Source organism: Lynx rufus, unplaced genomic scaffold, assembly GCF_022079265.1.
Source record: "Lynx rufus isolate CCGP_SWC_20201006 ecotype Redwood Valley unplaced genomic scaffold, mLynRuf1.p SCAF_3, whole genome shotgun sequence".
NCBI lineage: Eukaryota > Metazoa > Chordata > Mammalia > Carnivora > Felidae > Lynx > Lynx rufus.
Genome location: NW_025814845.1, coordinates 18,005,359 through 18,077,447, shown reverse-complemented (window position 1 = coordinate 18,077,447; position 72,089 = coordinate 18,005,359). Strand labels below are relative to the sequence as shown.

Genomic DNA, 72,089 nt, shown 5'->3' with positions numbered 1-72,089 from the left:
ACATGTAGGAATTGAAAAAAAGATCTTGTGAAATTACTGTAGGAAAAAGGGTATCTAAGGTCATTTCTAATTAGGCTATTAAAAATATCGAGTATGGACTTAGTTTTATGTAATAGGTATGTCTGAAAAGTTTCATCTCAATCTCATAATGATTTATTTCATTTCTAAAAGGCTTTAGAGAACCTCTCCATTTAAAGATATCTTTAAAAACCATGTCAGGGACACCTGACTGGCTCAGTCAGTAGAGCATGAGACCCTTAACCTCAGGGTTGTGAGTTCAAGTCCCACGTTGGGCATAGAGTTTACTTAAAAAAGTAAGTAAATAAAAGTCCATATGTGTTTTTAAAAAACTAAATAAAATCAAATTTTAAAAATAATTACTCCGTGTTAGATATTATAATTGGTATTATTGTATGTGTAGTTTTTGCTACTTAAATAATTATTTAACTAAATTTGATCATAATTAGAATCCTAGGGAAGGTAAAATAATATATAGTAAGGTGTTATGAATAGCCCACTAGTGGAAAAAACATTTCTCAAGATCTTAACTACAAATCTCCTCCCATCTAAGTACTTTGGAAAGATTTGGAAATTTATGCATGCTTCTTTTTTTTTTTTCTCCCAGCTTTCCAAACACTTGGCTTAAATCCTACCCTCAGAATTACTCTTGACTTCAGTGAGAGTTATAAACTATCGTCTGAGAGAAGCATTTGGCTCCTACTTTTCAAGTCTAAGGTTCTCCAGAAATGTTCTTATGAAATGCGAATCTGATTTTCATCACACAGTTTTACCTACATAGCATCATATTTTCCTTCACCAGCAAACACTAAGTATTTTATTTTTAACTTAGCAAAGCTATATCTGTATTTGCATGGTACTTTCCAAGTTTCCGAAATAGGCAACAAATCAAAGAATCTAGGCAAAAAAAGGACTTAAGAACTGAAAGATAACTTCTGAAAAACAGATTACATACAGAAGTATTTAGTTTTATGCAATAGAGGGTTTTTGAAAATTTTTATGCCAATCTAACACACAAGCAAGCAGCTTGCTATTTAAAGGGATACTGTGATATGCAATCTGTGAATCAATAGTAAATATAATTGAGTCTACCTTGTCCCAAGCCTTTTTTCACAAATATCATCTCCCTCAGTCCTCAGAACAAGGGGGCAGGTAGGGGCTTTTATTCTTGTTTCTACAGATGCGGCTCAGAAAGCATGACTTATCCAAGTTATACCTCTAGAAGTGGAGTTTCTGATTGTCAGTGAGTTTTGGTCTTTTACTATAGAAATTCCAATGATTTTATTATTACAATCTGATAGAGAATAACTTCTGTCAAGTACTCAGAGTAACTGATTATAATTTTAATAACTTATTTACAAAAATATAAATGGTAAGGAATCTAAAAAAGATTTATTTTTAAATAGCTGTTTATATGAACTAGTAACAGTGAGTGGCTAAGGGTGGGTAGCCAAGGCAGGGAGAAGATCTAATACCCTTGTAGATTTTTGGGGGGTATGTTTATTATTTTAAAAAACAATTCACCAAAGACACCACAAGAGAAGAATACTGAAGACTAATAAATACAGGCACAAAATCCTCAACAAAATACAGATGGCCCTTAACTTACAATGGTTTGACTTACAATTTATTGACTGTACGATGGTGTGAAAGTGATATGCGTCCAGTAGAAGCCATACTTCAAATTTTGAATTTCGATCTTTTCCCAGGCTGGTGATTTGTGGTACGATCCTCTCTCATGGTGCTGGGCAGTGTAAGCAAGATGCAGCTTCCAATTAACCATGCCATCATGAGGGCAAACAACCGATAGGCTTACAACCATTCTATGCCCATACAATCGTTATGTTTTTCGCTTTTAGTATTGTATTCAATAAATTACATGAGGGACTCAATACTTTATTATAGAGTAGGCTTTGTGTTAGATGATTTTGTCCAGCTGTAGGCTAGTGCAAATGTTCTGAGCATGTGTAAAGTAGGCTAGGCTAAGCTGTAATGTTTGGAGAGTTAGGTGTAGTAAGTACATTTTTGACTTATGATATTTTCAATTTATGTTGGATCTATCTGGACATGACCCCATCATAAGTCAGGTAAGATCTGTACTAGAGAATACCAAACAAACTAGGAATAGAAGGAAACTTCTTCAACCTGATAAAGAGCATCTATGAAAACTCCAGAACCAATATCATATTTAAAGGTAAAAGACTGATGTTTTCCCACTGACATCAGGAAGAAGGCAAAGATTTTCATTCTCACCAATTGTATTCAACATTGTACTGGAGGTTCTAATCAGACAATTTGGCAAGAAAATTAAATAAAAGGCATCTAGAGTACAAAGAGGAAAACTATCTCTATTTGCACATAACATGATCTTGTAGAAAATTCTAAGCACTACACTAAAAAAGTATTATAACTAATATACAAGTTTAGCAAGGTTGTAGGATACAAGGCCAAAATACAAAACGCCTTTATATCACCAAATATTTGCAATCGATGAACCAAAAGTAAAATCAGGAAAACAATTCCATTTATAACAGCATAAAAAGAATTAAATACTTAGAAATAAATTTAATAAAAAAGTTTAGTTTTTATATTCTGAAAAATACAAAACATTGTTGAAAGAATTTAAAAAGATCTAAGTAAATGGAAAGACATCCCATGTTCGTGGATTGAAAGATATGATTTTTTTTTAATTTTTTTTCAACGTTTTTTATTTATTTTTGGGACAGAGAGAGACAGAGCATGGACGGGGGAGGGGCAGAGAGAGAGGGAGACACAGAATCGGAAACAGGCTCCAGGCTCTGAGCCATCAGCCCAGAGCCCGACGCGGGGCTCGAACCCACGGACCGCGAGATCGTGACCTGGCTGAAGTCGGACGCTTCACCGACTGCGCCACCCAGGCGCCCCGAAAGATATGATTTTTAAGACGGCAAACTCCCAGATTGATCTGTAGAGTCAACATAATAACTATCAAAGCCCCAACTGTCTACTTTGCAGAAATTGACAAGCTGTTCCTAAAGTTCATATGGAAATTCAAGGAAACCAGAATAGCCAAAATGATCTTGAAAAAGGACAAAGTTGGAAGATCTATACTTCTGCTTTTTAAAACTTACTACAAAGCTATAGTAATCAAGACTATATGGTCCTGGAATAAGGTAAACATACAAATCGGTAGAACAGAATGAGAGTCTAGAGGGAGGCCTGGGTGGTTCTGTCAGTTAAGCAACTGACTCTTGATTTCAGTTCAGGTAATGATCTCATGGTTCAAGGGATCGAGCTCTACATCAGGCTCTGTGCTGACAGTGCAGAACCTGCTTGGGATTCTCTCTCCCAATCTCTCTACCCTGCCCCTGCTGGTGCTGTCTCTCTCTCAAAATAAATAAGTAAACTTTAAAAAAAAAAAAGAAAAAAGAATGAGACCCAGATATGAACCCTCACATTTGTGATCAATTAATTTTCCAACAAGAGTGTCAAAACAATTTAATGGGGGACAAAATAGTCTTCAACAAATGGTGCTGGAACAACTAGACATTCGCATGTAAAAGAATGAACTTGGGCCTGAACTTCATAACATATATAAAAATGACCTTAAAATGGGCCAAAGTCCTAAATGTAATAACTAAAACTGTAAAACCCTTAGAAGAAAGCATTGAAGTAAGTATTCATGATCTTGTACTAACAATGGTTTCTTAGACATGACAACAAAGTACAAGCAACAAAAGGAAAAAAATGGGTAAATTGGATTTCATCAAAACTAAGCTTTTATGCTCAAGAAAGTGAAAAAGGCCCCCCACAGAGTGGAAGAAAATATTTGCAAGTCATATATCTGGCAAGGATCTAGTATCCAGAATATGTAAACACCAATATATAAACAATTCTGAAAACTTGAGTAATAAAAACTACAACCTAATTGAAAAATAGGCAAATGATCTAAATAGACATTTCTTCAGAGAAGATATGTAAATGGTCAATAAGCTCACGGGAAAATAGTCAACGTCATTCACCATCCAGGAAATGCACATCAAAACCACAGTGTGATATCATTTCACACCCACTAGGATGGCAGTAACCAAAAAGACAGATAATGACAAATGTTGGCAAGGATGTAGAAAATCAGAACGCTCACACATTAATGTGATGGAAATAAAAAAATGATGAAGTCACTTTGAAAAGCTGTCTGACAGTTCCTTGAATGGCTAAAGGTAGACCCAGCAACCTCACTCCCGAGTAGATACCCAAGAGAACTGAGAACCTGTGTCCACACAAAAGCATGTACATGAATACGCATGGCGGCATTATTCATAGTAGCCCAAAAGTGGAAACAACCCAAATGTCCATCGACTGATGAACGGGTAAATACAATGTGGCATATCTATAAAATAGAATGTTAGGTCGCAAAAAGAAATGAGGTACAGATATATGCTACAACATGGATAAATCTTGAAAACGCACTATATGAAAAGAAGTGAGTCACGAACAGTCCCATATTGTACGATTCTGCTAATACGAAGTGTCCAGAATAAGTAAACCTATACAGATAGAAATCGGTTAACAGTTGCCCAGGGCTAGAAAGAACGGGAGTGGGGGATGGGAGTGACTGCTAAAGTGTGAAGGACTCTTTCTGGAGTGATGAAATGTTCTAAAATTGTGGTGACGAGGGGCACCTGGGTGGCTCAGTCAGTTAAGGGTATGGCTCTTGATTTTGGCTCAGGTCATGATCTCATGGTTTGTGGGATCGAGTCCTGCTATGGGCTCCACACTGAGGGCATGCAGCCTGCTTGAGATTCTCTCTCTCCCTCTCTCTCTGCCTCTCCCCTGCTCGTGCTCTTTCTCTCAAACAAAAAAAAAAATAAGTAAACATTAAAAAAAATTTTATGATTGCACAGCTCTGAATACACTAAAAACCATTGAATGTGCTCCTGAAAGGGGTGAATTATATGGTATGTGAAGTATGTCCTGATAAAGCTGTTAACAACAACAAAAAAAGGTAGAAAAAAATTAAACTGTAACTGTATTCAATTACGTGATATGTTTTGTCTTAGTCGTTTGCTGAGATAAATATGTGAGTGTAGGCAAATAAACAATAAACTCCATAGAAAATTAAATAATCATCACTATGTCAGTTGATTTATCCTCTAGCTAGATCTATAGTAAGTTTGAGATTATATTTCTCGCAAGGATAAGATGTCTTTACATTTGAGAAGTGGACTGATCTTATTTTAAGATAAAAGTCATAGTTGAAATGACTGAGTACTGACTTAATCCAAGTAGTTCATGTACGTGATCCCATTTGATCCTCCCATGCCCCTAAATAAGGCTCCTACTCCCGCTTTTATTTTTATTTTTTAATTTTTTAAGTTTTGTTTATTTAAGTAATCTCTACAACATGGGGCTTGAGCCCATGATCCCCGAGATCACGAGTCACATGCTCTCCTGACTGAGCCAGCCAGGAAACTCTACTCCCCACTTTTAATAACTAAGGAAGCTGTGGCCCAGAGCAGTTAAGTAACCTTCCTCAGTGCACGCTTGGTTACAGACACAGCTAGAATGGGAATACTGCGGGCTCTTCTGACCTTTCCTATAACGCGTCCTCTGCTAGGCCTGCTGGGTCACTTTCTCTTTCATTACCATTGGTAAATTAAGATCCCAAGGCTGGGATCTTAGGGTAGGGTTATTACATAATGGGTATGTTAATGTTACCTTGAGAACCTCAAAAACTGGGACACCATCCCTAGGCCCCTGGTGGGAGCTGGTGATGGGGGTGGAGAGGTGTGGGGGAAGGAACTGGAAATAGAATTTCCTAATTTCCAAATGTGCTGGAAAAGATGAAGTAATTGAAAGGAAAATTCCAAAGTTCCTTCCAGCTCTAAAGTTCAGTCAGTTTAAGGCTCCACCTTAATAGAGCTGAAGGTACCTGGAATTCAGATAACAATTTCTTTCCTCTCCTGACTTAGTCTTGTTCAAGATCTGCGGACTGGCGTGTCTCCCTCAGGGTTCCAATGACTACAGATTCACCAGGAAGTGTGTTTTCAGACTTTTTCCCTTTGGCTGTACCCTGTTGGCAAAATCCATGCCAGAATTCTCTTTGCAAATTTCGCTCTTTTATACTTATTTAGAGAAACTATCCTTAGGCCACATATTTAACTGCAGTCTATCCTGTGTCTACTTCTTGTCCTTTGCTAAAATTGCCTTTCAATATGTGACAAACTGCAAAAACCACTTTTTAAAAAAATTTAATTATTTTTAGAATGGGGAATATGTACCCATGGAACAAAATTTAAAACGTACAGAAGTGAATGCACATCGAGTTGAGTTGCCAGATCTGGCAAGCAAAAATACAGGACACCAGTTAAAATACAGTTCAATTTCAGATAAACAACAACTACGTTTTTAGTATAAATTTGTCCCATCCAGTATTGGGGACATATTTGTACTAAAAATGAATTTGTTGTTTACCTGAAATTCAAATTTAAGCGGGTATCCTGCATTTTAGCTGTTAACACTAAATGGCACAGAAGAGTAAAAATCCCTCTGGCTGCTGTCTCCCAGGGAACCAGTCAGTTACCCTTTCAAAAGAAAATCCTGTAACCAATTTCTTGAGTATCCTTCCAGGGATATTCTATAATTAACTTTCTTTTTGCAGCAAAGTTTTCAAGGCTCAATACAAAATAGATTTTGGAGAAGAAAAAAAAAAAAGAAGGATCTAAACCAAATATAACAGTGTCAATGTTTTTAATTTGGACTCCTGACAGTTTACTAAAGGAAGTTAATGGAGGCCATGGGATGATACCTCGGGGAGGGATATTAGTTCATACCAACTGGGTAACCTTGAATGTGTTCCTTAACTTCTGAGATCCTCTACAAAAGGAGGTTAATATGAATACTCACCTCATGCATTTACAGTGAATAATAACACATGTAATATACATGCAAAATGCCTGGCACAAGGTAGGCGTAGGATCAGCAGAGGACTCTCTTCCTGGATATTTTAGGGTACTCATTCATCTGTAACTTTCTTAAGAAGTTCATCATAAAGGCCTCTGTCTAGAGGAAACAAAGGCCAGATGAACTAAGACTGTCTCACTATAACCTTCTAAGTTTGCCGCTGGGTAACTCATTAACTCAGTTTTCTCCTTACAGCCTCTACTCCACCACAGACGTCATTCAGGGCCCTAATGCCTCAATTTATCCTTTCCTACTTTCACTTATTGAATCTATTCCCCTGTCAACCATGGATTCGAAAAAGTATTTACCGAACACCCACTCTGAGCAAGGCATCAATCTAAGTACTGGGGAGACAGGTTTGAGCAGGTAAGACAAGATCATTGCCCTGGTGTTCGGGGATGGAGACGGAGATAATAAAAGGGTAAACAAATAAGTCAGACTATTTTGAATAATGATAGAAATTGTGCAAAAAATTAAACAGGAGTGGAAAACAGTAGGGGGAGAGGGAAGCTGACTTTATTCAGATCAACTGCCCTATTAATAGTAAATTCCTTCCATTGTACTTAAGCTGCTGGAAGTACTTTAATTGTGTCATTCCTTTAGAAAAGTTTTTGAACAATGCAAGTAGAGAGCAACAACCTTTACAATTTTAAGTTCTTTAGACTCAGCGGTATGTAGCTACCAAGATCTTTCAAAGGTGTGGACTTGGATATTTCTACCTTTCTTTGGTAATGTCTCCATGGGAAAACGAAAAGTGATAAGCATTCAAATTCTGAGTGCAGATAATTAATGAGCAAAACCTCAGACCCGTTATTCACATATATAATTCACCCCAGACACACACACATACACACGCACACACATCCCCAGTGCTGCAAGTTGGCTATTTTCACACCCAGATCAGAATAGGACAAACCAGATTTGAAGCCATCTTTCTGCCTTTTTATTTATGCCAGTTAACCCATGATTTCATGCCATTTCCACTTCTCCAAAACCCTCGCTTCTTCATTAAGAGGTTTTCATTAAAAAAAAAAAAAAAATCACTGTAAAGGAAGTTGGGATATGATGAAGAGGTTTGGCATTAAGTATTTCAACATCGTTAAAAGATCAAAATATAATAACTTCCCACTTCATTTTGCCTGTTAGGTCACATGTTATCAGAGCTCATATTCAGAGATAATTATCTATTGGTAATGGAGTGATCCCTAAATTATTTTTAAAGCAGTTTAACTATCTTTTCTGAGAAGCTCCTTGTTGTTTGCCAGGATAATGCAATTCCTGTTTGTGCATTATAACATTAATACAATTTATGTGAAGAAAATCTTCTTCCTTTGCTTCTCCCAGTGAAATGATGCATTTTCGTGATGATTGAAAGCAAAACAGCTGAAAATGCTATATTAGTTCACAAAAATTTCTCAGAATAGAGTATTAAAACTGAAACTGACACATTACGGAGGTGGTAAAATCTACTCACATTCAATTATTTATGGACAGAAAAAAAGATTAGATACCATCAGTGTTTGCAGATCTACGTGATGTGTTAACAATGATGTTGAACATAAGCATGAAATTTATCCTCTAAATAAGGATGTTCTTCTAAACAAGGTTTAGAAAACTTGATTAATTATTAGACTCATAAAATTAACTAAGGTATAAAATGAGAAATACTTAAGGTGTATTATTATATTGAAACTTAGCTAAGACGATAAGAATCATTTTGAAATGCGACTGCTTTCCAGCTTCTTAGTTGACTCACCCTCCCCTGCCCTGTCTCTTTTTTATCTTTTGAGGTATAATGTATATTTATTTCAGGGATGCCTGGGTGGTTTAGTCGGTTAAGCGGCCCCCGACTCTAGATTTTGGCCCAGGTCATGATTTCACAGTTCAGGGGATTGAGCCTTATGTCGGGCTCCGGGCTGACAGTACAGAGCCTGCTTGGGATTCTTTCTCTCTTTCTCTTTCTGCCCCACCCCCACAAGCACAGTTGCTCTCTCTCAAATTAAACATTTATAAATAAATAAATAAATAAATAAATAAATAAATAAATAAATAAATGTATATTTATTTCATTGCCTCATTGTTGTTTTAGTTTCTTTCTTTCTTTCTTTCTTTCTTTCTTCTTTCTGTCTTTCTTTCTTTCTTTCTTTTTTGGAGTGGGAGGGAAATGTGGTATTTCTTCAGGACAGGTTGCATATTTTGTGGCACCAATACAACTTTCTCTGTTCTACCTTTTTTCTTAGACGTCTAGATTTTCAATGCTTCTAAAATGGCTAGTCTTAATTCTACTTAAACTCTTTTTACAAATTTCTTTCTTTTTTTTTTTTTTTAGGGTTTTGTTTTTGTTTTTTAGGATGATGATGATGATGATGATGGTGATGATAGTAATCTTACACCCAACATGGGGCTTGAACTCACAACCCCGAGATCAAGAGTCACAGGCTCTTCCAACTGAGCCACCCGGGTACCCCCAGATTTACTTCTTTAAAGTGTTTTTTGAGAATATTACTTGGTGTGTCAATAACTCCACCTGTGTCTCTGCCTCTAAAATTCGGATTTTTTTTGACTTGGTGATGTCACTTTTGGTTTTGTCCCTTGTTGTTTTCTCTACCACCTGTTTTCATCCTGAGTCCGTCTCTACAGTTAATAATACCTTAACTAATGTGCTAAAAACAGGCTCATCAAGAATACTGCTTTGAACTTAAGTTTTATAGGAATTTATAAAACCAGAATGCTCCCTCAAATTATGATTATATTGAGCAAATATTAGTTATTAAGAAGATCCTTTAAAACCTCTTCTTCCTCTTCACTCACTGCAAAGGGTTTGGCTTCTTTTGGAGGCACACAGCTAGTATGGAACACAGCTTTGCCCATCTCGTGCACATCCCCTGTAGGGTTTGTAGAACTGCAGCCCATAATCCCCTCTTGAAAAAACACGCTGATTATTTGTGCTTATGTTGGTTCCAAATATTACAATAGTTTCTGGATTTTTGCCACATTCCTCTCTAGATGGTCATTTGGGAGACTTTGTTTATAATGCGTGTTTTGAATGAAATTTTAAAATTCCAAGACCACAGGATGTAAGACTGAATTGTGGCTTAAGCTTAATTTTGCATTTTTTCAAAGTGGCCCTCCTTCGATTACAACAATAGCAAACATTGAATAGAAAATCAGAGAGGGTATGTTTCTTCCAAGGATCAGTATATGAAAGAATATAAGAGAAGCATGCTGTTTCCAAGGATTAAGGAATGTTTTCAAAATGGCCTACAATGTTCCATTGGTGCTTTAGGTAAATTAAAACATTAAGCTGTTTTATGGATATCAGGAGAAACATTTTCTTTAGCAATTGTGCCAATTGTGACTTTAAAATCAGAAACAAAACCCTGAGTTTAAAATAGCATCCACCCCCAAAGAAATTAGTGATGTTCATAAGGATAAACAGCATAATAATATTTTTTTTTTAATTTAAGGCAATGTTAAAAATATAAAAGCTCCTTGGAGACTTTTTCCTTCTAATAAATTCTGGTTTTTTTTTTTTCCCTCTTATACTCTTTGTTTATTTTAGAAGTTGATGCTTGTGAAAGAACCCTCAGAGATTTTAGGACAAAATAAGTTGGCTTAAAAAAAAAAATGTGAATGGAGGCTTTTTGCATCTGATTACAACCTTCAGGAAGCTTTTTAACTTTACAAATGATAGATTTAATCAATTGGTATGTCTGACTTTAGTTGTTTGGTGCTCTGGCCCTCTGTTACCACTTGGATGTGTTCTTTACTGCTTTTACAAAACAGAAAACAGTGAACACAGCAGACAAGTACGGTAAGGCCAACATTCGCTATTGACGTTCTCAGTCACTGTCAACTGATGAATTTCTCCTCAAGATGTTTCAGTTTATATACTCTCTATAAATCTCTCTCTCTCTCTCTCTCTCTCTCACACACACACACACACACACACACACACTCCAGTGATTTCTATGACATAACCTTTCTGGAATTCTATAAACACAGGATATGCAACACGGGTTAACCACTTGTCTAGGAAAGAAAGTAAGCAGACAGTTGCCCACAGAACACATCTTACATTTGAGGTTCTATGTATGCCAAGAAAGTGATCCAAGAAAGTGATCACTTTGAGTCCCTGCCTGAGTAACAACAGGACCTTGAGAACACTATTGCTATTTTAAATGGATGTTGCTTGTTAACAGAATGCAGAGTGCAGAATGAATTATGGCCTCTGTGGTAAGCTCTTTCTTCTATTGTTGACCTTGATCTTCAGGGAGGATGTAGGAAGTAGCCAAGTATAAAGGTAAAGCTTATGTTAGGACTATAGAAAAATATTCTACTTAGAAAGAAAATAGAATATAAGCATTAACGCCACTGGTTAAAATAAAATCAATTTGTTACTCATCAATGTGAAGAATAAGATATTACTAGTTCATACATAGCAGCTTCCTTGAAACTTATGAAATGGAGTGGAGAATAAATGAAGGGTAAGTAAATGCCTTCTTTGTTAAGCCACCTGACTGACATTGGACCTGGTTAATATTGTCCTAACACAAGGACATCACCCACAACTTGATGCTTAGCAGCTACTTTCAACAATGGACTTTAGGTCCAAGAATATTCTCAGTGACCTAGGGCTGGGGTAGGGGGAAAGAGCACCGTTAGAGGTTGTATAGGGTGTGTGGGGTAAGTATGACCAACAAACAGCCTTGTGTTCTGTAATTACAGTGAGAGATCGCTGTGCAAAATATTAGTAACTTTTCTATTCTACAGAAACAATGACTTCAGGAAGCTACATTGCTGCTGCCAATGACATACACTGCCCATCAAGGAGTCAAATTAGCCCCCCCGCCAAAGTGTCTAAACTCCACTTTAAGACAGATCCCAAGGAAGGCTCTTCAGTGAAGGCCGAGGGAGTATTGTTTCTCCATTGCGCCCTTATGAACTCATCTGGGCTCATCAGTTGAGGTGCTTTCTTAGCAGTTCTACATGGGGAAGAATCTGGGGGCACCTGGATGGCTCAGTCGGTTAAGCGTCCAACTTCGGCTCAGGTCATGATCTCGTGGTTCTTGAATTCGAGGCCCACGTTGGTCTCTCTGCTGTTAGAACAGAGCCTGCTTCAGATCCTCTGTCCCCTCCTCTCTCTCTGCCCCTTGCTTGTGCTCTCTCTCTCTCTCAAAACTAAATAAACAGTCAAAAAAATAAATGGGAAGAATCTGTTTCTTAATTATGGGCATAAGTACTGCAGGAGTGAATTGATTTACTGTGGTTGTACAATTATATAATTCCTCTCATTTCACCCTTGGGGCACCTCAACGGCATCACGATCTGAATGTGAACCCAGCAGAAGGGCTCAGACTGTGGAGGCAGTGACTCCCTTAGGAGGCTCCTTTTGTTCCTTCAAACATCCTTGGATTATATGATTATGGGATGAGCAGGAACCAAGTGGCTGAACATCCACAACCATCACCCCTCCTCCAATCTCCAAATCAGCCCTGTGATTGATTCTTTGATGTACCATGGCCAAAAGTGATGGGAGGGGCTGCTAGAAGACTGGCTTTTTTCAAAGAACCAGCCCTGAGAACTGGGTGTAGTCAGGGCAAGCACGCCTTGGGGATCCCTACACATTCTTTTACCTCTTTGCGGCTGTCAGCATTTCCCTCTCACACCCACCTCATCAATGGTTTCTGGTCCTGAAGCCATCACCTCACAGCCACTCACTGCTTTCCAAAAAAGACAAGGACTAGCCAGATGAAGCAACCCACACTGCGCGAGAGAGAGAAGCCCTCCTCTTCCCCATGTGAGGGTGCACGCGCACACACGCTCACACCCTTTCTTCCTGGATGGCAGCCATGCTTGTCATTTCACCCAACAAAGTCATTCTGCTGGAGGAGATGTAGGCATAATAGAAGAAGAGAACAATGGTCTTGTCATTTCCCTATTTAAATGTTTTCAACTATTTACAGCATTTCATCCCACAGCCCAAAGCTAGTCAGTCCAGAGGAAATGTCTAGAAGGGATCATTCCTAGGAAGAGCAAAACCTAGTGAACAGGGCGACACTCACCCAGATGCTCAATGGTTCTTCCTTGATACTTCTCTCTCCATCATCAACCCTATCCAGTCCATTGGCAAGTCTCATTATTCTCAAACTATACCCCACATCTAATCATTTTTACCCCCCCCCCCATGACATCCTAGTCCAGGGCACCACCGATTCTCTCTAGGTTCCTGAATTACCTTCCTACTTTCTTCTACTTTTACTCTCCCCCCCGCCCCCAGTCCATTCTCCATGGGATATCCTGGTATGATCTCTTAAAAATGTAAATCAAATCATGTGACTCAAATTTAAAACTTCTCATATACATGTCTATTATTTTTTGTGATTCTTCAAGCGTTTTGCTATCACACTCAGCATTGAAAATCCTTTAACAAAAAAGCTGTGTGCTGTTTTATAGGAAACAAACTGCAAGCTGAGGGCACCACCTTCCAGATGCAAGAGAAAAGGTGGGCGGTGATAGGTGTCAGAGGAAGGAAAGCTAGAGGGCCCTGGGGGCCTGCAGTTGAGGAAGGAAAAAGGCTACTGAGAGCTGACCTGGGCTGAGTAGTGGAAGGACCCCTCCAGGGTATGGCTCCTGCCAACCCCCCCATCCTCTTCTCTTACCCACTCTTCCCCCCTCACCCCCTCCCCTTGTCCTGTGCTCCGACTGCCAGGATGCGTATTTGCCACTCATTTTCTCTGCGTTGAAGAATGGTCTTCACCACCCTTTCTTCCTGATGAATATTTATTCAGTTGCCAGACAATTCCCCAGACTAATGTCCCCCACCATGAGCTGATTTCTTAATTTTTTCCCCTTGCTTTGAAGGTTGTAAAATTGCTAAACCTGTTCTTTTCCTCCAAATGACAACTTTGTCTTTCCGTAGTTTTCCAATGTCTGAAGTTTTCTGTGTGCCATGAAAATGACATTTATAATTCTATTTGATATTTAAAAAAAAAAAAAAAGGTGACACTGGACAATGTCCTCTTACTAGGAGGGGCAAATGACCTCACCTGCTACACACAACCCATGGACCGGAAGAGAATGTAAATACACAGTGGTTCTGACAGGTAGCTGTCCTACCTTGCGTGCCTCCTTCTCTGGACTCTGGATTATTGCACAAAGAGTCACCCTCTTTTGTCTCTGCTCTTTCCACGCACACTGATTTTTGTCTCTCTGTAACACTTCTCACGCACGTATTATAGTAACAGAGATCATTAACAGAAAGCAGAGCTCGTAAGTGAATAAATACTTACTGGCTCAGGGCACATAAACTGTGTTCACAAAGAATGTTTTTAATTTTTTTTAAATGCAGGATTATTTACTTTGTTATCTGTCTACTTCCTTAAAGGAAGACTGACTGGTTTAAAACAGAAGTTAAGGGCTATTCTGGAAGAAGGATCCCCATTAATAAACAGAAGCATTTAGACGTAGTATAATATCTAAATAAAAGCACAATAAGGCATCTACTTTTCGGGGAACATTGAGGGTGTATTTTTTTTTTTTTTTTTTTTTTAGCTAACTGGACAAATCTTGAAAGAACTGGAGTATTTAAAGAAAGCACATTATTACTGGAGCTAAACTTGAGTACTTTTATGGCAAGATTGGACAGCTGCTTGCACCTGCCCTAACTTTTTTTTCAGGCTAAAGTTATCTATTCCAGGATCCTATGTCATGCAGTATAAAGCTTTGGTTTCAATCAGTCGCTAACCCAGGACCTTGGATATATTTGAAATTCCTTTGGGGGGGAAAAAAAATTGGCCAAGGCTTTTGACCGCACTGTTTCTCACACCCAGGCCAGAGTGGGCTGGCTCTCCATGGCGACAAGAATGCATATTGGAATCTCACCCTTAAAGCCACAGAATCAGAGCATTCTGGTCCAAAAAGGGTCTTTAGAGTTCATATGGTTCTCCCTTGCTCGTTTTACATTTTTCTATAATGCTATGCTAGAATTCCTTGCTTCCACATAGCAAATATACCAAACTCTTAATTTAACTGACAGTATAGGACATTTGTGTTATTGGTGGCTGATAGAGGAGGTCAAGACAAAGAAATAAGATTCAGCAGTTTTTTCAAGGACGCTCACTTTCAATCCGTGATACTTAAGAGAGATAGTCCAGCAGACAGATTCATCCTCTGTTCCTGAATATTCTCCAACTTCCATCCCTTAATTTGGTAAAGAGATGAGAGGAGGTTTGCCTGGCCTGCATTTTCCTCAGTCTCTGCCTCAAATATATTCATAAAAGTTAAAGGGGAGGTATGACCGGGGCACCTGAGGGGGCTCAGTCGGTTGAGCACCCGACTTCGGCTCAAGGTCACGATCTCATGCTTGGTGACTTCCAGCCAAACACGGGGCTCGCTGCTGTCAGCCTGTCAGCAAAGAGCCGGCTTGGGATCCTCTGTCCCCCTCTCTCTGCCCCGCCCCCCACTTGCACTCTCCCCCAAATAAATAAATAAAGGTGAGGTATGACCTCTGTTTATATACAGGGTTAGTATGAGAATATCTTTTGCACAAACAAGACTGAAGACACTGACCACAATGTCAAATGGCATTATCTTTACACAGATCCATGTGATACATTCCTTCTCGAATTTAGCTGCAGGCGATGATAACGTGTATGCTGGCTCTCGCCAGAGAGTAAAACCTCTGCAGCAGATTATGTTTCTCTTTTCACCTTTGCTGCCAGAAAAATATGAACCAAACCTATTGCCAAGGGTAATCTGATAAGCTCTGGTGCCTACAACTATTCACTCCTCTGCTTTCTTCAATATTTTGTTTGTAAACGGCCTCGCGTCATTGGAGAAGCATGTCCGTTGACAATACAAATTTAAATGGAAGAAAATGAGTGAAAACAATTGGCAGGTAATAAGGAACGGTGCAACTTGCCAATGACACTTGTCTGTGCAAAGACCTTCCTGCCCACGTTCCCGTTTTTTAGGGGAGTGAAGACGTCTCGTGTTTTGTATCAGAAAACCTGAGCTTAATTCCCAGCTGTACAACTTCCTCACCGAATAACCTTACAAAAGTTACCTAAGCCTCTATTTCCTCATTTCTAAATGGGGATATTAAAGCTGTTGATACACTGGCTTGTTGTGACAACCAAATGACAAAACAAGGAGAGATGCTTTCTCAATAGTGAGTCACTCCAGAAATGCTCGTTGTTATAACTTCCGTACTCTGCTTTACAGTGCTGACCCTCCCGACCCAATCCATGTTTGCAGGAGTTTGAGAATAAGTTCACAAATTCACAAATAAATTTAGAAATTCTTTGACACTCCCCTTTTTAGGGGGTGGAGCCTCCTTTCTCTCCCCTGGGGGGGGGTTGTATTTAGTAACTTGTTTCTAGCAAAGAGAATGGGCAGAAGGAAACAGTATATAGTCGACTTGTGAGACGGGGTCATTAAAAGCACTGTGGCTTCCTCTTTGCTCTCACTCTTAGATCCCTCATTACGGCCCAAGGCAACTGCCGTGTCATGACACTCAAGCAGCCTTACAGGGAGCTCCATGTGGCGAGCAAAACTGAAGTCTCTTGCCAAGTGAGCGGTTATCGTGGAAGCAGAACTTTTGGCCCCGGTCAAGTTTCCAGAAGACTGCACCAACCCCCCACCCCCACCCCGCCTGGCCAACTTCTTGCCTACAGACTCCTAAAAGACCCCAAACTAGAACCACCTGGCTAAGGCACCCCGGAATTCCTGACCTTCAGAAACTCTGTAAAAGAAGACATATGTATTCTCGCTTAACACCCTTAAACTTGGCCTACATTTGGGCGTGGGGTGTGGTAATGTATCACGCAGCAAAACTAACAGATAAAACGTCTGTAGATACTTACCCATCCTCTTGGAGGACGCGACTGAGGACCAGTAACAGACCTTACTTTTCTCGGATGTTATTAAAGGTAAGTCAAGTGCGACAATATGTTAGACTGGTTGCACTGGAAATCACCCCAGTATCATGTGGTGCAATACCTTCATTTTACAAAGGGGAAAATTGAGGAGCAGAACAGGGAGAGAAGCTCAAGGACATTTAATTGAATGGCAAACTTAGGGCTAGACCCTTTCCTGGTCTTCTTCCATTTGGTATCATCTTTCTTTTCTTTCTTTAATGATCTAAAAGCTCCTTTATTTTTAAGCACAGATTCAAGAATAATGGAATGGTTCAAAATCGATACTCACTTCCTTTCTACCATACCATGCCCCTTTTCCCCTTTGCTTTTTCACCTGAAAAATGCCAACCAGTATTTAGTTTATGACATCATTTTATGATGGAAAGGGTGCCCCTCAGATAAGGAAATTGCCCCAAATAAATAAATATTGATGTGAGCACCTGCTGTTTGTAAGATACTGTACAGGATCAAAGAAGATTAACAAAATCCAAATTCAGGTCCTTAAGTTTCTCACAGTCTGGTGGGGACAGAAGGTTCCAAGCACAGTCAGAACGATGAATTCTGGGATATTGCAGGACAGAAAGATCACATGTGAGATAGAAAATATATTAGGCCAAGAACCCACAGTACAAGTTCAGTAATCCTCCCCAAGTAAGGTCTAAAGTCAGTCTTCAAAATTAATTTGGTAGCATGAAAAAAATATTAAAGATTTTTTAGACTAAACTCTTCAATGCATCTTAGTGGGCAATTTTATCCATGTAATCAATGAGCTGCTCTAAAACATCAAGTGCTGTGCTAGGCTCTGGGCATACACACAATTTATATTCAGACAGGGATGGTTCAAGAATTACTATGTAAGGGACGCCTGGGTGGCTCATTCGGTTAAGCGTCCGACTTCCGCTCAGGTCATGATCTCGAGGTTCGTGAGTTCAAGCCCCGCGTCAGGCTCTGTGCTGACAGAGCCTGGAGCCTGTTTCCGATTCTGTGTCTCCCTCTCTCTCTCTGACCCTCCCCCGTTCATGCTCTGTCTCTCTCTGTCTCAAAAATAAATAAACGCTTAAAAAAAAAAAAAAGAATTACTATGTAAAACAGAATTAAGGAGGCAGCAATCTGTTTGGAAAATGGTGCTGGGGACTCGTCTGGAGTCTGCATTTGGTAACATGCCATCTTTACACAGGGGTTTCAGATGGGATTTGAACTTGATGGCCATCATGACCTTGGAGCCCCTACTATACATATACTCTTGATGACCATCTTGTCTTTGGCACCCTCTCCTTTCTCTCACATTCTCTTTTCAGACCGCGGGAAGCACCAGGTTGTAATCTTTATTTGCTAAAATTTCAAGGCAGAGAAATCTCGCAGAAGACTCTGTGAAATGACGGTGGGGGAGTTGCCAGTGTTAATGTAGATAGAGCTGTTCCCATACTGGGGGTGGGTGACACGGAGTGCGGTTGGGATGATAAACGTTTGTGGTTGTTTTAAGTTGCTAAGCTCTTTTATGGGGCACTAGGTAACTGAAAGCAGGAGGCAGGTTATTCCAGATCCCCAGCCCCTGGCTACCAGTGTTGGTAGTAGTAGAGGCATGGGGACTTAGAATAGTTTTCTGGGGATGGGGCTGCTGTGCAGAAATGCCTTTCCAGAATCTGAGCATTTGACCTGTTCTGGGGATGGAGGTCATAAAACAGGCTTTCTCATCCCAAACAAAAGAGGAAAAAATAGAGTTGATCTCGACCAGAAAACATGCTTTGGGGCACTCTCAACTTGGTAATGTCACTTTCTGACCGAATAACTAACTATTAGTCAGTTGCAAAACCAAAATTTATTTCCACTAAGTAGGAAGTTGTGGGTGGAAGAAGCTTAACTACAGTAAGGGATAAATAAGTGAAGGGCAACCTTTCAAAATCCAGCAACACAACTGTTAAGGAAATACATTCGAGCTTGCTCTGATGAATGATGTGAGGTCAATAATCTTATCATTTATAGTCTTCTTTGGTCTTCACCCCTCATCTCTCACTTTTGGATTTTGCAGGTAGCATAACATGTAATCATAAAGTAAGTACTATTAAAAAGAACTTCCCAGTTTGAGAGGTGCTTTCAATAATCATAACCTGAATTCATCCCGTAATTTGGATATATTGATTAATTTAGATATTGAAAGAAAATGGAGACTGGTGGGTGAGATCAATGCCCAATATCATTTACCTTTCATTAAGTTTTCTGGATGCCTTACCAAACCACAAAAATCACCATATTAAAAAGTTTATTTAAATGCATTCAGTAGGACAGAAGAGAAAATCAGTAGCTTCTGATCCCTTTTGCTTTAGAAAACCTTATAACATATCTTCAACTTAAGAATAGGATTCCAGGCTTAAAAATGAAAGGAGCAATATTTTCTTGATCCCAACCAAATATTTCCTTGAATTAAATATTAAAGTATTGTGAAATATATCAAGTTCGTTTGATGTCATAATTTAAACTTCTTAGATGCTTATTTGAATATGAAATGTATCGCTCCACTCTCTCTTGTGCCAGTTTATTTTGTTTTTGTTTTTTTTTTCAGATGATTTTGTTCCACGTTCTCATATGTGATACTAAACTGGAAATTAAATTAGGGCACAATCTCGTAGTAGGTGGGGATTTTAACATGGTGTTGGAAGCTTATCCCAGAAGAAAGAAATGCATCCAACATGGCTATGTTCCTCTTCAAGGGTTTATTTCTCTCAGGCACCTGATGGTACTGTCCATAGCAAAATTCCTTTTTAGATGATTCATAGGCAAGATTTATATTAGCAAAACGAAAAGGAGGATTAAGGATGGAGGCAATTATTTACATTTTGTAGAATCCCTTGAAAATTTAAGGAGACTGTGACCCTTTCCCCTAGACAAACATATACACATAAAGTTTGCATGAAAATTTGTCGAGGGAGGTCCTCTCTGATGTAGAGAATTTGGAAAGGATGAAGCATTTTGTTTGAAAGAGTTCTATAACTCAAATAGAAAGGGGGGATTAAATGAGAACAAAAGGGTTTTTAAAAATAACTTTATAAGATCAAGACTAAGAACTGTTAAATTGGCGTAACTCTTTTGCACAGACATGAAGGAATCAGAATTGTGGTGTCTGTGATTATTTACACGTAGCCAGTGGAAGATGGGGCGGTACCGTATTGGATAACGCTTTCTGATTTCCCTGTTCTGAAGATAAATATACATCTTGCTTCAGTTATTTTTTCACTGGCTGCTAAAAGCAACCCACAGAATATAAATCTTTTTCAAACACTAAATATTTTATAATTATAATAATAAACAAGTCAGAGAGAATTTTAAGATGATGTAGTAAAGTGGTTTCCAACATTTTTTCTTTAAGCAATGGGACTCTCAATAGAATCCTAAAATATAACAGATTAAAATGGCATTTTTAGCATAAATTGTTTTTATATGTTAAGATGAAAACAACTCCTTATTATAATGTCATTCTAAGAGGCTGTTTTTGCTCAACACAAACATTTAGAAATAGGACCTAATAGAAAAGAGTTATACACCCATCTTCCATTGTATTTCTGTATTTGTTTTGGTTACTCAATAAATATTAAGAAGATTCTGATGTGGATATAAATGTAGCTGCAAACTAACAATTTTTAAGTAGTCACCTTTCAATCTCAGGGTATTCTTCAAGTAGATAAACATGGGAGGAAATGCTTTATTCAAAGTTTACGTAAGAACTTGAGAGCACATGAAAAATCTCCTATTTACGAAAATTTAGTATATGACTCATCTGACTGTCCATTGGCTTTTTAAAAATTTTTATTGTGATAAAATTTATTTAACATAAAACTTACCATTTTAATCATTAGGTGTACAACCCAGTGGCATTAAGTACATTCACAAGGTTGTACAACCATTACCACTATTTCTAGAACTTTCTCATTATAGCAAACCATTTGCTTTTTTTTTTTTTTTTTTTTGGGTTTATTTATTCTTCAGAGAGAGAGAGACAGACAGAGCACAAGCAGGGGAGGGGCAGAGAGAGAGGGAGACACAGAATCCCAAGCAGGCTCCAGGCTCTGAGCTGTCTGTGCAAAACCTGACGGGGGGGGGGGGGGGTGCTGGAACCCATGAACCATGAGATCGTGACCTGAGCCGAAGTCGGACGCTTAAGCGACTGAGCCACCCAGGCGCCCCTCTCTGGTTCGCTTTTCAAATTAATTTATGCCACTGCCCTCCTTTAGGAAGATTCACATTAGAAAGCATTATCAGGTGAATATCAGCTGGCTAATCCACATCATTAATAAGAAATAGCTGCTTGCAGAGTATTGGAACCTCATCCCTCCCCTGCCCACCCAGCTGTGTATGACAGTTCATCCAGAGCAGGGCTCTGGAAGACTCCACCCTGACTGTGCATTCTACCTGGAGCCAATGAAGCAGTGTGCCAGGCCTCTGGCACATGCTTTGTCCCGCATTAATCAAACCATTTGCTTTCAATTGCCAATTTTAAAACAGTAAAAAAACAAAATTTGAATCAAATGTTTGTAAAGCTCCTAACGCCCCTTTCTAGAACAGCTTAAAAAGCGTGGGGCACCCAGTGATCTGAGGCACAGAGAATGAAGGGACAAAGACAAGTTTCACCGTCCACGGGTAGGCCGGGGAGGGAAGGGGGTTCTCTCCTGGCCACCAAACAGTGCTGCTTTTTCTATCGCGCCATCCGGAGTAGCAACGTCTCTTTATGATTCTAGTCCTGAAAAGGCAATTTCAGTGCCACTCACCAAAATCCTTCCTCCTCTCTATACTGAAAATAAGTTCAAATGTGGCGTGCGAAAACCTGCTATCTCCCTGGGAGGTTTTACCGAAATTCATAGCTGCTTGTCTAGTCTGGTCTTAGAATCATCCTAAATTGAAAGCAAGTCTAAGCGACTACAGGAATTGGTATAAACATCTTCTTCTGTAAGTGGCCCCTCTATGTTTATAGCTAGGCTCAGATCACCACCCTACCTTCTGTGCAGTCAGGTTTAATTTAGTGATATTCATTAAGAACTTCCAGGAATGACAGACATTTACCACAAACAGTTAAAATTTATTGAGTACCTACTATGTGCCAGGCAATTTTACACCTATTGATAAATTCATGTCAGCATTCCAGATTGCCTACATATTTATTTGATCTTTAAAATTGTCCTCTGAATTGGTTTTGATGTCTTTCTGGTTCCCTAATGGATTAATGAATTGAATAAAGCCTTTAGCGTATGTTCATTTTATATTTGTATGAGAGTCATGATTTTACCTTTTTGAAAATTCTATTTTAGTAACTTATCTTTAGAAGACAACTTGAAGAAGCATAGGAAGCATGTGTGATAAAGTGAACAGAAAACAAAGGCAGACAATAGAAGGTAAAGGGGTAGTCGGTGAAGAGCTCCCGACTAGAATGTCGAAGCCTTGGCATTCTCAACAGACACACGAAAAGATGCTCCACATCACTGGTCATCAGGGAAATGCAAGTCAAAAACCACAATGAGATATCACCTCACACCTGTCAGAATGGCACAAATTAAGAACGCAAGAAAAACAAGTCTTGGTGAGGATGTGGAGAGAAACAACGCTTGTGCACTGTTGGCGGGAAAGAAAACTGGTGTAGCCACTGTGGAAGACAGCGTTGGGGTTCCTCAAAAAATTGGAAATAGAACTACCATCTGACCCAGTGATTGTACCACTGGGTATTTACCCAAAGAATACAGAAATGCTAATTAGAAGGGATATATGCACCCCTAGGTTTATTGCAGGATTATTTACAATGGCCAAGATATGGAAGCAGCCCAAGTATCTGTCAATAGATGAGTAGATAAAGAATGTGTGGTATATATTTAACTCATTACTCTACTAGGGAACCAGAAAGACGTCAAAACCAAATCAGAGGACAATTTGAAGATCAAAAAAATATGTAGGCAATCTGGAATGCTGACATGAATTTATCAAGAGATGTAAAATTATCTGGCACACAGTAGGTACTCAATATATGACATTATATATATCATATATATATATATATATATATACACACATATATGGGAATATTACTCAGCCATCAAAAAGAATGAAATCTTGCCATTTGCAACAACATGGACAGATCTAGAGAGTGTCATGCTACGTGAAATAAGAAAGAGAAAGACAAAAACTCTATTATTTCACTCCTATGCGGAATTTAAGAAACGAAACAAATGAGCAGGGGAGGAACAAAAAGAGGAGACAAACCAAAGGACAAACTCTTAACTTTGTTAAGAGAACAAACAGGTGGTTACCAGAGGGGAGGTGGGTGAGGGGCTGGTGGAATAGGCGACAGGGACAAGGAGTAAGTACACTTATCTTATCTTGATGAACCCGATAATGAGTAATATATGGCATTGTCGAATCACTATATTGTATAGTGAAACTAACACAGCACTGTGTTAACTGCACTGGAATTAAAAAAAAAAATGCAGGCCAAACGAAATTCCTTGGGATTCTCAATCACAATACTGTACCCAGTGCATAGCACGTAGTAGGCGCTCAATAAATATTCAGCAAAGGAACTAGCTTGAAAAACAAGATATACACAAATACTAGGAAAAAGAACACGAAGCTATCACGCGCAAAAAAAACCTCGTAAATATGACATGGATGTTGAATCCAATTTTTAAAAGCATGACGGAAACCTATGGGGAAAAGTAATACATTTAAAAACACTAATTGTGCCAGCAAAATTCTTCCTCTGTGCTTTTGGGGCTGGAGAAGGTCGGGAGGGCATTTCTCTCAGGGAAAAATGTGAGCTCACATGTACAAACAAAGCCTCTCCCTTCTGCTAACATTTGCCATGTTTTCTTCTATCGCTGCTACCCTAGACAGTTTAAATCCTGCAAAAGAGATAAATGGGCCCCCTCCGGCCCTGGAAGCCTATGTGTCCTTCATACCATGCTCCCCACTAAACCAGATTTTCCATGGCGCTGCCCTGGCTCTCTTGGGCACCTACCGCTCAGCCAGGCTGGCCCTTACCTACACAAGGGCCCTCTCAAGGGCCTTAAGGACCACACATTGGAGACCCCAGACCCCACAGTCCTCAGGCTTGCAGTCTAGTCCTGGACCCAAGAAAAGGCAAGACTGGACTGATGGTTCAGGGAGCGGAACAGAGATCATCCTATATCGTAAGCTAAAGAATTCCATAAATACTGGCTTTTTCATGAATGCTGACGTTACAGAGAGGGATCAGAGCCTCATTTTCACAAGTTTGGCTTTTTTTACTCATAGAAAACTATGCGGCCCAATGATTCTGGGACAGCAAAGACAGACTACTCTCTAGCCAAAAGGAAAAAAAAAATTGAAACTAATTTCACAGGTTTAAGAAGGAAGATATGATTTGACTCTGCCCTTGCCGTAAGGGAAAGAGAGAGGCTTCCTTTGTTAAATAGCCTTTCTCCAAAGATACAGGGACGCTAAACCTAACACTTTGCTTGTTTATTTGAAGTTTTTCTTGGTACAGTATACGCTCAATGAAACTTCAAACAAGCAAAGCCACTACTTTCGGCCTGAAGTCTTGGTGACGCAAAGACTTGCTTTCTCTCCCATTTAAGTGACTCTTAAGTGTTTCACATACAGCATTTAAGCAGCAAACCCACGAAAACAGTGAGGTCGTCAACAGACAGCATTCCGGTGTATTAACAAGGCCCGCACAAGCCTGGAGCCCAAGGTGACTTGAGATTTTCCATAGATTGCATTTTAATAGACTTCTCTCACTGTGTCATTTCAGGGATGCGACTCCCCCAGAATATTCCGCACGCATCCTCAGCTGCGGCCAGCCCCGGCCAAGCAAGAACCCTCAGCCCCCAGCCCTCATCTAGGGTGCCGGAACTGCTAATGCTCTGTTTAGCCACCTGAAAGAAAGCGTTTTAAATCCGAAGCTTCTCAAAGATTTTTTACCTTTGCGATAGCTTCAGAGTCAGCCTGTCACTCTTAATATCTCTATGGAGCGATAAAAACGGTGCGGTTTAGGGAAGGGGTGACAATTATGATATGTCAGGACACCGCCTGCCTGAGTGGTTTTTCTCCAGACCGTTGACCTAACAAGTTGCTTAACCATAGAGTGACTCACGCAGCCTTCCTGGGTTTAATTTCTTCTTCTAGAGTTATGAACGCTTGTTCTCTTGCTACCGCACCTGGCTGCCTGGAGAAGTAAGGGAATGCGGATGCTAGGTCCCACTTTTTCATTTTCTTTATGGGGAACAGGTGCCCCCAGAGATTCAGAGCCTTGCCTGAACTTACACAGCCAGTGAGTGGCCCAGCTGGGATCTGAATCCGGGTCTTAGGCGTTTTAACTGAATCTGCTTAGGATGCCGACTTCCCAAGCTTTGTCCCAGACAGAAGTCAGGGAACCAACAGCAGCAGAGCGGAAGGAACGCACCTAGAGAGTCAGACGGTCCACGAGGCTATCTGCCACTTTCTCTCGGCACGGCCTTGGGTAAGCATATGACCTTGCCTATGACCTCGCTATGCTCCATTTCTTCATTTATGAGACATCAACAATGACATCTAACTCACTAGTCTATCGTAAGCATGAAGTGACCAACACCTCATCACTTAAATGTTGTCTTTCTCCACGCCTTCTATTTTATTTTATTTAATCTTTTTAGAAAGAGATCAAGTGGAGAAGAGGGACAGAGAGGGAGAGAGAGAGAGAGAGAGAGAGAGAGAGAGAGAGAGAGAGAGAGAATCTTAAGCAGGTTCCATGCTCAGTGTGGAGCCTGATTCAGGGCTCAATCCCACCACCCTGGGATCATGACCTGAGCTGAAATCAAGAGTCGGAAGGATGCTCAACCGACTGAGGCACGCAGGTGGCCTCTCCATGCCTTCTCTTCTCTTCCTTCCAGCCCTGGTACTTTAGAAAGAGTCTCTTTGATCAAAAACTATCCCTTCCCATATCTTCTTTTTGGTTTCGTAAATTTCTCAAATTCACCCGTCATTCAGCAAATACTCGTTGAGCACCTACTCTACACCGGGCCTTGTTCTAGAGGCCAGGGTGTCGTGGTGAGCACAATAGCCCATGTTCCTGAGCCCTGCGGTTTCTGTTCTAAGAGGCCAAGTGTGTGGCAGGTGGCAGAACATAAGAAATGGAGAAGCATGTTGTGATGCATGTACCAGCGTGTTAGACGTCCCAAGCATCATGGAAGAAAAGAAAGCAGAGAAAACGGTAGCATAGGATCCATCAGGGTGGACACTATGTCTGTGGTCTGGGGTCTGTATCTTCTTCTCTCTGAGAAAGTAACATCCGAGCAAAGACCCATAGGTGGCAAGGAGTGAACCAATAACACACTCTCTTTCCCCAAACTAGAGGTGATACACACAGCGCCAGGAGAAGCAAGCACGGACCCAAACAGGTTCCCAGGAAGGTGTCCGTGGAGATGCCTTAGTCTCGCTTGCGTGCAATTTTCAAGAAGAGAGAAGGGCCAAAGCACGAAGTTCTGAGACAGTGGCTGCAGGGGGCACGGGGGAAGGCTGTGGTCACCACGGATGACAACTTCCCCTCTTTGACGAGGGGACAGAGGCAGTTGTGTGAACAGCTCATTGGCCCAGTTCCCCTAGGCTTTTCTGAAGGTGGCTGTGCGGCTTGGGGCAAAAAAATGGTTAAAAGGCTGGTTCTTCCCGGGGCTTGTAATATATGCCCTCCTTCTCTGAGATTCCAGAACAGCCTTGGAAATCTACACCCTTCTCCGCCGCCGGCTTCTTTTCAGCCAGCTAGAGCTGGAAAGGCCCTCATCCTCGCTGACTGCCAAGGCCAGGAGGCCCCCTGGGCGGCATCCCACCCTCCCAGAGGTGGCCAGCCAGCCGGCTTTGGAAAACAGGGCGCTCAGAAAAAAAGTCACTTGAATTTTACAAAGTGGTAACTGCTGTGGGGCTTCATGTAATTAAACCTAAATGCCATTTTCCTCCTGCAGCTCTCCGGTGAGGTAACAGTTCTCTTTAATGTTAACTCAGGAAGTTTTACCCAAGAAAAGGGAGGCGGGGGGGGGGGGGGGGTGCTGTTTGCCAAATCAGGAAATGTGAATTAACTGACAAGGAGCTGAGAAAATAAGTCGGGCAACGAGGAGAAGGGAAGTGAGAGAGAGAGAGAGAGAGAGAGAGAGTTGAAACTTGGGAAACACAGGCCACTTTTCCCAGCAAGTCAATACCGCTGGTCCGACCTTCCTTTTATTGTGGGTTGCTTTGGAAAACTCAGAGGGAAAAAAAAAAAAAAAAAAAAATCCCAAAACTTACTGCCGCCTTCATGGAAGGAGAAGCTAAGGTATTAGCAGGGATTGCAGCCTCTCCAGGGTAAACATTCACCTTGGGCATGGAGACTCTTGCTCGGGGAGCACACATCAGACTCCTCGCTTCTCACCCCTAACCTGCCCACAGCTTTAGCCGCAACGTATGCTTTTAAACAATGAATACATTATGTACATCAAATAAGACTTGCCTCCGCCACCACACCCCACCCCCAGCCCTCCCCTGGTTATTAAGACCTACCTCATGGTTTCAAACATGGTTGGCACACCCTCAGGACAGAGAGAAGGAAGCCCTGTTTTTAAGCAGGTGTTAGGAACCAAGAAGAATGAATCACTCCGGAAAAAAATGAAGGCAAAATGCAGGTTCGTCCGTCACCAAAATCTGCAGTGACTTTTCGAAAATATAATTAACCTTTTCATTTTCTCCTTTCCTTCAAATACCTGTCGTCGTTGTTGTTGTTATTTGTTAATCTAGAAACAGGAGCCAAAGGTCTGAGATACGAGGAACTTTGTCCAAAGAGTTTTTGCCCTAAAACGGCTTTCTCTCTCCCTCTCCCCACCCACCTCCTTTCTAGACTCAGTCTTGGTCAGGGCTGCCCTAATGCCTCCTAAAATGCCCAGGAGACATTTTAAAGGACCAGGTAAGCGACCCCAGGCACCGGCCCCGCAGGGATCTGGAATCCCCTGCAGGCAAGTGTGAACACGCGCACATCGGTGTGTAGGTACACGTGAGTGACATCAGAGCTTACGTGTTGGAGGTTCCTGGGTCTTTCCAAATGGACAAACCACTTTCCCCCAGGAGGCTGGGTCTCTGATGAAAACCGCTCTGCATTGTTTGGACCTGCGTGGTGTGCAAGGGGATGAAGGGCACTACAGCGCTTTTCAAACCCTAGTACGTGAGATGCTTATAGAGAAAAATCTCTGAGGTCCCACCCCTGGGAGATTCTGAGTCCAGATTCCTTCTTGTTTCCATGGAATCTTTCTGGTAACTTTTTAGTGAGCGTGTGGCTTCCTTCTGAGGTTCTGGATCCTTCTTAAGGATAAACGCTAGCTGCCTCAAGCTAATCTGGGGTGCCAGTTTGAGTCCTCTCTTCTGCTCCTTCAGGCACTCCTGGCCTCCTTTGTCCCCTTCACTCTTCGGCAGATTCTCTTGCTTCCACCCACCCGTCACCTCCTCCAGAAGTCGTTTCACGAGCTTCCACTGGAGTTTAAGGTGCCGGGGTTATCAAGATGAATTAAGACGTAGGCCCTGCCCTGGAGAAGCTGAATTCTGCTTGAGGAGACAGACACATTGAACAGATCATTTCCACAGAAAGAGCCAGGAGTTAAAATAGCTCTTGAGTTGGGAGGCTCGGAGGGAAGGGTATTTGAGAAAGCGCTTTGAGCAATGCCAAGTGCTATGGTTTTCCAGTTAGCTGGAGTGGGGGCGCGGTGGCAGAGCCTGCTGAGAGCACCCCAGCTCCTCCCACCAAACGAAAGCACACGGATCTGTCAATTGCCAAGTTAAGACACCAGGAGAACAGCCGGAGACGCTGAATATCAGAGAAAAAGAACAAAACTGATTCAAAGTGATAACGATGGAACTGCCACAGCGTCCAAAATGCCCAGGATTGAACACACGTTTATCAAGTTGGTGCATGAAATCTGTTCGAAGCAGATTTTCTGAATTTAGACTCTTTGCTTTCCGCATTTGCATGCGAAGGGCTCGGGCTGGGGGACGAAGGCGAGGAACCCGGAGGCGGACACTCCCCCCCCCTCCCCCCACCCCCCTCAGCTGCCCCTCCCTCTCTCTTCCTCCTCTACCCTTCAGCCTTGCCTGACCTTGGACAAGACAGACACTCGAGGTTTTTGGTTTCCAGCTCATAAAACAGGCATAATAAATACCTTTGCTTCCAGCTCCTTGACAATGATGCTAAGAAGATTGAGCCACTAATACCTGGCAAAGTCACCTGAGCCCACTGAAGGAGCAAAGAGCGTGTGTGCCTCCGGTGACCAGAAGGGAGAAACAGGAGATCCACATTTGGTTCGCCTATCCTTGCTGGCTAATTAGGAAACCGATTCATTAAGGCTCAGGCCCCCAGCAAAAGCCCAAAGCGTGAAAGAGACCAAAGAGAATGACATCATTTCCTCTGTATCTTCCCTAAGGGCATCCTGGTATTGGAGAGAATGACTCAGGCGACAGAAACGAGGCAAAAAACAGCCCAGCTTCCAATACTGATTATTTTGGATCAGAACCTTACAGAGAAGAGGATACCTTTTTGGGAAAATAAAGGAGTGAGGCAGGCAAAGAACGTGGTTTTCTGACAGGACTGAAAATAAAGCAGGGTAGACAGTTGACCCTAAGTCAAAGCATGTGTTCTTTCCCGCCTTCTCTCCATGTAAACATCAAAGCAGCTCAACTAAGTTTTAGGAAATTGAGATTCGGTGAAATTCTTGGAAGAGAGGCATTGGTCCAGAAGCTTGCACTTACTTTTTTTTTTTAATATACATTTGTTATTATTATGAGAATGTCAGATGAAACCGGGCAGATAAATGAAGTCAGAGGATCTTTTTTATGCTGACTTCTGCAAGTAGCTGTTATTCTTATCTTAAAATTGTAAGGTTTCCTGCCCTGTGAATGCCTCATTAAACTCATTCATTTGCCTATGGCAATAACAGGCACTTAGAAATCTATTGTTCTTGCTCAGGTGATGATAGAATGCTAACATTTACATATGAATACAAGTGCCTTTTTTTTTTTTTTTTTTTTTTTTTTTTTTTTTTTTGGTTAGTCTATTACACTCCGAGAAACCCAGGAATGATCCTTGGGCAGTGTCTTTGGCAAATTCCTAAATTGGGAGTCTGTTATTGTGGCAACGGCATTTATACCAGGACGCCGGACCCTAGACAACCCTTGTCCCAGCTCCAAGTCCCACCCCCCTCCTGATTCCAGGACTCTGGAGCACACACAGGCAAATCTGACCTGAAAGAAATCAGATCCTCTTAATATTTTACAGCTTCCATTTAGAGATCCGTCAACCTCGGTGAGCCCCAGGAAAAACAAGTAAAGTAAATCTTGGGCTTCCAGGTAAACCAACCCCCCCCCTCCCCGCTGTATCTTGAAATCAGGAGATGAGACAACTCACTGACGATTTGCGTTGTCAGAAAATGCAGGTCTAAGGCTATTTGGGTTTTAAAAATTAATGTTATGGAAGAGATGAAAAGCATCTCTTTGGAATTTTTGCAAGATGGTTAAGAGGTTCAGATTATGGAAAGACATTTGGAAAACTTTTCTGATAATTAACATTTCTACCTTTAGCACAGTTTTACCTGGTATTTCTACCGCTGAAGCTTTCTTCGTCTTTTTTTAAATCTTTTTTAATGTTTATTTTTGAGGGAGAGAGAGAGAGAGCAAGGGCATAAGTGGGGGAAAGGCAGAGAGAGAAGTGGGACAGAGGATCCAGGGCAGGCTCTGTGCTGATGGCAGTGAGCCTGATGTGGGGCTTGAACTCACGAACCATGAGATCATGGCCTGAGCTGAAATCGGAAGCTCAACCGACTGAGTCACCCGGGTGCCCCTCTACCACTGAAGCTTTCTTAACAGAGGTCACCAGTGATGCCTGACCTTTTTGGAAATTGAACATGATGGCTCACAGCTCTCCTACTGAATGTCATTTACCCATCAATCCATCCATCCATCCATCCATCCATCCATGCATCCATCCTCTCTTTCCGGGATATACACTATGTGCTAAGCAATGTGTTAAGTGCTGGGAGCATTACAGGGAATAAGATGTGGCAGGATAGTCTGCTGAGGGAGAAGGACTTAATAACTTGAGGCAAACCATAAAATACCCGCTAGAGTGGGCAGAGGGCCATAGGAGCACAGGAAAATGGCACTAACAGCATCTTGGCGGCTAAGGGGCATCCTCAATGAAGTGACAAACTCACAGACAATGAGCAGTTAGCAGAGAAGGGCACGGGGGGGGGGGGGGTAGTGTCGGTGTTTTAGTGTGGCTATGATGGACAGGGAGAAAGAGTTTGTGCGAGAGTAGGCGTGAACGCGTGCACATGTGATAGGAGGGAATGTGGAAAGAGAGCAGTAATGAGAAGTAAGGCTGAAAAGATGAAGGGAAGTACACAACAAGATAAAGCGTTTAAAAGGCAATGCAGGGCTGTTGAAGAATTTTAAAGGAGAGGACATGGCAGGAGCAAATGCACAGTTTAGAGAGATTCAATATGGAGGACAGACACTATGGAGGGAGCAAGGAGGACAGTCAGTTAAGAGATGACTGCAGTGCTCGAGGCTGGACAAGCTAGAGACCTAGATTAATAAGAATGTACTGATTAATTCCACACATATTTACTGAGGCGTATTGGGACCAGATTGTGGACAGCAATGCATCTATCTCCACAGAGTTTAAGATCTGGTGAAGGAAACAGACATAATAATGTAATTGTACAAATAAATGTAGAATAACAACTGTGGTAAAGTGCTCTTGGGGCAGACACTGCTTTCCTCCCAAATGTGTCGTTTGCTTCTTTGTCCAGGTGGACCGATAAACTACATTTTTCAGCTTCCCTTGCAGTTGGGTGTGGTCATGTGACTGAAGTCTAGCAGTGATGTGTAAGTCGAGTATGGTGACATCTAAGGAGAAGGGATAGGGAGTGGTAGAGAAGTAAAGCAAGGGGAGCCTTGTTCTCCAAATGGATGGAGAAGAGTTGCGTTGACCACCTGAACACTAGTCCAGGAGTGTTATGTGGGCAGGAATTAGCTCCTGATGGCTGAGCTGTTACACACTTGGGTCTATTGGTTACACCAGCGTGGCATGGCATAAGTCAATATATATTGTAAAAGAGAGGCACAGAGGACAATGCAAGATCATAGTTGGGGCACCTGACATAATGTGGGGGAGGAAAGACAGGAAGATTTTTATGGAGGAGCTGTGAGGATAATTCAGGGTCAACTGAGATTGATAGAAGTAGACGGTTCAAGAAATGCACAACACATAGACTCCATAAGACCAGAGAAATGGATGTGTAAAAGGAGAAATTAAAGATAATATCCCAGATTCTGCTTTGGGAAACCTGATAGGTGACAATGCTGGTGTAAGAGCATACACGAAGAAGGACAGGATTTGGCGGGGAGAGGAGATCAGTTTTGGACGGGGGAAATTCTTGGTGCCTGAGGACCACTCCAGAGACATCCAGACTGTTGGAATTGTCCTGAAGCTCTGTAGAGAAGGATTATAGAGGCCGAGTCTGGGGAGTCTTCTCCCTCTGAATAATAATTGGAACAAAGGAAATAGAGCAAACAAGATGGTGTAATGTCAGAAAAGCAGAGAGTCAGAAATGGACTCCCAAGGAACACTGACACTAAGGAAGAATCTAGGAAGAAGAGTCTTCAAAGAAAATCAGGGAGTTACCAGAGTGGCAAGAGAAAACTGGGTGAGAAAGGTATCCTAAAAACTCAGGGAAAAGATGTCACACGTCGTATCGTTATTTTCTAATTTAAATAAAATTAGAGCCAATCTTTCTCTGACGCTTTTGCGTAATAGGAATCAAATTTAGGACGGTCAGAAAACATTGCTAGATTAGACAGTCATTTGCAAGTTCTGGTTTCAAATGTTGAACTGTTCTTACATAATGTCATGACAAAGAATGTCACCTCAGGTGTTAGAAGTTTTGCCTCTGGTTATCCAAATTGCACAGAATTTTGGACTCAAAGCATCACATACCCGGTCACATTCCAGGTTTTGGTAGAGCGTTTGATATTGCAGGGTGCTATTTGGTTCTACGTCATCATTAGAATAAAGCAGAGGTGGAAATGACTTTAAAAGTGTAGTAAAATATTCCATTGTAACAAGAAAAGTATTATCTGGACTCTGAAGTTCCTTTCATTGTGGTTTTATTTTTTCCCTTTGGTGTTGCAAATTTGTCAAACACGGATTTTGTTTGGAATAATTTTAACAACCAAAAAAGGACTAACCACTTCCTTCTCTTCTTCCCCTTTATCCTCTTTTTACTTTTCTCAGTTCTCTTACCTTGGACCAAAGGATAGAACCTTCCTCATTTCTTCTCTACTTCCCAAAGCCCAAATTAGCTCTTCTGGTTGACATAAAGCATTTTCTTAAGGAGATTATACACATGCTCTTAAGCCTTTTTCTTCTGCCCTTAACTTTCGCCTCCCTTTTAAAAAGAATCTCCTCTTTCCTGCTTATCCATTCGTCTCAGCCCTCTACTGACGCATCTCCTCCTTTGCTGTCTCTTCTTATTCTTCCTCTTCTTCTCCCTCGAAGTAGTTTCTTTCTTTGCGTTTGCACTTTGGCATCGGGCCACCACGAGCCAGTGCAATATTTTCCTCAGTTCCCAAGTGGTGTGTTTTAATTTCCTCGTCTATAAAGTGGGCACAATTATGCCTTTTCTCATGCTTCCCCCTCCTCTATTTTTTTTCATACCTTTTATGTGCCAGATACTGTTTTAAGTGGCTTAGGGGATAAGACATTGGTCATTTTCTCTGCCCTCAAGGAGTTTACCGTAAACAAGTAAATTTATGGTTTCCTAAAAGCAATTATAGCAAGAAGTATCATGCATGAACAGCATAGGCAATGAACCATGGTGAGTTCAGAGGAAAAAGGGATCCAGGTGGATTTAGAAAAACAAAATGGCTTCATGGAAAAGGGGAGGAGCCTTCAGCAGAGCTGTGAAGGATTTGTGTTTTATAGTTAGTCAGGGCCTTGGGGAAGTACAAAGGAGTTAATGAGCGGCATGTCAATGAAGAACGTTTCAAAAATACAAAATGGTCTGCAATCTCAAGGTACTATTATTTTCATCTCCTTGTAAGTCAACAGCATCAATAAAACAACCTCAGAAACCTCTAATGTTTGGCCATTTTGAAATGTCAGATTTATCAGAGCTCTGGGTTACAAAAGAACAGATAACGGCTGCTTTTTTTGTATCCTGAATCAACCAAACTGTTTAACTATGGATTCAATAGGTGAGGAGCTGATGTTCAAGAGCATTAAAAAAGTGTATGAGGTTCAGTGCTAAGCACACCACGGCCAAAAATGGAATTCTAGCCAAAGTCTACAATAAGAGAATAGTTAACAATGACCCTTTGTTTTTTGGTTTACCCTTAAATTTAATACCTTTTTTTTTTTTTTTTTTTTTTTAGCAAGAGCTTTTATTCTGATTAGCACTCTTAAGTACATAAAAGAGGATTTGTGTTTGTACCAGATAAGTTGTACATAGAACCTGCCATGCTCAATGTTCCCTTCCAAACGTGTAGGTCCATGCTTTGTTCTGTATGATCCTGCTACTTCGGCTGCAACTAGAGGACCCAGTGGTGTATCCCTTATTGGGGAGGTGGGTGAGATGACTTAATGTAAGTGTTCTGCACGATGGGAACATCATCTACTTCATGAACCAATGGGTCTACTCATGGTCCCAATCAGACCTCCTCTTTCTCATAGAGTTCGATTGTAGTTCTGATAGAAAGAAAAAAACCCCACAGGTGATAGAGGCAGAAGAAGAGAGATCCAGAGCAGAGGCAGGAGAGAATGGTAGGAGAGGACAATAGAGGAGAGTCCACTGATAGGGAGCAGATCATGAGACAAGAAACCAGCCAAGAAGCCAAGTCATCGCTATGGTAGACAACTAGCATTGCTGTTGGCTGACTAGAGCTACTACTGCAACCTGAAGAAAAATGAATGCTTCTTCATGGGGCCTGGCTGTGGAGCCACTGAGACCATTTCCCGTGCTTCCCAGTTCTCTGTGTATTATTAACAACACATTTCCTCCACTAACGGACATAACGTGAGCGTATCTTGGTTCCACGTTGCGAGCAGAAAGAATCTAGCTCACATAGTAATTTATGGATTATGTTTTTATACCAGGTCACCATGTATAGAAGAAACACTTTCATAAGCCATGGCCTGAAATCTGTTGAAGTTTAAGAGTTGCTGATATGATAATAAAATCCTGGATTGTTCACGTTACGCAGGTTGTAGATGGCCTTCTCTTCTTTTTGGTTTCTCTATCTTTAAATGTCTCTACTGCCAGCTAATATTGAGAAGATGGGTAAATGCAGGGAGAGAGAGCTCAAGTTAGCTACTTATTTCTTCTAACAGTTTGGTAATGAGAAAGTAAAAACTAATGAGTAGGTGGGAAAGCATAGAGAAGCAGCATATACATTGGTTTAAGGGTAATGCACTTGAGTCTGAACTTGAGCAAGACCCAATGTCTTTATGACTTAGTTTCTTTAGGTGTAAACAGGAGTAATAATATTATTTTATAGGATGGTTTTGAGGAGCAAATGATTTATTGATACAAAACTCTTAGAAAAGTACGTGGCACATATATAAGGGTTAATGATAGTAATTATTATCTACCCCATTGGACTAGTGGTAGGTTAAATAGGATCATGCAAGTAACACATCTAGTACGCTACCTGACACATAAACTCAACAAATATTACCAATATCACCAATTACTATAAACAACAGCATAACAACGAATATTCAAATTCCTCAAGTGGCTTCTCAGTTGATAGACTGAGCATTTTATATTCTGACCTACCATGTTCTAGGTTGGCACTTACCATTGAAAGTTGCAAGTAACAACAGGGTCTCACAAAAGCAGCATGGCGTGATGATGAGGAAATCGTGGAGGCACCAAGCAGGGGACCAGAGGTTTGGTTTTGAAGGCACTAATGGGCCCTGTGACCTTACCTAGTCATTTGATCTCTTTGAGTCTCAATGTCTTCATTTGTTAAGTAAAGGCCACAGTGTTCTGCAAGCTCCTAAATGCAGTGAGTCTCAGCTTTCACATGGCTTTAAATTTTAAAAGCTTGGTTTGCAGATATGCATTGACAAGCAAATTAAAAATCTACCCTTGCAGCTGATATTGACTTCAGTTCTTCTAGAAATGGGAAGAGTTTCCTCTCTAATTTCCTGAGGCCATTTTTCACAGGATCTGAATTAAGGAAGGACGTACATTCTAGCAAGTAGTGTTGCTATTTAATCATTATTATGTTGGTTTTTTTTTTATGTATATTTCTAGAACATTATAAACTAAATGGCTAAAAGTTAAGCATGACAAGGATAGTAACTAAGTATGGACTACAGAAAGCAATTTAAAAATTATCTCTGGCTGTGCGTAAAATGTGATATCACTGTTGCCTATTGTCTTTTTTTTTAAGTGTATTTATTTATTTTGAGAGAAGAGAGGGCATGCGAGTGGGGGAGGGGCAGAGAGAGAGGGAAACGGAATCCCAAGCAGGCTCTGTGCTGTCAGTGCGGAGGCTCATGTAGGGCTCGATCTCACAAACCCTGAGATCATGACCTGAGCCGAAACCAAGAGTTGGACACCTAACCAAAGAGCCACCCAGGCATCCCTGTCCTCTGTTACCTCCACCGACTTTATCATATTAAGAAATTCTATACGATTGTTACCAATCTTGTCAGTTGCACCCTGATTTCTCCAGAAACATCAGACTAGTTAAAATTTGTGCAGCCTTTTTTTTTTTTTGTTTTTCCTTTCCAGAAACCAGGGAGTCTTCTATTTCATTTTTATTTCCAAAGGCAGGGTGGGGCTGTGGCTTGGCAGTGGAGGGTGTGGTTCTGATGGGGCTGGCTAGGCAGAAAAAATAAACACTACAATGTGTGGTTGTGATGACAATTCAGTGTCTGCAGACCATACATCCTTGAGAACTCTGTGTTTATGCGTAAAATATCTCCAACTGACTTAGGACTATTTATGAATCCAGGGGATACTGCTGAGAGAGAGAGAGAGAGAGAGAGAGAGAGAGAAGGAAGGAAAGGCAGCAACCAAGCCAGAACTAGAACTCAGGTGATTCCTGAACTTGGGTTTTCATTCATTCATTTATTCATTCACGCGATGTTGTTGAAAGACTTCTGTGTGTAAGGGTCATGTTAGGCACTGAGTGACAAGGCAGTCCTGCAGCTTAATTTCTAGGGGGAGAGATAGTACAGCATAAGGTAATTACCAATAAGTGGTAGGGATGAAATCAGAGTACTGAGTGCTTGAAAGAAAATAAAACAAGATCGGACCTGGGGTGATGGCATGTGTGGGGAAGGAAGGCTTCTCTCGGGAGTCAGCTGAGTCACATGAAGGAAGTAACCACGGGAAGATTAGAAAACAGCATTCTAGGCAGAGGACATGGCAAGCATGAAGACCCTAATGTGGGCACGTAATTAGGAGTATTTGAAGAAAGAAAAGGTGTGACGTTTGCAGCACAGTGAGCGAGGGGGACAGTGGTGTCCTGAGAGAGGGGAGAGGGAGTCATGGGCCAGATCAGGGAGGGCTGTGTGCACCAGTCAGAATTGGATCTTACTCTACGTGCGGTCGAAACCGTTGGAGAGTGGTAAGCAGGCGGTGAGTGACATAATTTGAATTACAGTTCAGACGGGCCACTCTGACATATTGCATGGAGAATGGCCCGAAAGGGGCCAGAGCAGAGGCCAGGAAACCAGCGAGGATGCTACTGCCCCTGGGTAGGTGCAGGATAATGTGGACCACATGGTGCTAGTAGAGGTGGGAAGTAGACAGACTCTGGGGCTCAGGGAAGACACCATTAGGCATGTCTGCAGCCTTATTACTTGACATTTTTATTACTAATAAGGGCAAAGATGGAATTTGCAAGTAAAGCAAAATTCCAAAACCTTTCAATAGGATTGTCATCATTTTTCACAAATGAAAATAATTTAAAAAATATGATTTTTTAAATGAAAATTATTTTTAATTTATTTTGGAGAGAGAGAGAGAGAGAGAGAGAGAGAATGCAATTGGAAGAGGAACAGAGAGAGAAGACACAAAATCCGAAGCAAGCTCCAAGCTCTGAGCTGTCAGCACAGAGCCCGACACGGGGTTCAAACCCACGAACCACGAGATCATGACCTGAGCTGAAGTCAGATGCCTAATCAACAGAGCCACCCGGGCGTCACTCACTAGTGTTGTTTTAGGCCATGTACCTGTTTAAACTATGATTACTATTTGTAAACCTAGAGGGACCAGAATCTCTATCCTTCTTATGCTCCCATTGTGGAACAAAACTAATCACAAGAAAGCCAACAGATGCGAGGGTTTTCATAAAATACAAAAATAAGCTTCCAGTTTATGATCTGAACTCAGTGTAGATTTAGCTCAATTTCATGTGCACCTTATACATTTACATCCACATAGACATGCATGTTTCGGTCATTATAGTCATGACCAGGGAACCAGGGGCAAATCCACAAAATATACTGTATGAAAGTGGATTGACAGGCTTTAAGACATAGTTCTACCATTGAGGGTTGAAATATCTGCCTTGCAAAATTGAAATAACCAGGAAAAGTTGATAAAAATACACTTAATGAGATTTTAATCTTAGAGTTTTTGCTTTGTATTTTTGCATCCTATAATAGCGTTAGTAAATACTACTTTGATTTTATGTCTAATATTTGGTTACCCAGCTTAGAATATTTTTCCCAAGTGTGGAAAAGTCTTAAGCATGACATAAAGCTCATGGAACTTCTCAAAACCTACAGCTCAAATGACCCTGTAATATCAGTAGCTGTCATTGAACACCCCTGATATTCCCCAGACGCTCTCACCATGTTAAATACAATCCTTACAACAAACATGTGAGTTTGGAATTGCTATCAATCTCTAGTTTAGAAAAGAGGTAGCGGGCGTTCAGATGTGGTAGAACCAGGGCAAGAAGGAAAACCAGCCTGGTTCCTAGGCCCAACCTTTCTGATATGCCCCATGTTAGGAATCATTCATTCTGACTTTGGAGTAGAGAAACATTTACATATAAATCTGCATTCATGTTCGAAAGCTGATGTTCTCCAGCCAAACACCTATTTAACTATTTGTGCTGACGTCTCCCATCTTGACAGCCCTGGTCTGGAAATTCTGCATCAAATTAACGGCCAGGTTAGTGTTTCTCAGACTTAAGCAATGTCTGGAACTTTTTGATGGGGAATAAAAATGTATCGTTGACTTAAATTAGCTTTCAAAGAATGGGACTTTAAAATATATAAATGGAAAACTAGCTATAGACTCCTTATGCTTACAGTTTTTACATAGGCAATGAGAGAACCCAAAGCAAATTTAAAAACGATATTCAAACATTTCTAGAGAAATTCTGTGGTCCACATTATTGCAAACTTTCCCCCCTCACTTTGGGAACAGTACTGACTATTATAGATTCTTTTTGTTCGGCTTCTCATTACTGATGATCCCATTTTTCTACCGCGTTTCTCTATTTAAATCACTTAGACACCTCATTCCAAGAGCACGCATGATGTCACTGGGTCTGTAATGGAGTGAACTTATGAGGTTTATCTCTATTCTTTCTGTGTTGCTCCTTGACTTGGTCTCCTGACCTTCACAAACACCTCATAAGGGCACCAACACTGGTGGGCAAGGTTGGTTAACGGCCGGTCATTCAGATGATCCAAATGATGCTTACAACTATATTTTAGGTTATCTCAAAAATGAAAGCACAAGATGTCATGCCATAAAGAAAATGTGTGGACGTCTAAGAATACGTCTGTAAAACCACAGGATTCCACAAACACCACTTTGAGAAAGCTTACGTTTGCATTATATGGTCTTGGATTCTCTCTTCATTTTCACCACCCAAGCAGGATAAAATTTACTTCCATCGAGTGTCTCATACTGTGGAATACAAAGCAATTGGTGGGGGAAAATGGAGTAGCTCTATCTGTACTGACTTGAAGGGATGGCCACACTTTATTAAGTGACAACATGTCAGAATTGAAAACAGGGACTCAAACAGTTGCTGGTATGCCAGTGTTCCAAACAGCGTTATTCACATCAGCTAAAATATGAAAACAGCCCATGTCTATCGGTGGATGAATAAACAAAATGTGGTCTATACATACGATAGAATATTATTCAGCCATAAAAAGGAGTTCTGACTCATGCTGCAACGTGGATGAAGCTTGAAAACATTGGGCTAAGTAAAATGAACCAGGCAAAAATGAACGACTATTGTATGATTCCATTCATACAATTCATACAAAATCTCTACAGCAAGTAGAATGGAGATTACCAGGGGAAGAATGAGGAATTATTGCTTGATGGGCATAGAGTTTCTGTTTGGAATGATGAAAAATTCTAGAAACTGGTGATGGTTGCATAAATTGTGAACCTACTTAATGCCACCGAATTGCACACTTAAAAATAGTTAAAATGGTATATTTCATGTTAGGTATATTTTGCCACAATAAAATGTTTTTAAAATAAGACGCAAATGTCTGGGGTGCCTGGGTGGCTCAGTCACTTGAGCGACTGACTTGAGCTCATGTCATGATCTCTGGGCTCATGAGTTGGAGCCCTGCGTTGGGCTCTGTGCTGACAGCTCAAAGCCTGGAGCCTGCTTCAGATTCTGTGTCTCCCTCTTGCTCTCTGCCCCCCACCCCACTCATGCTCTGTGTGTGTCTCTCTCCCTCTCTCAAAAATAAATAAACATTAAAAAAAAAACAAAAAAATAAAAAGCAGATGTCAGATAACATGTATGGTGGTTAATATATGACATATGTTTGTGTACAAACACACATACATGTTATACAGTTGTAAATGCATGCAGAATCTTCCTTAGCATACATACTAAATTGCTAAGACTAAAAAGTGAAGGGGAGTGTTACAGGTTGAATTACATCACCCAAAAAAAGATACCTTGAAATTCTAACCCCCAGAGCCTCTGAATGTGACCTTATTTGGAAATGGAGCGGTTGCAGATGTAATTAAGATAAGGTCAGGGTGGCTCAGTAGGTTAAGTGTCCAACTTCGCTCAGGTCATGATCTCACAGTTCATGGGTTCAAGCCCTGCGTCGGGTTCTGTGCTGACAGCGTGGAGCTTGGAGCCTGTTTCGGATTCTGTGTCTCCCCTGCTCATGCTCTGTCTGTCTCTCTCTCAAAAATAAATAAGCATTAAAAAAATTTTTTTAAAGATAAGGTCTTAGTAGGGGGGGCCCCTAATCCAATATTATTTGTGTCCTTGTAAGAAGATAGCCATGTGAAGACAGAAACGTGGGGAACATATCACGTGAAGACAGAAGATTGGGGCGATGCACCTGTGAATCAAAGAATGCCAAATTTTGCCGACAAACCACTAGGTGCTAGGAAGAAGTGAGAAAGGATTCACGTACAGGTTTTAGAGGGAGTGTGGCCCTGCCAACACCTTGATTTCACACTTTAATATGGTGGCTCCAGAAAACCAACACCATAGGCTTTATTTTTTACACTTTCTTTTTTTAAAAAAAATTTAATGTCAATTTTTGTGTGTGAGAGAGAGAGAGAGATACACGCATGCTGATACACACACACACACACATATGTAGTATGTGTGTGTTGGTGTGTGACCGGCTGTATACAAGTCATTGTGCTAGGCAAAGGACTCTGCCACACTGATAGGAAGATGACAAGTCATAGTTTTAAAGCTTGAAAAACTCTGTTCTAGAAGCTGCTTGTCAAGACTTTCTCTTAATCTTTGAGATTCTTTCCTATCAGAGATTCACATTCTCTCTTCGGCTTCTGCAGAAAACTGTTTTGACACAGTGGTCACCTCCCAGCTGGTTTTCTTGGCTCTTGCCCAAGAAAATCCTGCTTTCTGATCTCTAGTCTCTTGTTCTCCCCAGCTGTTCCTAATCTTTGAACTCTTAATCTGCCATCTTGGATGGGTCAGATTCTTCCTGGCTCCTCTCTCCCATCACTTCTTTTAAGAATTTAAGGAATGCAAAATCCCTTCAAGTCTCTACTTCTATCCCATGGAGACTCAAGCTTGCTCTGCTCTCAGGGAATTACTCGTTATTATGTATATCCTACATATAATGATTGCTATATCCAAAAGGGGTATAGTTTATTTTCCTGTTTTGTATTACAGTTTGTACTGGCTACAAAATTTTCAAGAGCAAATACTCTTGACTTCAATAAGAGGTAAACAAATACCACCACTATTATTTATCATTATTGGGGAGGTTCTAACTATGTAATAAGACAAGAAAAGCAAATGGAGATTTCAAATATTGGAAAAGAAAAGGCAAAGTCATTTTTTTGTGCATATACTATTTCTATGCATTTCTTTTATGCATAGAAATCCCAAATGACTCAATTAACAAATTAAAACCAATAAGAGAATTGGTAGAGTGGCTGAGTATATAATAAGTATTTTTTAAAAATTCAATAACTTCTCTTTATATTAGTAATAATGAGTTATATAGAGAGATTACAAAATAAATTCTTTAAAAATAGTGTCATGAGCATATTTAGCTATGGAAGTCTAGGACCTATATAAAGAAAGCAGTAAAATTTTATTAAAGGAAATAAAATATGTCTTGAATAAATGGAAAGACATACCAAAATCTTGGATTAGAAAATAAAATCCTTCCCAAGTTAATATAAAAATGTTATTGAAACCAGTCAAAGTCCCACTAGGGACCCAGTAATGAAAAGGATATTAAAAAATAAAAAGTCAAGAATTGTCAAGACAATCTTGAACAAGAATAATAAAGGACAATATGCTGTACGACATTTTTTTTTAAGTACTAAAAAGTAATAAATAAATAAATAAAGCACTAAAAAGGGACGGCACTAAAAATAGCATAGCATGTCATACAGATAATAGATACCACTTTTTTAGCCCTAGAGGTTGATTTTTTAATGAGATGGGTGCTTGTAAAGGAGCCACACCTGACCACAGTAGGGTGCAAGGCCCCGAGGCAAAATAAGGTCCCGCTGAGCTCGGTCCGCTGAGCAGTTCCATTTTTTCGCCCCCATTTAGTCAGTGAGTCGGGCAACACACTTAAAGCAGGCACCAGACTGTGCTTTAGAGAGAGAACTGTTCAGAAGACCCTAGAGTTTGAAGGTCTAGTGGGAGAAACTGGCAGTTACAGTTATGAAGGTCAACACATCTGCCTGCGGGGGCCTTGCTTCTCCTCACTTTTCTCAATTCACCTCAGTCTGCAGTCTGACAGGTTATATGTTTACAGTCCCTTAGCCAATGCCAGTGGCATTTTATCAAAGAGCCAAGCTGATAAAATTCTCAGAGAAGCTAATGTCCTTGCAGCAGGCAATCAGAATATAAGTTATATCTCACCAGAACAGAGGTTTTTCAAACTTGCAATCTTAAATGTCATAGCAATCAGTGTACCAAAATCAATTTTATTGCTATACACTAGCAATGAACAATCTGCAAATGAAATTAAGAAAATTCTATTTACAATAGCATTAAAAAGAATAAAATACTTAGGAATAAGTTTAACAACCACCACCAAAGTATAAGACTTGTACATTGGAAGCTACAGAACATCATTGAAATAAATTAAAGAAGACCAAAACAAGTGGAAAGACATCCCATATTCATGGATAGGAAGACTTAATAAAATTAAGGGGGCAATCTTCCCCAAATTGATCCACAGATTTAATGCAATCTGTATCAAAGTCACAGCTGGCTTACTTGCAGAAATAAAATTAATGTGGACATAAAAGGGGCCCAGGATAGCCAAAACGGTCTTTAACAAGCACAACAAAGTTGGAAGACTCAGACTTTCTCATTTCAAAACTTATTACAAAGCTAGAGCAGTCAAGACTGTGTGATACAGGCATGAAGATATACATATGGATCAAGAGAATAGAGAGTCCAGAAATAAGCCTATACGTCTATAGTCCAGTGGAATGGTGTGAACAGATGAAATACAGGATACCCAGTTAAATTTGAATGTCAGATAAACAAAAAATAATTATTAGTAGGTCCCATGCAATGTTCAGAACATACTTAGACTAAAAAATTATTTGTAGTTTATCTGACATTCAAATTAAATAAGGTATCCTTTCCTTTTATTTGCTAAATTTGGCAACCCGAAACAGGGAGGCAGGACAGACAGGCTTCGCCCACATTGTCATCTGCCAAAATCTCTGCGAAGAGGGTGGTGGGAGTCCTAAGTATTTAGTCACTTAAGTTTTTGCCAGAGAGATTCTAGTTTCTTTACAATAACATCCTCTACAAGAAAAAATAGTGCAAAGTGGTAAATGGATTTTACATCTCATTAAAAAAAAAATCTCTTGGCTTTGAGTAGAACCATGATGAAAACAGAGTATGAAACAGAGTATAACTGGATTTGCCATAATCACTGAAACAATTAAGGAAACATTCTCCATTTCACCATAAACAAAGTTTCTATCAGATTCTCCCCCCCCCCTCCTTCCTCTCTCTCTCTCTCTCTCTCTCTCTCTGTCTCTCTCTCTAACCTTCTCTCTTTCCAATGCATTGTGACTGGTCTGGAAATATATCCTGGGATCCTTGGTTGGCATTTGCTTTTAGTACATTCTGAGGTCACTTGGTACAAAGTTTACAGTCTTCCCTTGATTACATTGTGCCTAAAGTGTTAACCCTGTTAGCAGTCACTGCACAGATTTCCTCAATGAGACTCTTGTGCGCCTGACAATGTAACTATTTATTTGCAAAGTCACTACCATTGACATTTGTGCTGCTCAATACTAAGTGTTACCAGTGCTTTCTTTATGTCACTGTTTCTCTTCAGTAACCAAGAAAAGCAAAACAAAGTACAAATAACTGCTTATTCAGAAAGAAATCTTGGATTGTTCCTTAAACCTGCTCCAGGCAGCACATACGGACTTTAGAGTGATCTGGAAAAAATGAAAAGCACTTGGGCTGGGAGACAAAACCCAAACTGATCTGCAGTGATGGCAAAAGCAGAAACAGGAGCTCAATAATAAAAATAAATTTCTGGAAGACTGCGGCTTCGGGAGGGAGGAGAAGGTCTCAGAAGTTAAACGATTATCTGCGCAGCCTTTGCTTGGGAGAAGGTGGGGGAGGTGGGCAAACCGGGGGCTTTGCTTCAGGGCCTGTCCCTCAATTGTGGGCTGATTGATTGAAAAAGGCAAATGGGGCCACAGTCTCCCTGCCAAGGGTTTTATTCTGCCTCAGCCCTCCCTGGGTGCTTGGAGCGTGGACTCTCTATGGTCCTCACCTGCTGCTTTGTTCCAACAAAGCTGGCGTCTTGCAGCCGCCGCCACTCACGCCTCTAAGCCGTTGTCCCGGCTGTCCTCTGAGTGTGTAAACCCTGCCACCCCCATCTGCCCAGCCACCTGCCTCCTTGTCTTTAAATATCTTCCTGCAACCCCACCGCTTCTGGGAAGCTCTCCGGAATTATTGCCACCCACTTGTCTCCAACTGCCGACACAATCCTCTCCCAGAGCCACTCCGAAAATGACCACATCTCATCTCTGCTCCTTGTACGGCCCAACAGAGGGGAAAACACATGCACTCGGAGGCGCGTGGGCTAGGGTTCATGCGTTCACCTTGTCACTTAGCAGCTCTGTGCCTCTGGCCACACAGGCACCCTCCAAAGAGCGAGCCCTCGCAGCACGCCAAGCAAGGGCTCAGCATTTCACAGGCTCCCTTTTATTTTGTCCCCCCGTTAAAGCTATGGGATAGGTACAGTTCTTCTCCTTGCTTTACGGACAAGAAACCGAAGGGAAGGGAACTTGGTCAAGGTCAAATAGCTCCTTCAAGGTGGAGCTGGACCTGGAACCCATAGGGTCAAGCTCTGATGGTCAGAGCTCTTACTTGGGACCCCAAACACCTCAAAGGGTCCAAGCTCTTACTGGGACCCATATGCCAGGCAGGGTACCTTTCTTATTTCTCAACAGCCCTATGGAGTGTGTGTTATCCACATTATATTCATGATACTCATCATGAAGCAACTAAGGTCCAAAAAGTTTTCGTGGCTTATGCAATAGGAGGCTTACACCTGCAGAGGGAAAAAAAAAAAAAAAAAGCATGCTGTGCCCTAACAAGTTTGCAAAATGCTGGGTCACATCTAACTAAGGTTTTTTTTTTCCTTCTAATTCTGTTATTGTTTACCTCTAGGATTTCCGAGAGTCTTTAACGCCACGAAATGTGCCCTGCAAGTCTCCAAAAAAGAACTGAATAGACAGCCTTTTCAAATGTATTGGACCATAAAGCTGTTTTCGAGATCCACCTATGACCATGTATTTTTAATTTATTTTCAATTTTTTATTGTTTGCAGTAGTATTTCCCAGGGTACACGTTGGGAAAACACTCTACTACACTATTTAAGCGGTAACACCCCCGGCAAGATAAAGATAACGAGAGAGATACATTCGTTGTTGCTGTCACTGTTCAGGAGGTAGGGACAAGGCACTCGGGGTGCTTCCCAGGCTGGTTGAGCCGTGGAGCCTGCCAGGGCCGGCCAGCTGCCATTGTTTCTCGGGAGCCCGGCCCCCACGTGTTGTTGGCTTCATCTGCTCATTGGACTGGTGTTTGCTGCTGCTGTCGTCTTGCCTGAGCTCTGTGGCTTTCTGGGTTTTTCCTACTGGGTTCTAGTGAGGGCTCAAGCATTTCACCAGGGAGTCTCCTGTTAAAACCCAATAGAAGAAAACTCGAGGCAAAGCAAAGAGTCAGGACTAGACTTGGTATTGGTTGGCATTCGGCACTTTGTCGTGACAGCTACCATTTTATTCGGTATTTACCACGTTTCCAGGTGGAGCATGGGTTGTTTCATTTAATCCTTGTGACAACCTGTGGGGTAGACACTGTTGTACAAACCTCCAACATGGCCCTCGTATGGTCCCCTCCCACACCGAATTAGGGGTTGCCTTGGATGATCAGTAGAACACGGCAGAGGTGATGGTATAGCTTTCGAGGGTAGGCGTAAAAAACACTGCACCTTCCATCTTGGTCTCTCGGGTTGCTTGGTCTGGGCGAGGCCACCTGCCATTTTGTGAAGAGACTCAAGCAACTCTGTGGAGAGGCCGACGCAGAGAGGAACCAACGTGCCAGCCACGTGAGTGAGCCACCTGGAAAGTGGATCCTCCAGCCCCCTGTCACACATGCAGATGACTGCAGACCCCATGAGAGACCCTGAGCCACATCCAAGTACTGAACCCACAGGGATGACTTCAGGTCTTAAACAATGAAGGTTTGGAGTGATTTGTTACGAGCAAGACATGACTAAACCAGACTCTATTCCCGTTCCTCATTTTTCATTTGAGGACACAAAAGCTGTGAGAGAAGTTAAGTTACTCTCTCAAGGTCTCAGTGCTTACTCACTGAAGGTCACAGCCAGAGTTTCCGTCGATGAGGTAGGATGCTACAGAGAACTCATCACAGCCCAAAATCTGGCCCCAGAAGTCTGCTAGGGAATCCAGAATTCTATTTCTAGGCTCATTTATTCGGTGCAGTGGTGCGATAATACAGAAACTCTTGGAGTCTGTTCATTCTTTACCTCTCTTGAACTTCAGTTCCTCGGAGAGTAATATCATCTACCTGGTTGTGGATGAAATAATTTAATATAGTAAAAGTTCAGGCAGTTTCTGGGCACTGGATATTTTCTAAGCTCCCTTCCCTTCCAACTCCTCCTTTAGCATCGGGTCTCGCTTTGGTGGTGAGGAAAACAGAAGGTTAGCCCAGCCAACAACCTGTCATTCCCACCCTAGAGGGAATTAGCTCATCAGAATCCAGTCCTAACTGGCAGGAGACTGAGGAGGCAGAATTTTTGCTTGGAGAGCACAGGACAGGAAGACATAATTTTTGAGTATGGGTTCCTTTGGGAGCAGGCAGGCTTGGATGGGTGCCCCACAAGGCTTTGGGAACAGCTAAAGGGCATCGTGAGGACCCTGAAAAGGCAGGAATGGGGCCCCGCCACCGTAAGTGGGAAGGAACTTTCCTTCACGAATTTACTTCAGGCCCCCCCTTAACCTACCCAAAGTACATCCACAAAGACGACCATTGTGCGGAGAATCACCTTGAATATCTGCTGCTTCAGTTTGGGCCGGGAGAGACCAAGAACAGAACGCAGTAATTCTTTTCAAAAACAATTTTTTTTTTTTTTCCTAAACTCATTCAGAGCCAAAAGTCCTTGGCTCCCGGTGCAAATATCTTCAGAGACCCACAGAAACCAAAGTTAAGCGTCTTGGATTAGGTCACATAGCTAAATAGAGGCAAAGTTTGGTCTAGAACCCCAAACGTACGTTGTAATCAGTATGTTTGCTCAAATGAATTTGTTTTAGGTTGAAAGGCGCACATGTCACTTCTTCCAAGAAGCTTTTCCTCACGAACACTGCCAAAATTACTTACTTTGAAAATTTTCAGCACTCACGTGTAGTCTGACACACACTATTAAACACTTTATTAAGCAAGTGTTTTTGAACTTGTACTACGTGCCAGGTACCTGCTCGCGATTTGGGAAATAACAAAATGCATAACTCCCCTGCTTTTATGAAGGCTACATTTACAGGTGGGGGGTGTTGTAAGATAGATGACCGAATTATATAATAGGCTACAAGGTGATAGAGAAAAGCAGAACAGGCCAGGGGGACAGAGACGGGTTTTGTGAGGTGGTTGATACAGTTTGTATACAGAATGGCTGGGAACATTCTCACTGCAAAGGAGACATTGGGGGAAGACTTGGGAGAGGTGAGGGTAGAAGCCATGTGGTTGTCATATATTACGAGGGAGGGATTCTCGGGTTCTGTTGTGCTCTGTAACTTGATGATTCTTCTGTCCCCTAATAAATCCACAGGAGTATGTATTTCATCCCTGCTTCTTTTGGGTCTAATATAAGCGCCTTCTGCAGAATGTTGTTTGTACCACAGGCTTTTAATAAATACTTGTTGAATATTTTGGTTAAAGTCATTTTCTCACCATTGCCCTTTTTAGGCAAGAAATGAGGGAAGACTACAGGAGTTCAGTACTCCGTCCAATAGTGCGAATGACTTAGAATGTACAAACCAATATTTAGCTGTTCTATCCAACATTCTGGGTTAGTATTCTTCGCCTTCCATAAACATCACATCTAAAAATATTTACACAAGTCCTGGCTTCTCCTGAATTCAAAACAGGAAACCCCTATAGTCTCCAAGCTGCCTTCATTCACCTCCAAACCCAAAGTGGAATCCACCATTACCATTTGTAGTTATAATCTTTTTGTACAATGAGCCCTGACACTTTTTGAAAACAGTTTCCTGCCTGAGCTAGAGACATCCTGTTATTCTTAATAATATTGTATGCCACCTAAATATTAAGGTGTCTTGAATTCACAAGGACAGAGCCATTTACGGCCAATAACTTGTTCCTCCTTGACTTTTGCAAAAAAAAGAAGAAAAAGAAAGGACACTTCACAGAAACACTTTCCAATATCCTTTTGAACAAGATTCTTGGTTTTCATACCAATGAGACCCTGACCTTGCCTGATTCAGTGCTTTTTCCATAAGAGTATATAGTCTGTGCTTACTCGTGCTGATTTTTGTTTTGAAGAGACAGATGGAAAATGAAAAAGAATTATAGCAATGATGAAGATCCTAATTTTCCCCCGCGACAATGGTGTTGGGGAAAATTTCACAGAAAGTCAAACTCAGGAGACAAGAGTCAGCAATTGAGTAACGGGCTAACATTTATGCATACAAAATGGAAACAAGGCAACACGTTAATGAAACTGAAGGCATTTGAGACTCAGGGGCTATAATTCTCTAAAGGACAACTGAATTGAATCCCAGATGGGATTGTTGTGTTACCTAGAGCCTGCTTAAGACTTTCTCTCTCTCTCCCTCTGCCTGTCCCCCTGCTCACATGTGCTCGCTCTCTCTCTCTTAAGAAAAACATAGTCAAACGTGCAACAGAAGAGTTTGCTACCTTGATACATGTGGTCACGTAAATGCCATGAAGAATGCACATTAGGATAACATGAATGTCATCATTCATAGTGGGTTTTTTTTTTCCTTCCCGTATTTCAATTTATAGCTCCCCACCTTCTCTCATAGTTAGTCCTCCACTGCGTTCACGGATGCGTTATTTACCATCCGGGTAAATGCAAATCCAAGCATGCACCAACTATCCCGAATCTTAATCATTGCGGGGTGCCAGATAGAGAAAAAAAGGGATTGTCTTAATTTGTTCTACAGCACATACAATACTGCCTGAGCATCTGGAGAAGGAAAAGCAACTGCTCGTTCTGTATGCGAGACCTTGGGCCAATTATTTACCATTCTGAACTTTGCTTCCTTAACTGTAATACAGGGATAATAACACAGAACTTAGTGCTGACAAACATTAAAAAAAAAAAAAAAAGCCAACGTATACCAGGCTCCAGGCACTTTTTGAAACCCCTTACACGTATGAATTTATTTACTCCTTAACAACCATCCTATGGCATCGGGGTTATGATTTACAGAGGAGGGAACCAAACACAAAGAGACCAAGCCTTTTGCTCACAGCCACACAATGGATGGGACTGGCCACAAAAACCACACACTCGACTACCACGCTAAAATATTTCCCTAATGACGGATGTTAAGTAGTCAGAGCCCAATTAATGGGCTATCGTTGTCATTATAGGGAGGTGATACACTATTTCTTACTTAGGCAGATGCAGTTACAAATTAATTGCTTCCCTGAGACTCCCGAACGCATTCAGACGGGAAGAAAATGGGAACTGGTAAGACAGTCCTTTTAAAAATCATTGGATCAAAGTACAAGATTTCCTTTTGGACCACAGGTCCTAACTTTACAACTGGGAGGAGCTGATTGGCCACCTCAGCCCAAAAAGTGCTCTGTGAAATCAAAAAAAGCAGTTCAAACGAATCGTTTAGCCACACCAGTTGCTTAGTTCCATGGAAAACCACCACCCTATCAGAGGCTCCAGCCTTCCTCCTGCGATTTTGTGGTTCTTTGGGGTATAAGATGGAGTTAAAATATTGATGTCTTTCCTTCAATCAATAAACAGACTCTGTAAACAGGTCACATTATAGAAGTGGCTGTTTCTTTCATTATGCATTTTAATGTTCACAATCCATCACTTTTGCTGATGTTTATAAAGCCCACTTACATGTTTCATTGTTGGATATTGTCAGAGAGCCCAGGGGAGGCCTTCATTCCTGCCGTAATCTCAGAGCGAGGGGATAAAAATGACAGAAGAGTGGAATACTTTCCTCAAGGTGTCAACATTTATCAGTGGAGATATTTTATCATACTTCATTAGAAGATGCCAGAATGCAAAAGCTGTGCTTCTCATTTTTATTTTACTCTGGGTATGTTTTGTGGGCCCGTGTCGATGCTAAGACAAAAGTGTGGAAAGCTAATGACTGAAGAAATAAAATAGAAGAAACCCGAACTGAACTTATTTGCCGGGAAACAAAAAGAAATCATCAGTTGCATCAGAAATAGAGGATTTAGGGGCGCCTGGGTGGCTCAGTCGGTTAAGCGGCCGACTTCGGCTAAGGCCACGATCTCACTATCCGTGAGTTCGAGCCCCGCGTCGGGCTCTGTGCTGACAGCTCAGAGCCTGGAGCCCGTTTCAGATTCTGTGTCTCCCTCTCTCTCTGCCCCTCCCCTGTTCGTGCTCTGTCTCTCTCTGTCTCGAAAATAAATATACATTAAAAAAAAAAAGAAAGAAAAGAAATAGAGGATTTAACGAAACAAGAGAACTTACATAAGTTGTGTGTGGAGAACTTACAGACCAGTTGTGTGTGGACAGTTCAGCCTAATGGTTAGAATAAGGCCTCATTTGAGTCTTTCAGATTCAAACGCTGGCTCTGCCATTCCCTTATGCTATAAGTGTTACCTATTGTTATTATTGTTATTAGTATTATTGGTACACTTGTATAAGTTATAATAAAACCACAAATTTGTCTGAATTATGGTACCTAGTAATATAGGAATGAGAAAGGCAAAAAGTCAGTCGCGCTCGTTGTTTCTACCTTTCAGCTATTGTGAATAACACTACACTGAACATGTATTTCATGATGATTTTTTTTTAAAGTATTTATTTATTTATAGAAGGGATGCCTGCACCTGCACGTGCAAGGTGCAGGGAGGAGCAAAGGAGGGGGAGCGAGAGAATCCCAAGCAGGGTCCATGCTCAACGTGGAGTCCGACCTGGGGCTCGATCCCGTGACCATCAGATCACATCCTGAGCCGATGTCAAGAGTCGGATGCCCGACCAACAGGCATCCAGGCGCCCCTCTCGTAAAATCCATTTTAGAGGCAGTGGTAGAACTCAATCATCAAGCATGTCTCTTTGGCCAGACGACCTGGGTTCTAATCCTGACTCTGTGCTTTGCACTTATTATCTCACTTTATCCCATTGGTTTTTTTTCCTACTCTCATTCCTCTGTTATTATTCTACTATTATTTTCCTCTAATAATGCCCATATAGTATTGGCACTATTATTAATCCGCATTTAAGAGATCAAGGAAACTGAAGCTCAGAAGGCTGCGGTCCCTAGCTCAAGGACACACCTAGTAACTAGCAGCGACAGGATTTATTTGAACCCGGGCCTCATTTTACCAAAGTCTATGCCCTTGGCTATTACCTTGTTCTGTCTCCCAATGAGGGGGGAGTCCCGCTACAGCACAGTAAGATGGAGAAGTTAAGGGGTAGGGATGTCTGGTCGGGGTGGGGGGGGACGCTCAGGGTTCCTTCAAATACAGTAGTCCCCCCGTGATCCACGGTTTTGCTCTCTGTGCTTTCAGTTAGTTACCCCCGGCAGGGAGGCAGGAGGTCCCCTCCTTCTGATCGTCACAGGGCGTCCATCCTTCACCTCACCTCACCTCCTCACGTAGGCATTTTGTCATCTCACATCATCACAAGAAGTGTGAATACAGTACAGTCAGATATTTGGGGAGAGAGAGAGGGAGAGAGAGAACACATTCACAAAACCTTTATTACAGTATATTGTTATAGTTGTTCTGTATTCTTATCAGCTATTGTTAATCTCTTCCAGTGCCCAGTTTACAAATTAAACTTTACCATTGGAATGTATGTACAGAAAGAAAAACAAGCCATAGTGTATGTAGGATTCAGCACTATCTCCAGTTTCAGGCATCCACTGAGGGGCTTGGAACCCATCCCCCAGGGGCGAGGGAGGACCACGGTGGCCAAGTCACAAGCAGCACTGGCCAGCGGGTGCTCTTGAACGCCCAAGAGAAGGAAGAAGACCAAAAATAGAGGACAGCTCTGTAATTCTTCCCCCATTCCTTAATTGTGCCGGGGATCGGCTCTGTCCATCAAAGCACACTGACCCCCTCAAACCAGATTCCTCTCATTTCACTCAGCTCGGCCGCACCCCAGCTCAGCCGAGGAGGCGGTCTGGTCCACCGCAGACACCCATACGACTTTCCAGCACATTCCGTAAGATCTCACCAAAAGGAAAGAGAAGAGCGGCAAAGAGTTTACTAAATTTCTTTTGGGCTCCTGGCCTGATTCCCCATCCGGCTGCCTGACTTGTTTCAATTTCTCCCAAGGAAGCCCACGGGTATATGCTGATTTGCTTGGCTTACAGTCCTGGGTACTTTTTAGAAAAACAAAGCCAGGAAGAACTCTAAGGCTCCTGTGACTTGTACCATCAGCCAATAGTTGTTTTATTAAGTGCGGATTCCGCCTGTGGAGTTGAGTTAATGGAGGTGGGAAAAAAAAAAAGTCAGGGCCCAGACAAGGAGCCATTCAGAGGTAATATTCAAAACATCAAGGTAACAGAGAGTTTCTGTACCCAGGCCTGGGGGCCAAGTTCTCTATGAATGAATGGGGAGTGGTCTGACAGCCACCCAGTCAAGCTATTCTTAGAGACCCAGCGAGCGGGAACAGACTTACTACTCACGGCCCCCACTCGTGGCCAGCTCGAGAAATCATTTCCTATGGGAGAGTTTCTTGGCACTTTACTTCCATTTTAAAATTTGAGTTTCACCTGGAATCTTGGGGATTAGTAACACGTTGTGTTCTTCTCCCCTTTCTCTTCCAGAGGGGGATCGTAGAGTCTTGAAAACACGTTGCGGATCAGAAAATATAGGCTTGAGTGAGAGAACCGTGTGAAATGCGGAAGACAATTGAAACTAGAAGGGAAATTGAAAGTGGCATGAATCCTGGATATCGGAAGCAAACATCACTATTAAGGACGAATGTTCGTGGGCAATGAAATCTAGAGAGCCAACTGGCTAGAATGTGAGCCCAACTCACACCGGACGGACTCCCGTATGTCTCTATGTAGGTGCGAGTGTGCGTGTGCGTGGACGTGTAATTGTGTGTTTGGGTGTATGTTTTAAAAGGAATAACCCAAACAGAAGGAGACAGTCTGCAAAGCAGTGACGGGGGAACATGGCAAAATGAAGAGTGACGGATAAAGTAGCCAAACCAAGAGTCTGCTGCTGAAATTACAACCAGATTGCCTCTGAAAAGCCAATAAGCTTGAACAAATAAATCCCTGTGGCAGATTCGCTTTCACAAGTGTACCTGCGAGACAATGTCCAGATCCCCCCTTCCAGATGAAAGGGAAATGTCTAGGAGGAGGGAGGCCGGGGATGCTACGGCGATGGGTCCAGCAGCTGTAGGAACAGGGAAGCCCTGATTGTCCCAGAGAGGCCCTGGCCCAAATGGCCTGCTCGTCAACGCCAGACCTGTCACCCGGGCAAGACCCACTGGGGAGGCCCGGAAACAAGTAGCAGTTCGGGAAACACAGAAACCGGAGATGTTGAGGAGCATTCTCTTGGGATGCGCGGGAACGAGGATGACGAAGCCGGCCAGAGACGTGATAGGCCGGCAGGGAGCCGCGCAGCAAATGCGCTGACATCTGACACGTATCAGCAGCACCCAGATGCTCCAGACCAAGGCGAAGGCTGCTCTGCATTTATGGATCTCCACGTCACAAGCAGCAGATTCTGGGAGAGCGTTCTCGGAATGGGGCGGACATATGGTCGCGTACCCCCGGCCTGCTGCCTCAGATACTCGGAAACAGCAGCCGCTCCAAATGAAAAAGAAGAAATGAATGCAAGACGGTGCAAAAACTCAGCCCGACTCAGGGTTGGGATGGTGTTAATTCGGTGTCAGTTAGATCCCCACGTAGAGTCTCGTGGCAGCCCTTTTCCATGGACTAGATGGATATTAATCACGACCGTATCATTGCTAATATTTGTGATCATTGGCTCCGTGCCACGCTCATTATTTGCATTTTCTTAGGGACGCCTCACAGCCACGCTGCGAGGTAGATGTCGTTACTAGTCACATTTTACATAACTCTTGAGCGACTAGCCAGGCTGTCGACGCCAGGCTGCACCAGAGCTGGGATCTAAACAGCAGGCCTACCCGCTCCCCAGTCAGCTGACCTCCCTGCTTGAAGGCCTGACCCCTGTGAGTTCAGAAATTACCCAGGTCTTTGCAATGACAAAGGATACAGGAAAGGATTCGAATTTAATTTCACGGCTGCCAGTCATGCCGGATCGAATCCTCGGATGACTCACATGAAAGCTTTTTTATTCTTCCACTGTTGCCGCATAAACATTGTCTACACTGCTTTCCTGAGACAGAGACACAGGTGACCATCTGGGGGCTAAACGCAAGAGTCACTTCCGGAGGTCTTCTTTACGGTCAAGGAAGAGGTCATCCCCCTCTTCCAGCCCCTGTGTCTCTGCAGCGCTGAGCAAGGATCAGTGAAATTTGGGGTGACCCACTGGGGCCCTGTTGGATCCTGGAGTGCCTTCCTCGTCACTAAGGACCCATCACTGAATACATTTAAATTATGTTTGGCCTACTTTTCTCCTTAAATCAGTTTTACCGCATGCATTTTAATTCTGCGAAAATTGGATGACTATATATGGTATCCATGGCAACCTTCACTTAAACAGAATGTGAAATTAACCAGGCCACTCTGTGCCTGACATTCTATATAAATGGAGTTAATCGCAGACAGAAGCGCGTTGGCACTCTTCAAGGCAATTTCGGGAATTCTATGTCCATAGGGTCACAGGAAAGGTCAGATTATGTCCTGTGTAACCCCACTTGTGTAGACGACCAGCACAGAGCTGTTCTGAGCCTCGGTTCCCCGTTTCCGAATTGCAGAAATTGGGTGATGCGCTCCTCTAATTGTTCCCCAGCCCTGATTTTCATTGGATCAAGCCAGAGGTTTTATTATTTTGCCCTCCCACTTAGTGGCATGGCATTTGAAAAGACCTACTCCTACTTTACTAGTGTTTGTCCCTGATTTTTTTTTTTCCAACGTTTACTTTATTTTGGGGACAGAGAGAGACAGAGCATGAACGGGCGAGGGGCAGAGAGAGAGGGAGACACAGAATCAGAAACAGGCTCCAGGCTCTGAGCCATCAGCCCAGAGCCCGACGCGGGGCTCGAACTCCCGGACCGCGAGATCGTGACCTGGCTGAAGTCGGACGCTTAACCGACTGCGCCACCAGGCGCCCCTGTCCCTGATTTTTAAAAACAATAAGTAGGGGCGCCTGGGTGGCTCAGTCTGTTAGGCGTCCGACTTGGGCTCAGGTCACGATCTCGCGGTCTGTGCGTTCGAGCCCCGTGTCCGGCTCTGCGCGGACAGCTCGGAGCCTGGAGCCTATTTCGGATTCTGTGTCTCCCTCTCTCTCTGACCCTCCCCCATTCATGCTCTGTCTCTCCCTGTCTCAAAATAAATAAATAAATAAATAAATAAACGTTAAAAAAAAAAAAAACAATGAGTAAAACTATTTTTTGCAGCCATTTTAGGTTTATGGAAAAATTGAGCAGAAACTATAGAGTTCCCCCATATTCCCTCTCCAGCCCCCAGTTTCTCCTGTTATTAACTGCATATGGCAGTTGCACTGGTGTGGTCCATTTGTCATAACTGACGAACCTCCATCGACCTCCGTCGATACATTATTAACCACCAGGTTTCACTAGAGGTGGTGTGCGTTCTGTGGGTTTTGACAAATGTATAATGACATGCATTCATTATTGCAACATCAAATAGAATGCCTTCACTGTCACAAAAATCCCCTATGCTTCCCCGATTCATCCCTCCCTCCCCACGATCTCTGGCAACTGATCTTTTTACCGTCTCTACAGTTTTGCTTTTTCCATAATGTCACGTAGCTGGAATCGGATGGCTTGTAGCCTTCGGGCTGACTTTTTTCACCTAGCCATATGCAGTTAAGTTTTCTCCATGTGTTTTCATTGCCTTCCACATTTTAACAAACATGTAAACCTACGTGTTTCTGCCAAAATAAAGACTTAATCGGTCTCTCTAACCCGACCTCTCTTTCCTACCACAAAACAATGCATACTCTTACTTCTGTTTTCCTTCCTGTCAGCTACCTCCAACCCAGATTTTGTTTAAATTTTGGTTCCAGATAGCTATTAATTTTTTAAAAAATATTATCCTTCTTGGGGCGCCTGGGTGGCTCAGTCGGTTGAGCGTCCGACTTCGGCTCAGGTCATGATCTCGCGGTCCGTGAGTTCGAGCCCGCGTCGGGCTCTGTGCTGACAGCTCAGAGCCTGGAGCCTGCTTCAGATTCTGTGTCTCCCTCTCTCTCTGACCCTCCCCCGTTCATGCTCTGTCTCTGTCTCAAAAATAAATAAACATTAAAAAAAATTAAAAAAAAAATAAAAAATATTAACCTTCTTGTACTGGACAAACCTTTTCTAAATATATGAAGACTCACAACTCTCTTGTTTAGATTTAACTCTATGTGTCATTGTGGTTTTTTCTTTTTCTCCTCATAGTTTCTTATACATCACATCCTCCCTTTTATTGGATTCTAATTTCTAGAGCTGTCTAGGGCAGGTGAGCAGAGGTTGATCAGATGGGACAGGAGTCCCACTGGAGATGTAGCCAGTCTTCTAACTCCAACAGTCCTGCGACTGCCTCTGCAAAATTGGATGGCTCTGCCTGGCATATATTTAGGAAGTGTGTATTAAGCAACTGCTGTATGCGAACACTGTGCATATGTATGAAGCGTATGTCGCTTGGATTTGGTCATCGGGAATTTTCAGTTCTCACTGGTGTGGATGGGAGATCAGAGGGAAGGGACAGGAAGGTGGTAAGTGGTGCCCCAAATGTACCCTCTGAGTTGGAAAACAGTGGACATCAATTCAAGGTAATTTAACTAATATTTATACTAAAAATATTAATCATTCACTTTTAGTGAGACAATATAGAAAATAAATATTGTCTCATTTAATTCCCATAACTATGAGGTGGGTCTTATTATTCTCATTTAGAAAACTAGCACACAGAGAAATTAAGTAACTCCCCAAAGTTGAGATACCAACTTGGTTCATCACCCCCCGATACTAGACTAAGGTGGGGGATAAAAGATAGTTTCTCAGCCCTGAGTTTCTCTTGGCCCCAATCTGTCCCCCAATGCCACTCTTATATCCCTAAGAAAAGTTCTGTTCCTGTTTCTTCTCTTCTGCTTCCTAGGGACCAAGCTGACTTTTCATCTGGGAGGATAAAACGTGTTGCGACCCAGCCCGACTCCCCTCTAGCACGGGCTCCACTTGTGCCCTCACTCGAGCCTTTCTGAATCTTTGCTCTTCTCTGCCTCCAACTTGTCACATCAGGACTCTGCCTCGGCTCTTTCTCTTTCTGGAATGCCTTTTCTCTTCTTCATTGCCTGGGAAGCTCAGACAATACCTCTTTCGTAAGACTTTCCCCAGACCCCCCAGCCCAAGTTGGGATTGCCTTCTCAGAGCATCCATACACTGTAGTCATATCCCTACGTAGTTCTTGACAAAGACTATGCCTTCACTGTCACAAAAGAGAGAGACGTACATCGCTATCTGTTTACTTGTCTGTAACTTCCTCAGTGTGAGAGAGCGTGTCTTATCCATCGCTATATGCTCAGCCTTTCATGGAGCCCATCCCATCGTTATTCCTCAATGTGAAACCCATATAAACCCCGGCAAATCATGTGGTCCCCACCTCTGGAATGCTCCTCAAAGAAGCACATCCAGACAACATAGATGGACCTCGAAGGTATTATGCTAAGTGAAATAAGTCAGAGAAAGACAAATGCCATATGATCTCATGTGTGGAATCTAAAAAACAAAACAAATGAACAAACGAAAGCAGAAACAGACTCATGGACACAGAGAATAAACCAGTGGCTGACACAGGGGAAGGAGTGGGGGGATGGGGATACGGGTGGAATGGATTAAAAGTTACAAACTTCCAGTTTACAAAATAAATAAGTCATGGGGATGAAAAGTACAGCATAGGGAATATAGTCAATGATATTATAACAATGTTGCGTAATGACAGATGATAACTACGCTTATCGTGGTGAGCTTTGTCATGAATAGAAATGTGGAATCATATGTTGTCCGCCTGAAACTAATATGACATTGTACGTCAGCTATATTTCAAAAAAACAAAACCAAAAAAGAATAAAAAAGAAGCACATCCACCATCAAAAATTAAATTATTATCATTGTTACCTGGTCTCTGAGGAAGCCTCCAAAGCATATGTTTTATGCACTGTAAAGCCTTTTCAAAACTCTCCTCATCTCTGCCACTTTCAGTAGCCTTCACAGACACGGCAGCTTTTCATTCACTTCTTTCAATTCATTCATTCATTCATTCATTCATTCACTTGTTTGTTCATCTATGCAATCAGGAAACATTGACGAAGAACCTACTAGGTGTCAGTACTGTTTCCTTCCAAAATGCTCTCTCCTCCCTACTCTCGCAGAATCAACACACAAACAATGTTGTCTTTCTTGCAGCTTAACGTGTATGCACATAGACAAACCGAAAATAAGGCTCTGGGCAAACATATTCTGAGTTCCAAATGAATGATGCGATCAGTAGATGCTATAGGATTAAGGGCCAAAATATGTGTTTGGACCCCAGATGAATTCCCTCATGGGGATCTAATTGCTGCAACGCGGTGAAATCAACCCTTGGACTCCGGGCCAGAGGAGTTGTCTCCTTGCTCTGCCCCTTAGCACTGGGCGGGCCATCTGGAGCGAGGGCCTTAACTCTTGGAGCCCCTAGCCAGTCCTTCATCTCTAAGTTGGGAATGTTTATACCAGGAATACCCCTCTCTGAGGCACTCAGAGACTCCAATGACATAATGGAGACTTGCTCCTTTGGAGCTCAGGCAATGATTGTTCCATTTGAATCCTTCAGTTCCAGATTCTTTCCGTGTGAGACCCAGTGAGAAGCAAGACATCCTGGGACCAGAGTCCAAGGTCTGTCTGTATGACAACAAAATAATCTAAGTCCACCACCACATGGACTCCTGTGAGGGCAGGAGTGTTGTCTTTTTTGTTCATTGGTATATCCAAGTGTCTACAACAGCTCCTGACCCATGGCAAGGGCTCACTATGTATCTGTTCAATTGGAAAAAAAAACAAAAAAAACGAACAAGTCCGTACCACAGGGTAAGATGTATTTCAGTGCCTTTGAAACCTAGGTCTCGGGGTGCCTGGGTGGCTCAGTCGGTTAAGCGTCCGACTTCGACTCAGGTCATGATCTCGCGGTCCGTGAGTTCGAGCCCCGCGTTGGACTCTGTGCTGACAGCTCAGAGCCTGGAGCCTGTTTCAGACTCTGTGTCTCCCTCTGTCTCTGAGCCTCCCCCATTCATACTCTGTCTCTCTCTGTCTCAGAAATAAATAAACATTAAAAAAAAATTCAAAAAAAATAATACAAAGCATCCGAGGTCTCAAACACTGAGAGTGACGGCCGGTACAGCCTGGTGAGGGGCACTTAGGTAGAACGTCACCAAGTTTAAAATGTACACATACACCTGTGCAGGTGTGATGCGAATGCCTACCCTCCAACTACTCGGCTAAGTGTTCCAGCAACTCGTCTGTATATCATGCAGGCCCGCATATGTCGCAGTAGCTGTCACTTATTGAGCAGGCCAACAGTGTATAGGAGCCGCTGAGAGCCCAAACTCTGAAGCAGAGTGCCTGGATTTCAACCTTGACTCTGTCCAATACCAGCGCGACCTTCAGGAAATTATTTAACCTTTCGGCTTCCCTGTCTGCGGTCTCTGGATAACAGCACCCCTGCCCCCCCCCCCCATAGAGCCCTTAAGAGTATCGAGGGGATTCATACGTGCAAACGCGTGGAGTCTGTATATACGCCTGTTATCCAGAGTTAGGTGCGTGCTCACTTTTTTTCCTGGGGGTTTTGGAGGCTCACCGGCAAGTCCCTTTACAGCTGAACCTTAGGGCAGTCCAAACCAAAGGGTAGGAGCAGCTGGCCGGCTCATCCTTGTCCCTGGGCTTGCCCATCTCACTCCCCGGTGACCACAGGCAGTACCAACATACTCTCCTTGACTTACAAAGAGCTCGCGTCCTGATCCCTGCGTTCCAAGCACTCTGCCCCGATTCCTGACACGGCCGCCCAGCTTGCGGCCAAGAAAACACAAACATCGTCTGTCTACTCTGGGTAGTCTTGCTTTCCTTAACGAGGTGCCCTCGACTTCCAGGCGGAATGCGCGGAACCCCACCTGGTGATACAAGGAATCCGGGGACTCCTTTTCCTAACCAGCCCTCTCTCAGCCTGACCCCCAAACCTAACTTTACTTTCCCCTTGACTTATTTGTCTTTTAAATTGACTTCATTCACGGTATCATTTCCATCTCTGAAAGACGCTTCAAATCCTTTTTGGGGAGGACAAGCTGGGCTATAAATACATTTGTTACCTTTTAGGCTGGGGGTGGGGTGGGGTTTGGCTAGCCCTGGGAGGGGCCTCGGCGGGGCCTTGGCCTGGGCTCTGGGCCTGAAGCTCCCTGGTGGCTCCGGGGAGGAGGGCTGGGGAGGAGAGCGGGGTCATCAAATTCCCCTCAGTGCTGGGGCCTGTTTCTCGTTAGAGGGCTGGCTCCACGTGGCCCCATGCGGCCCCCTGCCCCTCGGCCTGCTTCCCGACCGCCCCCCCCCCCATGCTCTCCCAGGCTCTGAGCACCCTGACCTGGTTTATTATTTTTTAATGCTTATGTATTTATTTTTGAGGGTGGGGAGGGGCAGAGAGAGAGGGAGATAGAATCCCAAGCAGGCTTGGCACTGGCCCCCAATGCAGGGCTCGAACCCACAAACCGCGAGGTCACGGCCTGAGCCGAGATCAAGAGTCCCACACATAACCGACTGAGCCACCCACGTGCCCCATGACCTGGTTTATTTTTAAGGGTTAATTGACAAGTGGTTATGGATGTCTGCTGTGTGCCGAGATGGGGCTGGAGACCCCGGCGGGGAGGGAAGGAGCGATGGCAGAAAGAAAAGGGAAGACCCAGCCCTTAGGGGTTTGCACAAACGGCAACAGCAGCTGCAACTATATGGTCAGAGCGCCATTTATGGCCCAGCAGGCCTGCGGGCCACGGACTGGTGGCCCTGTGTGAACCCACAAGCACATCCCCGTAGGAGCGTTTACACCTTCGTGCTTTCTGGATGAAGTGTCCTTCTTGGGGGTGCAGAGAGAACTGGACGTGAGCAGAGCTATGCATTTCTACCCACGGTGTCCAGCCGGGCGCCTCAGCGGGAATTTCCTGAGCAGCCTCCCGGTTCTGGGACGGACTTTCACTTCTGTCATTAGAGCCCTCTGCTCTTGGTGACGTCACTGAGAGTCTGTCTGCTGCTGTTTCCCCATCAGCAGCCAAGAGCCAGTGTGTGCACACAGCCACAGGCCCCAGGAGGGTGGGTGCTGTGGGGCTGGATTGCCATTGCGTGAGATCTCCTCACCCAGCTCGTCACTTGAACGACAATGAGACTGAGGCCCAGACGGGGCCTGGGCTTGCTCAAGGCCGGAAAGACCCTGGGGTGGGCCCTGAGTCTCCTGTTTCCCTGTGCAGGGCTTGGGGTAAATCAACGATGCATCCACCAGGATGATCTTACTGTATTTTATAATAAGGTGCGAATGTCCTATTCTGTTTGGTTTCACTCTCCCCCCTTCCCCAAACCTTTGAGCACAGGTCTACTCGTCAAAGAGTGTTTACGTAGTGCATCTAAGTGCCCAGCACTCGTGAGATCCTGCGGGAGCAATAAAGATCCAAAGCCTCAGGCCGTGGCCCCATGGAGAACCGTGGGAATACAAGAGACCCACCCGTGAGATGAAGACAGTTCAAGCCCAAGTCTGGGCCTGAGGACAGGCTCAGCCTCAGAGCAGGCTGGGTCTTAGGGGGGGAACTTAAAAGTTTTATATCGTAGTGGAAGGAATTGGGTGAACATACCAAATACTGGTTCGTGTTTTTGTTGTTTTTTTTTTCCAACTGGGCACATTTTTCCATCCACTTCTGGTTTTACATTGAGTGCAAACAACACTGCCAAGAGAGGAAGGATGTTCTGCCTTCAAACCAGGAGGCCCACTCCACGGTGCTGAGAGTAAGGAGTGCACACAGCCCAGCATCCTGGGACAGCTGCTTCTCACAAGCGTCCAAGTTATTGGGCACTCAGTTTCCTTGAGACAATAATTGGGCTTTTGGGGTCTGCTTGGGTCCTCTTGGCATGGGGACCACTGGCTGAAATAGCCCAGGCCGTAAAAATACAGAATGAAAATACTTGTAGCAACCACACATCCACATATTCCATGCAAAGGCTATTAAAACCTCCAAATTACACCAGTGTCGCTGTTCGAGGCCACAAGAGTGCAGAGCTGAATGGAAAAGGAAGGGATATTTTCAGGGTGAGTTCAGCACAAAGCATTATAAGCTTTCCATGTGCCCTCCTAAAAAGGTCTTCCTCAAGCCTTTCAAATTAATTTATAAAGGTTGACTCCCTTTTTAAATGGTTTGACCAGGCCACAATAAGGCACAGTCTTTACATATTACTTTTCTCAATATGACTAATCAAATCTCTAGTTGGGAGAGACAAAAGCCAGTAAAATTTGGTGGTTTGACCTACCATTCTACTCCTCCGCCAACCCTCTGGTCCAAGCAACTGCTATGTTTCGCTTAGACTCCCAGTGGGCATCTTAACTGACCTGTCTACTCCTAGTTTTCCTTTCTTTTTTTTTTCTTCTTAAGTTTATTTATTTATTTTGAGGGGGGGGGGCACAGGCATGAGTGGGGAAGGGCACAGAGAGAGAGGGAGAGAGAGAATCCCAAGCAGGCTCCATGCTGTCAACACAGAGCCTGATGCGGGGCTCAAACTCACAGACCATGAGATCGCGATCTGAGCCGAAATCAAGAGTTGGACGCTTAACCGACGGAGCCACCCCAAGTTTTCCTTTCTCACGCTTATTCTCCATAAGACACAGGTCTAACTTTTCTCAAATGCATCTCTGGCCATGACCCTCCCCTGCTTAAATTCCCTAGTGGCTTGTCATCGCCTCTAAGTCCAAACATTTGCCCAAAGCTGACAAGGCCCTCAATGATCTGGCCCTGCCCCCTCTCCTCTGACCCCCTCCCGTACCATTTCTAACTTGGTTCATCTCTTAGCTCCATGCTCTGTCTTCAACGTCTTCAGACTTGCCAGGTCCTCTGCCTGGATGCTCTCCCTTTCCCCTTCACTCTGCTGGTTGACATTTACCTTTAGGTCTCGGTTAATGTCCCGTGAGAAGAGGGAGCAAGCCTCTCATTTGTTACTTGTAGTCAGTTGAATGGTGCCTCCCACCCCCCCCGCCAACTGTGTCCATCTAACACCTGGGAATGTGACCTTATTTGGGAAAGGGGTCTTTGCAGATGTGATTAAGGATCTGGAGATGAGGTCATCTTGGATTATCTGGGCAGGACTTAAATCTCATGACAAGTGTCCTCATAAGGGTAAGGCGGAGGGAGTTTGGGGACACACAGAGGATAAAGCCATATGAGTTGCACAGCCACAAGACATCTGGAGCCACCAGAAGCTGGAAGGAGTCGAGGAAGGAGTCTCCCCTAGGGTCTGAGGAGGGAACGCAGCCTTGTTGATTTCAGACTTCAGGCCTCCAGTACTCAGAGAATACATTTCTGTTTTCTTAAGCCACTCTGTTGCTGATTTGTTACGACAGCCCTAGGACCCTTATTCACTGCTATTCTGCTCACATTCGAGGTGCTGCCCAGCACTGAGGACGTGGCCCCCGAACAATTTCTTGAATGAACTGAGTCCAGAAGGCTGGCAAGGAAATGAGAAGGATTGGGGAGTGTGGGGAGAGGGAGATGTGCAAAGAGGTGTTGAAAGGAAGCTAAACATTTCCAGAAGCATCTCCAATGCATGGGAGTCGCTCTCTTCTTACATGAGGGGCCCTGGAGCCTGTGTGACCGGCAACCCCGTTTTCATCATATTCCAGTGAGCCTCCTATCGTCTCAGGAGGTGTTGCAAAAGCTCAGAAATGTTCTCTCAGCAAAGTTGTTTCATTCGCTTTTAGCAGGTATTTGTGTTTTGAAAACATATTTCAAATATATTTGAAATCTTATCTATGAGTATATATTTGAGTATCTATGTATATATTTGAGTATCTATGGTATCTATTTGAGTATCTATTTGAGTGTATATATATATATATATATTTATCTATGAGTCCCTTCGAACTTGACATGAGTTGAACAGGCTCTTGATTTTTGATTTCCCCCTGAAATCTGTTCCTTTCCCAGCCCTTCCAGCGCGGGAAATGCAATGCCCTCCTCTTAGCTGCGCAAGCCCGAGACTTGAGCGACACCCTTGTCCTCTGTCTCTCTATCACCATTCCCTGCAAATCCCTTTCTGTCTTCAGAACACTTCTCAGGGTGGTCTGTGCCTCGCCATTTTCAAGCCTCCGCCCTCGTTCAAGCCGCCACCTCTCAGCCCTGGACTTCTCCAGCGGCCTCCTCCCTGGATTCAGCTGGTTCTCTTGCTTGGGTACCGTGTAGTCTCTAACCAACAGCCAGAACCACCTTTCCAAATATAAACCGGATCCTGGCAATCCCATTTGAAATCTTTCGATTGCTTTTCATTGCATTTAGAAAAACTCCAAACTCATTAGCGTGGGCTCCCAAGCCAAGGTGGGTCTACCTTTCTGTTCTCATTTGGTACCACTCTTGTCTGTGACCACAGCCTCACCCATCACCCTTCTGTTCTTCTAAGAGTTGTATCTCATCCCCGGCCTCAGGGCATTTGCATTTGCTCTATCCACTGTCAGGAATGCTCTTGCATGGTTTCCACAGGTGGCTCTGTCTCACTTGCCTATGCCAGGCTTCTCGGAGAGGGCTTCCGTCACCACCCCCTGCACAAAATACGAAGTAGCTCCCTTCCCCAACTGTCCCGGGATACCCTTACAATTTTCTTTGTAGGCGATCACAAGCTAGATGAAGGTATTAGTTTGGTAGGGCCACTGTAACAAAGCACCACAAGCTGGGTGATCGAAGAGGACCTACAGGTGGTGGCAGGGTGATTGCTTTGGAGGCTGCGAGGGGGAATCCGCTCCAGGCCTCTCCCCCGGCTTCTGGTGGTTTCTGTCAGCCTTCAGTGTTCCTTGGTTTCTGCTGCGTCACCCTGATCTCTGCCTTCAGCTTCACGTGGGGTTCTCTCCCTGTGTGTATCTGGTTCCAAGTTTCCCATTTTCACCAAGGGGTTAAGGGGTCCGCGCTACCCTAGAATGACCTCATCCTAACTAATTATGTCTGCAATGACTCTAATTCCAAATAAGGTCACAGGACGGAGGGTCAGGACTTCGCCACGCGAATTTTGGCGGGGGACACAATTCAACCAAGAGCAAAGGTGTTTGATTGCTTATTTCTTGTCTGCCCCAGCGGAAGCTAAGCTTCTTGAAGGCAGAGGCGTAACCCATCTCGTTTCTACTGCCGTTTCCACTGCGCTACAAACAGTAGCCGGCACCCAGGCTCTCAATAAATAATCCTTACCAGACAGTGGGGATGGTTGCACAACTTCGAATATACTAAAAACCACTGCCCTGTACACTTCGAAGGGGCTGCGGGATAGATCTTAAAAGCAAACAATTCTTTCATAAATGTATAGATGCAATGATTACTTCGTGTGTAAGTATCTCTTCTTTCTGGGGCTCAGTTCCTCTCTCTGTAATACATCTGAATTCCCCAGAGGCTTAATGACATTGAGATTTTTGAGAATCTGATGAACAATTCCCCCATGCACATGCCTGCGTGCGTATCCACACACACTGCGTAGACTACTTTCGATCTAACTCCAGGGAACTCATGGACACCTTGCGTAGGACAGTTTGCATGGATCAAAGGAACAATACCTAGGTTAGAGGATCTCACCAAAGGCCCCTCTGGCCCTGAAAATGATGGGATTCCACACGTGTGCTCTGCAAAACACAGGGGCTCTAACAGAGAGGGAAATCACCTTTGCTTCCAAGGAGCTTATAGTCTCCTTGGAGTGGGAAAAACCCATACAATACAAAACCAAATAGAGAAGTCTAAGCAGTTCAGAGAAAGGTTTCATGCAAACTCTTGCGTTGAAAGAACCCATGACTAGGCTTTCCGCTGGCATCAGAGTCAGACATATGCAAAAAAAAAAAAAAAAAAAAAAAAGAAGAAAGAAAAGAAAAAAAAGCAAAAAAAAAAGCAAAGAAAAGAAAAAAAGAAGAGAAGGAGCGTGCAAGCTAGGTTCAGGGTTTAAGAACCAAGTCATCAAGAAAAAGTGGGTTTTGTCACACTCCATTTAATAAAAAGTCTCATTGATATTTCAGATAAAAATGATTTTTATTACTTTCCTTTAAAAACCTGTTAATGCCATACAGCGTCTTTAAAAAATATATTAACAATGGTTTTGATGCGATGGGAATGGCTTTGAAGCAACGTAATTGCTTTCTGCTGCTCTCTGCACCCCATCAGCCAAGTCGTGAAGGAGCCAGTTTCCACATATGGATAGGTCTTAACCTCCCTCCCTCAACTCACACACCAAGGAGAATTTCTCAAAACCAGAGGTTTAATAAAGAGGAGGGGTTTGTCCAGGAAGGCAGAGGAGGGAACTGGCAGTTAGAATCTTTTTTGTCCCCAATATTTATTCATTTTTTAAAGAGAGAGAGAGAGAGCACATGAGCAGGATGGGACAGAGAGAACGGGGGACAGAGAATCCAAAGCGGGCTCCCCACTGGCAGCAGCCAGTCCGATGCGGGGCTTGAACTCATCAACTGTGAGATCACGACCTGAGCTGAAGTTGGACGCTCAACCAACTGAGCCAGCCAGGTGCCCCAGTTAGAATCTTCATAAATTCCGACAAGACAACATTCTCAGCTATAGAATGCTGTGAAACTCTCTCCACACTGGGGGGAGGGTTATCTCTTCCCCTCTAAAATGACTATCCCAGTATATAGCCCATTGAGGATATTTTAAGAAGCCTAAATAAAAAGCTGGATTAGGCGAAGGACTTTCTGGAAAGCTGGCTGGAAGGAAAACCACTCCAACAGTTGTTTTAAGTTCTACAGCGGATTGTCACATGGGTTTAGGATGGCAAGGTCATTGGCCCCAAAGCGTTTTCTCATACAATCAATGTCACTGCAAGTTATAAGCAAAACCTACCACTCAAAATGAAAAAGGCATGAGCAGTAAAGAAGGTGAAGTGAGGGGGGTGGGTGGTGGGAAGGAAGGAACCAGAGGGAGGGAAGAAGGAAGGGGCCAGGGAAAAGGCAAGAGATAGAATGTAGCTTGGCTGGTTGGTTAACTTAAGAGCGTAGACTTTCATTTTTTAGGTCCACCAATTTAAGTAGCAAACCTTTTCCACAACCTGACTCTGGAAGGACTAAGTGAGCGATTCTACGCTGCTAAAGTGTATGTTTCAAACTATCACACGTACAAACCAAAGGTCCTGTATTTCAGGAAACATGAATACAGTCTCTCACTAAGAGAGCCTTTGTTGAGAGAGCAGACCAAAAGTCACCATATCCAGCAAAGATCATATTTTAGGGGGACAAATGGTCCTTTTTTGGAGCCACGTTCACTGACGTGCTAGAATCAATTGTTAAATTGTCAGTTTCGCAAGCCAGTTGACATCATGCTGGTAGCTTGAAATAGACCATGGTGAGAAGATTTATACGTGGGAAATGCTAGAGATCAAGGCCTTGTTTTTTTGTTTGTGTGTTTTCGTTTTTTCCTACAGAGCAGGTTGCTAAACTTTTACCAGCATACCGTCTTTGTATATGAACATTTATAGTTTTAACTGCAACAGAGCAAAGCAAAGGAAAAACAGATACCACTAGCCAACCCATACAGAACAAGCAAAAATACTTCTGGGAGAAATAACTTAAAACCTACTTTAAAGATTGTCATTTGAGCAGTCCAGAAACACCGATCAAGAACCTGGGTTAGTGCTGAAGGGCCAGTGAAGGCATCCAATATAGACTGAATCATTGAGTATCTTATAATTTGTTTGGGGAGACAGGATAGACATACCTAGAATAGTTATGTCAGAGCACAAAGCAAAGTGTAATTACATGTAATATTGTCTTGTAAAGCCTGGGTGCAGTAAGAGTTCAGAGAAGGGGGAGATCACACAGTGGTTAAAGTTCAGCAAGAAAATTGTGCAGATCACAGTCCTTTGTTAAGTCAAGGGAGTAGTAGAGAAACCAGTTTCGTCCTAATGGGATGTCTGGCTTGCAGTGAAGGGATCCTCAGACAATTAAAAAAAATCCTTTGAGTTTCTCGCCCTCTTATTTAGTATCACTATCACTCATGACATATATTATTAGCACAAAGAAACAGTTGTTCTTTGTAAGAGATGGTGACATTTTGGGCATGTGGCTATTTGTTCATTCCCGGACAGTCGATGAATGGATCCGCCTTCTTTTCTGCACTTGAGGGCGTGCACTGCCCTTGGACCCAGAGCTGTAGCTATCCCTTGAGGAGGCGGTTTAAGTTTGAAAAACCTGCGTTTGAATCCAGGCTCTGCCACTTTTTAGCTGTGTGACCTTGGGCAAGTGATCCAACCTGTCTATGCCTCCATGACCTCACCTATAAGATGAGGAAAAGAGTCATATCTCATTGGGATGTTTTGAGGACTAAAACGAGTTAACTCAGGGGCGCCTGGGTAGCTCAGTCGGTTAAGCGTCCGACTTCGGCTCGGGTCATGATCTCGTGGTCTGTGAGTTCGAGCCCCGCGTCGGGCTCTGTGCTGACAGCTCGGAGCCTGGAGCCTGTTTCGGATTCTGTGTCTCCCTCTCTCTCTCTGCCGCTCCCCTACTTGTGCCCTGTCTCTCTCTGCCTCTCAAAAATAAATAAATGCAAAAAGAAAAAAATTTAAAATAAATGAGTCCTTTCAAAAGTTGAAAATCAAGTTACACCACATTAAACAATAAAATAAAATGAGTTAATTCATATAAAGCGCTTAGAACCGTGGTGAGCCTGTCCCAGGCACCATATTTATTACTATCGCTATTCTTCTGCGGAGACTGAAGCCAGGTGGGTTTTGAGACCTCGCGCTGGTGGCTCTTGGTCTTGAAACCTCGGTTTCCTCATCTATAAAACTGGAACAGTCATCTCTGTTGACTACGGTGAGGACCGTAGGAAACAGCATCTGCAAAAGCTCGCGACAGGCCGGAAGGTTCTGTAAGCTGTCAGGGCTTGGTACAAGACCTCTGTCCTCAAAACTAGCCACCTGGTGCTTGGCCTCATGATGGTGTGCTGCATTTAGGGTGTCGCTGTGGTTTCTGTTGCCGATGGGAATCCCATCGCTGTGTCCCAGCTCACAGAGTCATGGTTCGCTGTGTCTTTTACCTGTTTCCCCTGCTTGTCTTTTAGAAGATCATATAAATGCACTCGAAGCAGCTCCTCTAAGAGACTCGTTCACTGTCTATAATCTACTCACTGCCCCCCAGTTATAGCACAAGTTCCCTGAGGGCACGGAGTGCTTGTCCGTTTTACTCATGGCTGGACCCGATTGGTTTGAACCAATTGGTTTGGGTTCAAACCAATTGATTGGTTTGAGCCAATCAAACCATCATTCCACTAACAGCCCCACGCGTGGACAGGCCGCTCTTCCGGGTCCTCTGTGGGGTGGGGGTGGGGGGGACAGGTGTGCAGAAGAAGGTGAGGCCTCCGTTAACCACAATTTTTTTTTTTTTTTAAAGAAGAAGAGCCGCCCAACTTGAGATCTCATAAATTTCATCATTATCCCCCTCGGTCCCACATCCTAAAGCTGCCCTGCTCATCGCCGATGCCAGCTCCCAGAAGGGAGTACTCATCTGGATCTAGAAGGACCACAAGGAACTGGTTTCCAAAGCACCATCTGGTCACCATTTATTTGCTAAGGTTTTCCATTTCAGAATCAGACGTGAACCACAGAACCTTTTGCCTTGCTCCAAGGGGCTTAGAAAAGACTGTCATTTCCACATCAGGAAAGAGGAGTGGGAAGGGAGAGGCTGCTTAAATCTAAACCTGGAAAAAAGCTGAATTGATTTACGGAATTCTGCAGGTGGGCGAAGCCTGGAGCAGAAAAGCAAACGCTAGTCACCTGTGCAACTGACATGTCATGATTTTCAGGACAGGTACAAAGATTTAAGGGGCTTTTCCATGGTATAATCCTCCTTTAAAAAACTATCAGAATTCACAGAAAAAAAAGACCCCAAAAATGTTTTTTTGGCTGTGTCTCTTATAGCGACTGTGAAAAGCCATGAAAGAGGAAAACTGGCCAGGATTTTTTTTTTTTTTTTGAGGGTATGAAAGCCTCTCATTTTTATAGTTTTGAAAATCCTTGGAGTTTAACTTTGAACTTTAACCAAGAAAAATTATATCTTATAAACAATGGCATTTGTTGATTGGATGAAGGACTAGATCAATATTGGTCTTGGCAACCCGTTTTGGCTACGGTTGCCGGCAGAAATATGCTAGTTGCGGTGTTAAAAAATTATGTCAGTTCCTCACCATGTGCCTCTTTTTCTTGGAGTTTTGCCTGAGAATTAGTTTCCAAAGATACTTCCAGAAGTTAACCTAGAGCCTGGCCTCTGCAGCAAAGGAAGTTACACATAAACTCTCGGAAAGCGGCCTGCCATGGTGAGCTTCTGGGAGGGACAGCGGAAGAAATCTCCACCTTTGGAGGAAGGAGCTACACGGAGCGACTTGTGATTCCATGAGGATGCTCACATTCCCGCCCACTGCCAAGTTTTTCACTTAGACCCATCACACTGAGGGGGGAAGAAACACCAAACCAAACAAAAATAAATCCGTGTTGGTAAGTGAAAACCATTGCTTTGAAAGAAAATAATCCTACTGCAGCCGCGTTGGAACTGTCTACATTCGAATGGCTTAAATCTT

General features: G+C 42.8%; 1 long non-coding RNA gene across 1 annotated transcript; it reads left to right on the top strand.

Annotated features, from left to right (window-relative positions):
• Window positions 1-16,378: 16,378 nt before the first annotated feature.
• On the top strand, window positions 16,379-46,175 carry LOC124520718 (uncharacterized). The gene is made up of 2 exons (XR_006964384.1): window positions 16,379-16,892; window positions 46,065-46,175. It is a non-coding gene; the product is annotated as an uncharacterized LOC124520718 (long non-coding RNA).
• Window positions 46,176-72,089: the final 25,914 nt, after the last annotated feature.